Below are 72,089 nucleotides of genomic sequence, written 5' to 3'. Positions count from 1 at the left end.
CAGATGTACAACTAGTTGGAAAAGTGTAGTCAAGACAGCAGTTACCACAGGTTCACAATTAAGCTGCCAGGATATCCTGAGCAGGGTTCTGCAGTAATCTCTTCTGAATTCAGTTCTATTCAAGATCTTCATAAATTATTGCATAGAGAATACATTTATAAAGTTCATGGATAATAACCAACTGGGAGGAGTTGCAAGCCTGACTGGATTGAATTGGAATTCAGAATTAACTTGACAAATAGAAGAAATGGTCAGAAATAAATAGGACTAAATTCAGTAAGGACAAATGCAAAGTTCTTCATTTAGTATGGAATATCTGTTGTGCAAATGCAAAAATAGGAAATGAATGCTTAGGAATACTGCAAAAAAGGATTTGGGGTTACAGTGGATGCTAAACCAATATGAGCAACAATATAATATTACTAAAAAGAAAAAAATTGTTCTGTGTTGTATTAGCTAGTCATGAAGTCACTCATTACTGATAAACCCTGGAATGGAGTATTATGGTCATTTCTGTGCACCACATTTTGGTAAAGAGGTGGACAAATTGGAGAAAGTCCAGAAGAGAGCAACAAAAATAATGAAAAGATCTAGAAAACACAACTTAACAGGACAGATTGAAAAATCTAGGTTTGTTTAGTCTAAGAAGAGAAGATAATGGGGATAGAGCAAGTCTTCAAGCACATATAAGGTTTTTATAAAGAAAATGATGATAAATGTTCTAACCCTGAAGGAAAGACAAATACAGGTTGAACCTCTCTAACCTGGCACCCCTGGAACCTGACCAGTGCTGAACAAGAGAATTTGCCAAACCATGGGAAGTCAATATTATCTAGCAGCATTATCATCATTTCAAATGCATACTAGGCTCTGAGAAGACATTTATGGATAAAATAGAACTAAATAACAGCACTGAACACTGAGAACCAGGACTGGTGGCAGTAAACAAGCTTCATAGGGCCATGGGAAACTTAGTCGTGTCCATCATAAGTGTCGTCTGGCTAACTAAAATCATGCTAGACTACAGATATTGCCAAAGGGGAGAATACCAGATTAGAGAGGTTCAACCTGTAGTAAATGGGCTTAAACTGTAGTTACAGAGATTTAGATTAGACAGAGAAAACTTCCTGACTGTAAAGGTACCAGAACAAATTACTTAGTGAGGAATCTCCATCACTGGAAGTATTTAAGAACAAGTTAGATGAACACCTGTCACAAACAGTCTAGCTAATACTTAGTCCTCAGTGTAAAGGAATGGACAAGATGACAGAGTTAGGTCCCTTCTATTTAGGGCAGAGGATCCCAAACTTTCCATTATCACACCCTACTTTTGATGCTTGAGAAATCCTCACAGCCCCCACCTCTTTTTACCTTCATCCATCCCCCTTTTAACAAAAAATTCAATTCATAGTTTAAAATAAACACAAAACATTGATAAAAATGTTATTTAAAATAAGCACAAATAGTTTTTCTCGGAAGAGGGGAAAGTGATCAAAACTAGTCAACATGGATTCACCAAGGGCAAATCCTGCCTGACCAATCTGATTAGCTTCTGTGATGAGGTAAGTAGCTCTGTGGACATGGGCAAGTCAGTGGATGTGATATACCTTGACTTCAGCAAAGCTTTTGATACAGTCTCCCACAACATTCTTGCCCATGATTTAAGGAAGTATGGACTGGATGCACGGACTATAAGATGGATAGAAAGCTGGCTTGATGGTCAGGCCCAAGTGGTAGAGGTCAATGGCTCAATATCTGGATGGCGGTTGGTTTCAAGTGGAGTGCCCCAAGGCTTGGTTCTGAGGCTGGTGTTGTTCAACATCTTTATTAATGACCTGAGTGAGGGACGGATTGTACCCTCAGCAAGTTTGTGGATGACACTAAGCTAGAGGGAGAGATAGATACGTTGGAGGGTAGAGAGAGGATCCAGAGTGACCTGGATAAATTGGAGGATTGGGCCAAAAGAAACATGATGCAGTTCAACAAAGAGAAGTGTAGAGTCCTGCACTTGGGACAGAAGAATCCCAAGAATTGTTATAGGTTGGCGACCGACTGACTAAGCAGCAATACAGCAGAAAGGGACCTAGGGATTATAGTGGATGAAAGGCTGGACATGAGCAAACAGTGTGCCCTTGTAGCCAAGAAGGCCAATGGCATATTGGGGTGTGTGGCAGGGCCAGGGCAGAGGGCCCCCTCAGAGAGAGCCCAAACAAGCAGAAGGGCCTGTGGAGCACCAGCAGGGCAATCATAGGTAGCTGGACAGGAGATGGCTCAGGCTAACTGGGACCAGCTGACTCTAAGGTGGGCCAAATAAGAGGCCTTTAAAAGCCCTTCACAGTGGAAAGGGTGGGGAGAGAGTGTGAAAGGTCAGTGGAGAGAGGCGAGGAGAACAGAGTAGTGAGAGAAAAGCAGGTTTGAGAGGAGCAGAGCAGAGGAGAGGATCTGGAACACCAGAAACCACAGAGGGAGATTGAGGAGCTTCAGCAGATCAAGAGAAGGGATTTGTTACAGCTGGAGCCCGGAGATGGTACTGGGGGAATTGTCTGGGGAAGTGGCCCAGGCAGAAGAGCTGCTGCAACAAGGGCTAAGGGCGTCAGCCCCTCCCACTAGCAGTCGCATAGGGTCCCTGGGCTGGAACCTGGCATGAGTGGGTGGGGGCCGGTTTCCCCCCAGACCATCCCTCACCTCAGCGAGAGCAACTGGGCCCTTAAGTGGGTCCAGTGGACTGAATAGAGGCCAGAGGCCCAGGAATAAGACTGACTTTGTCACAGGTGAATTAGGAGGAGCATTTTGAGCAGATCTAGAGAGGTTGTTGTTCCCTTCCAATCTGCACTGGTGAGGCCACATCTGGAGTACTGCATCCAGTTTTGGGGGCCCCCCAGTACAGAAAGGATGTGGATGTGCTGGAGCAGGTTCAGTGGAGGGCAACAAAAATGATTAAGGGGCTGGAGCACATGACCTATGAGGAGATGCTGAGGGATTTGGGCTGATTTAGTTTGCAGAAGAGAAGACTGAGGGGTGATTTAAAAGCAGCATTCAACTTCCTGAAGGGGAGCTCTAAAAGGGATGGAGAGAAACCGTTCACAGTGGCATCAGATAGCAGAACAAGCAGAAATCATAGAATCATAGAATCATAGAACACTAGGACCAGAAGGGGCCTCGAGAGGCCATCGAGTCTAGTCCCCTGCCCCGACGGCAGGACCGACCACTATCTATACCATCCCTGATAGACATCTGTCTAATCTGTTCTTAAATATCTCCAGTGAGGGAGATTCCACAACCTCCCTTGGCAACTTATTCCAGTACTTGACCACCCTGACAGTTAGGAACTTTTTCCTAATGTCCAACCTAAACTTCCCTTGCTGCAGCTTAAGTCCATTGCCTCTTGTTCTTTCCTCAGAGGCCAAGAAGAACAAGTTTTCTCCCTCCTCCTTATGACACCCTTTAAGATATCTGAAAACCGCTATCATGTCCCCCCTCAATCTTCTTTTTTCCAAGCTAAACAAGCCCAATTCTTTCAGCCTTTCTTCATAAGTCATGTTCTCCAGACCTTTCATCATTCTAGTTGCTCTTCTCTGGACCTTCTCTAATTTCTCCACATCTTTCTTGAATTGGGGTGCCCAGAACTGGACACAATATTCCAGCTGAGGCCTAACCAGCGCAGAGTAGAGCGGTAGAATGATTTCTCGTGTCTTGTTCACAACACACCTGCTAATGCATCCCAGAATCATGTTTGCTTTTTTTGCAACCGCATCACACTGTTGACTCATATTTAACTTGTGATCTACTAGAACCCCTAGATCCCTTTCTGCTGTACTCCTTCCTAGACAGTCTTTTCCCATTCTGTATGTGTGAAACAGATTATTCCTTCCTAAGTGCAGCACCTTCACATATCTTTATTAAACTTCATCCTGTTTAGTTCAGACCATTTCTCCAATTTATCTAGATCATTCTGAATTATGACCCTATCCTCCAAGGTAGTTGCAACCCCTCCCAGCTTGGTATCATCTGCAAACTTAATAAGTGTACTTTCTATGCCAATATCCAAATCATTAATGAAGATATTGAACAGAACTGGTCCCAAAACAGACCCCTGCGGAACCCCACTTGTCATGCTTTTCCAGCAGGATTGAGCACCATTAACAACTACTCTCTGGGTACGATTAGCCAGCCAGTTATGCACCCACCTTATTGCAGCCCCATTTAAGTTGGACTTGCCTAGTTTGTCAATAAGAATATTATGTGAGACCGTATCAAATACTTTACTAAAGTCTGGGTATACCACATCCACTGCTTTTCCCTTATCTACGAGTCTCGTTATCGTGTCAAAAAAAGCTAACAGGTTGGTTTGACATGATTTGTTTTTTACAAAACCATGCTGGCTGTTCCCTATCACTTTACTACCTTCCAAGTGCTTGCAGATGACTTCCTTAACTACCTGCTCCATTACCTTTCATGGCACAGAAGTTAAGCTGACTGGCCTGTAATTTCCTGGGTTGTTCTTATTCCCCTTTTTGTAGATGGGCACTATATTTGCCCTCTTCCAGTCTTCTGGAATCTCTCCTGTCTCCCATGACTTTCCAAAAATGAGAGCTAACAGCTCAGCTACCTCTTCTATCAGCTCCTTGAGGATTCTAGGATGCATTTCATCAGGCCCTGGTGACTTGCAGACATCTAATTTTTCCAAATGGTTTTTAACTTGTTCTTTTTTTATTTCAAAAACTAACTCTACCCCTTTTCCACCAGCATTCACTATGTCAGGCATTCCTTCAGTCTTCTCTGTGAAGACCGAAACAAAGAAGTCATTAAGCATCTCTGCCATTTCCAAGTTCCCCGTTACTGTTTCTCCCTCCTCACTGAGCAATGGCCCTACCCTGTCCTTGGTCTTCCTCTTGTTTCTAATATATTTGTAAAAGGCCTTCTTGTTACCCTTTATCCCTGTAGCTAGTTGGAGCTCATTTTGTGCCTTAGCCTTTCTAATTTTACTCCTGCATTCCTGTGTTATTTGCCTATGTTCATTCCTTGTAATTTGTCCTAGTTTCCATTTTTTATAGGATTCCTATAATGGTCTGAAGCTACAGAAGGAGAGGTGTAGGTAAGGGAACAGAAGTTACTCACTTATGTAGTAACGTTGGTTCTTCGAGATGTGTCCCCGTGGTTGCTCCACATTAGGTGTCGGGCTCACCCTGGCGCCGCAGATTGGAGATTTTCAAGCTGTATCTCATTGGATTGCGCATGCGTAGAAGTGTGCTGGTCCTTTGCCCACTTTTGGTCACGTGCACGATCTGGTCCATGCCAGTTCCTTGAAACGACTGCCTTGGGTGCCTCTGAAAAACATAAAGCAGAACTCCGAAACAGGGAGGGATGGGTGGGTAGTGGAGCACCCACAGGGACGCATCTCGAAGAACCATTGTTACTACACAAATGAGTAATTTCTCTTTCTTCTTCGAGTGGTCCCCAGGGGTGCTCCACATTAGGTGACTACCCAGTAGGGACTCAAAACATGTAGGTGGGTACTGGATTATGTGTAGCTTGCCCCTGGAAGACTGCTTTCGGTAGGTGTGCATCCTCCTCCAGTAGCCGATGAATTGCATAGGATGTGATAATATTTGAAATTCTTTGCGATGACAGTTCTTCTCCTTTTGATCTGCGTGTAAGTAACACCAGCAGTCTATCTGTCTTTCAGAAGGGTTTGGTTCTGTCTATATAAAAGGCCAGCACCCTTCTCACATCAAGTGTATGAAGCCGTACTTCCCTATTCAAGGTATGAGGCTTAGGATAGAAGGAAGGTAGAATTATCAGTTCATAGATATGAAACTCTGAGGATATCTTTGGGAGGAATGCAGGATATAGACGTAGTATTACCGCGTCTTTGGATAAGGTTGCATAGGGCAGGGTTGCCATTACTGCAGCCAGATTGCTCACCCGACGAGCAGATGTGATAGCCAGAAGAAATGTTGTTTTTAAGGTAAGTAAGTGAAGTGACGGTGGCTAGGGGTTCGAAGGGTGACCTAGACAATGTGTTCAGTACCAGATCTAAACTCCATGAGGGCGATATGGGCTTTCGAGGAGGGTATAAATTCGTATGGCCTTTCACGAACCGTGCTGTAATAAGATGGGTGAAGACAGTTGTCCCTTGTATTGTGTGCTGGAAGGCCGATATAGCTGCCAGGTGAACCTTTAGTGATGGTACAGAGAGTCCCCTTGTTTTAGATACAGTAGATAATCTAAAATCTTCAGTACAGGGACCTCCAGGGGGCTCAATTGCTTGGATAAGCACCAGGAAGTAAAGCACTTCCACTTGTACACATAAGTCTTCTGGGTGGAGGCCCATCAGCTGCATTCTAGGACCTCTGTAACCCTTTCTGAGCATAAAGTCCCTAAGACACTGAGCCCAGGATTAGCCATGCCTTCAGGTATAATGTTCGAGGTTGAGTGTGCCTCAAGGCTTCCTGATTCTGTGTGAGGAGGTCCGGAACAATCAGGAGGCGGAGTGGTTGGCAGCACAACATGGCTACGTCTACACGTGCAGCCAACATCGAAATAGCTTATTTCGATGTTGCGACATCGAAATAGTCTATTTCGATGAATAACGTCTACACGTCCTCCAGGGCCAGCAACGTCGATGTTCAACTTCGACGTTGCTCAGCCCAACATCGAAATAGGCTCAGCGAGGGAACGTCTACACGTCAAAGTAGCACACATCGAAATAGGGATGCCAGGCACAGCTGCAGACAGGGTCACAGGGCGGACTCAACAGCAAGCCGCTCCCTTAAAGGGCCCCTCCCAGACACAGTTGCACTAAACAACACAAGATACACAGAGCTGACAACTGGTTGGAGACCCTGTGCCTGCAGCATAGATCCCCAGCTGCCACAGAAGCAGCCAGAAGCCCTGGGCTAAGGGCTGCTGCCCACGGTGACCATAGAGCCCCGCAGGGGCTGGAGAGAGAGCATCTCTCAACCCCGCAGCTGATGGCCGCCATGGAGGACCCAGCAATTTCGACGTTGCAGGACGCGGATCGTCTACACGGTCCCTACTTTGACGTTGAACGTCGAAGTAGGGCGCTATTCCTATCTCCTCATGAGGTTAGCGACTTCGACGTCTCGCCGCCTAACGTTGAAGTTAACTTCGAAATAGCGCCCGACGCGTGTAGACGCAACGGGCGCTATTTCGAAGTTGGTGCCGCTACTTCGAAGTAGCGTGCACGTGTAGACGCAGCTCATATGTTGTAGCATGGGAAACTAGCGTTGATGGTCCCAGGTGGGGGCTATAAGTATCAAGCATGCCCGCTCTATCCTTGCCTTTTCCAGGACCTTGTGGATAAGTACTGGACGAGCAAATGCATAAAGCAAGGGGCTCTTCCATGACAGAAGGAAAGCATCCCCCAATGAGCCCAGACCAATGCCCGCTCTGGAACAAAATTGAGGGCATTTCTTGTTGCAGGTCACGAACAGGTCTATTTGAGGAAACCCACATGTGTTGAAATTACGGTGAAGCAGATTGGGATGGATCTCCCATTTGTGGTCAAGTGCAAAGTGCCTGCTCAGCAGGTCGGCCTTCATGTTGCTGATGCCTGGTAAGTATGAGGCTTTCAGGATTATGTCGTTTGCAATGCACCAGTTCCACAGGCGATCAGCCACCGCACGTAATACGGAAGATCTGGCTCTGCCCTGTCAATTGATATAATGCATCGTGGAAATGTTGTAGGTATTGACACCAACTACTTTGTGTCTTAGGTATTGTAGGAAGTGCTTGCATGCATTGCACACTACCCTTAGTTCCAGCATATTTATGTACATTGCTGTCTCTCTGTGCGACCATCACCCTTACACTGATCTGCTTCCCATGTGTGCCCCGCAGCCTACGTGGGAAGCATCTGTCGTGAGAAAAACCATAGTTTGTGGCTGGTGAAAGGGGACCCCTGACAATAGGTTCTTGGGATCTGTCCACCATGTCAGTGACTTTCGCACTTCTGCTGTGGGTGATACCTTCTTGTGAACGGTATGTTTTTTTGGTATATATACAGTCGCCAGCCAGTGCGGGAGACAACGGAAGTGCAGTCAGGCATTCTGCACCACAGATGTGGTGGCAGCCATGTGTCCCAGAAGTTGCAGGCAAGTTAACACTTGTACTGTGGGGCTGCATACCATCACCTGTATCAGAGACTGGATAGCATGAAAACGCACAGTAGGTAGATACACTCTCGCTGTGATGGAATCGAGACGTGCTCTTATGAACTCTATGTTCTGTGTGGGTTCCGTCATTGATTTTTGGAAGTTGATAATGAGGCCCAAGGAGTGGAACGTCTTTGCAGTACATCTATCATGCGTAACACATCTGCTCATGAGTTGCCTTTTAAGAGGCTATCATCCAGGTACGGGAAGATGAAGACATCTTGACAATGCAGGTAAGCCGACACTACTGAGAAAGTCTTTCTAAAGACTCTGGGTGCTGAAGACAGACTGAAGGGCAGAACTTTGTATTAGAAATATTCTGTGCCCATGGTGAAACAAAGAAAGCACCTGTGTGCAGGATGAATGGTTATGATGAAGTATGCATCTTGTAAGTCAAGGGCTGAGAACCAGTCCCCATTGTCCAGTGCTGTAACTATAGTAGTAAGGGTGACCATCTTGAAATGCTGCTTGTGGAGGTAATGATTGAGAGCCCGTAAGTCTAGTATTGGTCTCCAGGCTATTGTCTTCTTTTCTGTGAGGAAGTAACATGAATAGAAACCTTTCCCCGGAACTCGTCCAGGACTCTCTCCACCACGCCTACGGAGATGAGGTGATCAACCTCTTGTTTTAACAAGGTCTTGTGAGGGGGTCCCTGAGGAGGGACTGGGTAGAGAGCTTTGTTGGTGGTAGTGTGTGAAATGGGATGGTGTATCCCACAGAAATAATTTCCAGTACCGATTTGTCTGTGGTGATACTTTCCCACTGCTGGTAGAATGGTCTGAGGCAGTGGTGAAACAGGGGACAGGGTGACTATTGGCACTGAGTGATGGGTGTGATGTCGCAGTCCTCGATGTAGTAGTGAAACCTGCTGCCTGGCTGTCTGTGGTGTAGAATTACAGCCTTGCTGGGTATGTTGTCTAGGTGGTCTTTGATGTGGTTAGTGCCCCGGATCGTAAGCCCGTTGGTATTGTGGATGCTGAGGTTGGTAGGCATAGCATCACTGGTATGGGTGATACCTCTCCTCCTGTAGGGTGGGGTATACATGCCCAGCATTCTTAACGTGGTTCTCGAGTCCTTGCTGGAGTGGAGAACTGCATCTGTGGTTTCAGGGAAAAGTTTTAATTTATCAAAAGGGAAGTCCTCAACTTCTGTTTGTAATTCTTTAGGGATGCCGGATGTCTGCAGCCAGAATACTCGTCGCATTACCACTGCAGTGGCAGTGGAGTGTGCTGCTGTGTCTGCCACATCCAGTGCAGTTTGGACTCATGTACATGAGGCTGCGTACCCTTCCTGAACTATCGCTTTTAGGATTGGCTTCTTATCATCTGGGAGACAGTCCATGAGTGATACCAGTTTTGTATAATTATCATAATTATGGTTGGAGAGGTGTGAGGCGTAGTTAGCCATACATAGCAGTAGGGTGGAGGATAAGTATACCTTCTGCCCAAATATATCTAGTCTCTTTGCATCTTTGTCTGACACCGTAGATTTGCATTGTGGTGCCTTTGACCTCTGCTGAGAGGACTCTACGACAAGGGAATTTGGTTGGGGGTGGTTGAATAGGAATTCCATTCCCATTGATGGCACAAAATACTTTTTGTCCACCCTCTTATTGGTTGGCAGAATAGAAGCTGGAGTTTGCCATATATTAGTAGCTGCCTCTGTGATGGCCTCATCCAATGTGATGGATATCTCTGATGTAGGAGGTCTCAGATTTTTGAGGCGTTTGTACTGCCTCTCTTGTACTTTCGCCATCTGTATATCCTGGGACTGGGCAACCCTTTTGAACAGATCCTGAAACTGTCTAAGCTCATCTGGAGGGGATTTATCACCTGGGACAACTGCCTCATCCAGAGAGGAAGAAGAGGCATCTGTCTGATAGGCCTCTGTCTGTTCCTCAGACACTTCTTGTGTTTGCTCCCCTAGGTATTCCAAGGGGAGATCTACAAATGGGTCCGGGCCCTCTCTTGGAGTGGAGAGATGATGCCTCCTTGGAGAAGGAGATGAGGACTGTCTATATGAGGGGCGTGGATGTGGGGATCTATCTCTGGACCTTGAATAACGACGGTCCCGGCGATAGTCCTCCCGATGGTATGGATGTACATAGTAGCAAGGACATGAGCCTGGTGATGAGGATTTGGAGCATGAGTGTTGCCTGTATCCATGATGGGGAAAAGAATGTGATGGTTGAGACCATCTAGATGATATAGACGGAGGTGGGACTACCTGGTAGGGGTATCCTTGTAGCTGGTGCGATTGTCCAGTGTCAGGTGAAGGGTGTCTGAGCCAGGGGGAAGGAGGCCACAGAAATGGAGATGGTGGCCTAAGGAGAGGTGATGGTGGTGTCAAAGGCTGCTCCGGTATGTATGATTCTTATGGAGACCTTGGAGACAAAGGAGATGGTAAAGAGGTCCAGGGAGGGACTTCAGTGCCGTGTTTTAGAACATGCTTTCCTCAGTTCCTGAATTAGCTGGGCCGGTGCCAATACAGATGGTGTCATGCCTGGTGCCGAAGGTTTCGGTGCAGGGTCTATCAGTGCTGCTGGTTCTGTCATTGGTGTGCTCGGTGCTGGGGCCTGCAACTTCGCATGATCAGAGGTCTTCGGCACCATAAGTCTGTGTTCTGGAACCTCCTGTTCTGATGCTTTTGGTGCCAGGGTAATTTGTCTCAGTGCCATGGTCTCTGGCACCTGTAGCTTAGACGCCTGCGGGATCTTAGGCTCCGTGTATTTGTAAGTCTGAGTCCCAGGCACTGCCTTTTGTTCTCTGGGCTTTGCGTCCCCTTCAGATATAGAGGGATCTCAGCCCTGTGTCTCGCTTGTCCTGCTTGTGGATAGTACTGGCAAGGATCGAGCAGGAGACACTCTCTTTCTTTTATGACCCGAGGAGGTCAGAGAAGCCTCTTTTCATTTTTGAGGTGCTGACGGGCCCTCCAGAGGAGTCAGCTCGGTTGTTTCAGGCTGAAGAGCTTTATCAAACAAAATCATCTTCAGCCTCATTTCTCTGTCCTTCCTAGCTCTAGTAGTGAGTTTAGAGCAATGAGGACACTTTTGAGGCACGTGGGCCTGGCCCAGGCAGTGAATGCATTTGCTGTGGCCATCAGAGGCCGGCATAGCCTCACGGCATGACTCACATTTCTTGAAGCCTGCTGGAGACATCTTTTCCTCATTTTTTTTTGAATAACTTAAGGCTGCTTAACTTTAATGAGGGTACTTAACCGGTACTAAGAACAACATTCTGTAGATAAGTGTTAACAACTGGGTTATGCGAAAGATCAGAAAGTTCTATTGGTAGAGCCTTCCCCCTGCTCTCTTCTTTCTCTCTCTCTCTCTTTTTTTAAACTACAATTATATACAGTAAAACATTTCCAAGAACAGTTCTTAAAAACTAGCAACTATTGAAGCAAATAAAGGGTTTTATCTTTTCAGACATTGGAACCAAAGTGAAGTCCGTCTGCAGCCACTGGTGGTTGAGAGGAACTGGCACGGACTGGATAGCGCACGTGACCAAAACCATGCAAAGGACCAGCGAGCTTCTACTCATGTGGATCTGACAAGATACAGCTTGAAAATCTCCAGTCTGCGGTGCTGGGGCAAGCCCGACACCTAATGTGGAGCACCCACAGGGACCACTCGAAGAAGAAAAACTACTTCACCAGGAGGGTGGTGAAGCACTGGAATGCACTGCTTAGGGAGGTGGTGGAATCTTCATCCCTAGAGGTTTGTAAGTCCTGACTTGACATAGTCATGGCTAGGATGGCTCAAATGGGGTCGATCCTGCCTGGGGCAGGGGGCTGGACTCGATGACCTCTTGAAGTCCCTTCCAGCTCTGTAATTGTATGATTCTTGGCCCAAAAATTTAATAAAAATGTAATTTAATATCAGAAACAGCAGAAACAAAATTAATTTAATATGAAGGATGATGAGCCAGCCCAAACCACAGGCCTGCTGGCCCGAGCCCCGCCACACACAGGCCTGAGCCCTGTGAGCTATGGGCCAGCCGCTGGAGCCCCAGGCAGGAGCCCAAGCCATGGGCCTGCCAAATGAGCCCCTCCAACTGCAGGTCCAAGCCGTGGGAGCCCTGAGCGCTGGAGGCCTGAACCATCAGAGCCCCAGCCAGCCACCCTAGCTGTGGGCCCACCACTGGAATCTTGTCAGCCCACGACCCAAGCCCCATGAGCCTTCAGCCTGACCCCATGATCTGCAGGCCAACTGCCAGAGCCCCACCAGACATGGGCCCATTGGCCCAAGCTCTGCCAGCTGCGGACTCACCACCCAAGCCCTGTGAGCCTCTGGCCTGAACCGGACAAGCCGCAGAACAGCCACCAGAGCACTGGCCAGCTGCCTGAGCTGTGGGCTCACTGGTCTGAGCCCTGCCAGCTGCGGGCCCACTGCCCAAGCACTGCCAGCCACAGACGCCCCACCCGAGCCACAGGCCCGCCACCCAAGCCCTGTGAGCCTCCTGCCCAAGCCACTGGAGCCCCATGAGCCACGGGCCACCGAATGCTGGGGCCAGCTACCTCAGCCATGCGAGCCACCCGAACCAGAGCCCCCCTGCTGCACGAGCCACCTGCCAGCCTGATCCATGGTCCAGCTGCCAGAGCCCTACCCCTCAGCTCTCCCCAAGCCAGGCATTGCCAGCCCCCCACTTACCCCAACCCCCTCCCCTCAGCCAGACACCCCCACCCCTCATCCTCCTCTCCTCTCCTCCATCCCTTCCCCTTCCCCCGACCCACACTCACTCACTTACTCACTCACGTTTGCAGGAGAGCACTCCACGTGGCTCTTTGCAGCCGCCTCCTTTTTATAGTGCTGCAGGGTCACCCACGTAAAATGGCAGGGGCTGCTCACAGTGATCCATGTGCTAAAGGCAGAAGGACACCAACTGAGTCTGTGGTTGAGAGTGGGCTCTTTCTTGGGGTGAGGGGAAGTGAAGCGGGGAGGCTCAGTTGCCTCGCGTCCCCCTAGAATTTCTTCATGCTCCCCCGGGGATGCACCCTCCAGTTTCGGAACCCATGATTTAGGGCAACCATATCTCCCTGTCCCAAATACGGGATAGGGAGATATGAGGGGGGAGGGGTGGCTCCTCCTGGCTGTGCCAAGCCCTAAGGAACTGGCACCACACCTCAGCCTTGGGCAAGCGGTAGCAGTGGGTGCTCCCAGCCCTGGATCCTTGGGCAAGCGGCAGCCGTGGGTGCTCACAGCCTCGGGGAAGTGGTGGCCATGGGTGCTCTCAGCCCTGGAGCCCCGGGGAAGTGGTGGTTGTGGGAGCTCCCAGCCCCAGAGCCCTGGGGAAGTGGTGGCCGTGGGCATTCCCAGCCCCAGAGCCCAGGGGAAGCAGTGGCCATGGGCACTTCCAGCCCCAGAGCCCCGGGGAAGCAGCTGCTGCAGCCTAAATATGGGACAATTAGTCCTTTTTAAAAAATAAGTCCAGATGCCTTTTTGGCATCCCAAATACGGGACCATCCTGCCCAATAAGGGACAGATGGTCACCCTACTTCCATTCCTATCCTTCTAAGTCAGTGAACAGGCTCAGACAATCACCTACACAGTTAGAAAATATGCATCTTGTTCCACATGAGCAATCTCAGTAAATCAATCTTTAATCTGAAGTATAGTGGACCAGTAGCCCCATAACATTTGTAGACACTGTAATAGAGCAAGTGCATTTAATCTGTGAGTCACAAGAGTCTGTCCGAAGAAGAAAACTTGTATTTGATTATGAATTGGAAATATGGTAGCTGAGCGGCAGAAGTGTTCATATTAGTTCTGTTCCTACGAGGAGCAAGGGGGAACTATTTCCCCTGACAACCTTGAGCAGCTTGGACTACAAATCAGAAATAATCTGTTGGCTGCCTGCTATATCAGTGGAGGGAGGATAATAGTATTGTTTCCCCGACAGACTGTGGGAGCAGCAGTGCTAGAATAAATTTGTACAATGAAGGTGCTGACAGCCATTGCATCAAACTGCAAAACCTGTATATGATGGAAACCACTTCCAGCCAGGTGTGGCTGTACCCCTAGTTGCAGCACTTATGTGTGGGAGTCCTAGTTTGACAGACTCTGCCTCAGCCTAGGAGAACAGCTAGCCTGGGAAGGCTCATTATCCTGTGTCTGTATATATAAAGCAAAAAACATTTGCTAGAAGCTTCTATGTGTAGTTTATGGAAGTAAAAAATTGAGCAAATCCCTGTTGGTTTGCAGACACATTTTAAATCCAAACCCAGGTAAACATTTCACAGATTAATCCTAAATGGTCAGACTGTGAGTGGCATTGGACTATTCATCTTAGTATAGAAAAATACTAGTCAGTGAAAACGAGAAATCCTGTGGCACCTTACAGACTAACAGATTTATCGGAGCATAAGCTTTCACAGGCAAAGACTCACTTCATCAGATGCATCCAATAAATCTTTTAGTCTATAAGGTGCCACAGGACTTGTTGTTTTTGCAGATACAGGCTAACACAGCTACCCCCTGATGTTTGTCAGAGAGGTTTGCTACTTATTTTTGGTCAGTTATGAGAACATTTGGAGGTCATTGCTCTTGACATTTGGAAGCTGCCCTAAAGAAGTTGCCAGACTGACTGGACAGATTTGTCTGCCACTGCTGCTATTATGTTATACATGACCCTTCCCTCCTTCCTTAGTTTATTAGCAAAAATACAACACCACAACAAGTCTGTGACTCCTTCCTACTACCTTCCTCTGCTTCAGCAGATTTGAGACATATTGTGCCAGGCCAACAAAATACTGTGTTCTTTCCACAGCACTCTGATGCTTTCAGAGGCAGCTCCTCTTGTGTTTCTTGCACATACTGGCACAATTCACAAAGGTTTATTGTTACTATTTTCATAGCAATTAGATTAAAATGTATTGAACATCAATATGACTCATTGTGAGACTCTGAACTGGTGCCTTTTTTAATTCTATAAAATGTGATGCTAAAGGGGAGAGAGTTCATTGTTTATTTAGGGCCAGTATATATTGGCAGTTAATAAGAAACATTTTGTTTTGTTAGTCTCCAAACTAAAGACTAAGCCTCCAAATTAGAGGATTCCCTGCCCATCCTTATTTTATTATAGGCACTGATTTTGAATCAGGTGTTCTGTTTATTTCAGGGCAATTTCCAACTGGAAGCAGGGGTTCTGAAAGAAAGCTAAAAATTAAAATTCTCACCATTGCCATTCAAAAGCAAGAGAAGAATATTCTGAATATATACTGTTTGTAGCTTTGAGAGAAAAGAGGGGATCATAGCGGATGCCACTCACTTTCATTAGAAATGGACAGTTTTACGAAGATTCCCTGAGAGCAATTAACATTGGTGTCATCCCAAGTAATTTAAAATTCTATAGTTTTATGTACCTAAAGGCCAACTTTGTCACATAAAGGGCATTTTTGTTCACAAACGCCAATGTCAACATCCCAAACTAGGATTTGGACATCTTCCTATGCCTCCTCCCCACTTATTTGAAAACTGTGAAACCTACCATGTGACAAGAGGGACTGATCCCACAGTCATTATTAAAGCTCAACTTTCAAGATAGGATATTTTGCAGAAGAAAAGACTGGAGGATTGAACCCAGAAAGAAAGAATTAACTTGAATAAGCTTTGTTTATTCTGTCATGCAGGGAGCCTTGAATTGGTTAACCAGTTAAACAGCAGTTTTAACAGTTTTCCAGATGCTTACCTTGTACATAGTTTATGGCACAGTTTATCTTGGACATGGTTCTTCTAGCTGAAAGCAAAGTTTTTATTTTTGCACAACGCCATGTCCCTCATTATTGTGGAGGGGTTGTGGGGTTGAAGGGAGAGGTTGTGGTGGGGACAGAGTGGGGCTGCAGGTCTAAGGCTCCCCCCACCACTGGTGGTGCCTTGAGGGCATTATTGGGGTCCCTGGGAGAATATCTCCCTCAGGGCCTCCCAGATCTGCAGCCCATACTGATGGGCCTAGTGGATGGGTTCCATGCACAGCTGTTCATAGACATGGCTGCCTGTCATGCTGGGAGCAAGGCCTACCCCATCTCCTTCACAGGTTGTGGAGGGCTCAGCATGCCCCTACAACCTAGGGGACATTGTTCTCCCTCACATCCAGGTGTACCAGTAGACACTGAAAACTTGTCTTGAGGTGCCCAAAAGCACACTCCACTGGGTTGTGCACCCAGTTGAGGTGGGCATTAAACAGCTCCTGGGTGGGGTCCAGGTGTCTGGTGTAGGGCCTCATGAGCTAGGACAGGAGGGGGTAGATGGCACGCCCCATAATGCAGAAAATGACAGGCTGCAGGCAGGGGTCCTGTCATCAGAGGGCAGGAGTGAGCCAGGAGCAATGCTCCTGGAAGATCTCCTCCTTCATGCAGAAGTTCTGGAGCCACTGCTTGTTGTCCCACTGCCCCATGACCAGCCAGTCCCACCAGTCGAAACTAGTGTTGTGTCTCCTAACCTGCCTGATCATATGATGGTGTGGGCACCAGCAGTGCCTTGCAGCAGCAAGGTCATCCTCATCATGGGTGGTGTCTGGCTTGCCCCTCCAGAGGAGGAGGAGGGAAAGGAGGAGAAGAGGAGGTGCTGGGATGAGTTCCAGCAGAAGCTGCAGCAGCTGTGTGTGCAGCCAGCGCAGGTCCTGGGGCTGCTCTGGCAGCATTGCTCACTGGAAAGGCCAAACTCTCTCACAGAAAGCATGGGGGCCCTGCACGAGCTTTACTGTCCCTCCAGAAGATAGGCAAGCCTCAGTATGGGCAGGGAACACGGGTCAGATATGTGTAGTCTTTAAGTGTGCACTGGGCCAAGGCTCCAGAAAGGGCTTGGCATCCATTTGAGCCTGTCTTACAGATTGCTGGGATCCATTCTGTCGAGAGAATGGCCGGATTGTGTGGCCTCTCTCTGTCGACAGAGCTAGCTGCTTTTATGTGTAGGCGCAATCTGTTGACAGGTGGTGTAGGTGAAGTACACCTTGCTCTTCTGAAATCAAGGGTCTCTATGTTACTGCTCACCCTTCTTCCTTTTGTCCGGATCCTGAAATCTACGATCTCATGGTCGCTGCAGCCCAGGTTCCCTCTCACTTCTATTTCTTCTACTAGTTCTTCCCTGTTTGTGAGCAGCAGGTCAAGTTGCGCATGGTCCTTGGTCGGTTCCTTCAGCACTTGTACCAAGAAGTTATCCACAACATTCTCCAAAAACTTCCTGGATTGTCTTCAAGGATAATGGCCAAAGGTTCAGCAATGACCTCTGACAATTCCCTCAGTACCCTGGGGTGCATTAAATCCAGACCCATGGACTTGTGCACTTCTAGTTTTTCTAGATAGCTCAGAACTTGTTCCTTCCCCACAGATGGCTGCCCTCCACCTTCCCATACTGCATCATCTAGGACCGTCATGGGGAAGTTGACTTTGTCCGTGGAGACTGAGGCAAAAAAAGCATTGAGTACTTCAGCTTTTCCTGCATCTGTCACTAGGTTACCTCCCTCATCCAGTAATGGCCCCACACCTTCTCTGATAACCCGTTTATTGTTCACATGCCTGTAGAAACCCTTCTTGTTACTCTTCACATCCCTTGCCAGCTGCAGTTCCAATTGTGCTTTTGCTTTCCTGATTACTGCCCAGCATTCTCCAGCCATATGTTTATACTCCTCCTTAGTCAACTGTCCACATTTCCATTTCTTGTATGCATCCTTTTTGAATTTAAGCTGACTAAGGATCTCCCTGTTAAGCCAAGCTGGTTGCCTACCATGTTTGCATTTCTTACTACGCAGCGGGATTGTTTGTTCCTGTGCCTTCAGTAAGACTTCTTTAAAATAGTGCCAGTTCTCTTCAACTCTTTTTCCCTTCATCTTCGTTTCCAAGGGATCCTGCTCATCCAGTCTCTTAGGGAGTCAAAGTCTGCTCTTCTGAAATCAAGGGTCTGTATGTTACTGCTCACCCTTCTTCCTTTTATCCGGAACCTGAAATCTATGATCTCATGGTTGCTGCAGCCCAGGTTCCCTCCCACTTCTATTTCTTCTACTAGTTCTTCCCTGTTTGTGAGCAGCAGGTCAAGTTGCGCACGGCCCCTGGTCGGTGCCTTCAGCACTTGTACCAAGAAGTTATCCCCAGCATTCTCCAAAAACTTCCTGGATTGTCTGTGTGCTGATGTATTGGTCTCCCAACAAATGTCCGGATGATTAAAGTCTCCCATGAGAACCAGGGCCTGTGATTTGGAAGCTTCACTAAGCTGCCTGAAGAAAGCCTCATCTATCTCCTCTCCCTGATCTGGCGGCCTATAACAGACACCAACTACAACATCACCTCTGTTACTTCCACCTCCAAGCTCAACCCAAAGACACTCAACTTGATTTTCTCCTTCCTCATACTGGAGCTCTGAGCAATCAAACCGATCCCTCACATAGAGCGCAACTCCTCCTCCTTTTCTCCCCTGTCTGTCCTTCCTAAACAATTTATAACCTTCCATGACCGTGCTCCAGTTATACGAATCGTCCCACCAAGTCTCCGTTATTCCAACCACCTCATACTTGTGTGACTGTGCCCAGGCCTCAAATTCTTCATGTTTGTTCCCCAGGCTTCTGGCGTTAGTGTACAAGCATCTTAGAGAAGAGGCCGATTGGCCCACTTTCTCCTTTTCACCCAGGAAACCCACTTGACTGTTCCCTCCTCCTTCCCCACTTACCTCTGGGCTTGTGTCACCTTCCCCCGACAAACTTAGTTTAAAGCCCTCCTCACTACGTTTGCAAGCCTGCCCGCAAAGATGCTCTTTCCTCTTTTAGTGAGGTGGATCCCGTCTCTTCTCAGCAATCCCTGTTCACGAAACAGAATCCCATGGTCAAAGAAACCAAATCCTTCCCTGCTACACCACCTATGCAGACTCTTGGAGATCGGGGGAGATACCAGATGACTGGAAGAAGGCAAATGTAGTGCCCATCTTTAAAAAACAAAAGAAGGACAACCCAGGGAACTGTAGACCCATCAGCCTTACCTCAATCCCTGGGAAATCAATGGAGGGAATCCTGAAGGAATCCATTTTGAAGCACTTGGAAGAGGGGGAGGTGATCAAAAGTAGCCAACATGGATTCACCAGGGGCAAGTCCTGCCTGACCAATCTGATTAGCTTCTATGACGAGGTAACAAGCTCTGTGGACATGGGGAAGTCAGTGGATGTGATATACCTTGACTTCAGCAAGGCTTTTGATTCGGTCTCCCACAACATTCTTGTCCATAAGTTAAGGAAATATGGATTGGATCTTTGGACTAAAAGATGGATAGAAAGCTGGCTTGATGGTCAGGCCCAACGGGTAGTGGTCAATGGCTCAATATCTGGATGGTGGTCTGTTTCAAGCGGAGTGCTGCAAGGCTTGGTTCTGGGGCTGATGTTATTCAACACCTTTATTAATGATCTGGATGAGGGACTGGGTTGCACCCTCAGCAAGTTTGCGGATGACACAAAATTAGGGGGAGAGGTAGATACGTTGGAGAGTAGAGAGAGAATCCAGAGGGACCTGGATAAATTGGAGGACTGGGCCAAAAGGAATCTGATGCGGTTCAATAAGGAGAAGTGTAGAGTCCTGCACCTGGGGAGGAAGAATCCCAAACACGGTTACAGGCTGGGGACCGACTGGCTCAGCAGCAGTATGATGGAAAGGGACCTAGGGGTTATGGTGGATGAAAGGCTGGATATGAGTAAACAGTGTACCCTTGTGGCCTAGAAAGCTAATGGCATACTGGGGTGCATTAGGAGGAGCATTTCAAGCCGATCTAGAGAAGTAGTTATTCTTCTTTATTCGGCACTGGTGAGGACATCTGGAATATTGTGTCCAGTTTTGGACCCCCCATTATAAAAAGGATGTGGATTTGCTGGAGCAGGTTCAGTGAAGGGCAACAAAAATGATTAAGGGTCTGGAGCACAAGACCTGTGAGGATAGGCTGAGGGATTTGGGCTTGTTTAGTCTACAGAAGAGAAGACTTAGAGGTGATTCAACTTCCTGAAGGGGAGCTCTAAAACGGAGGGTGAGAAACTGTTCTCAGTGGTGTTAGACGGCAGAACAAGGAGTAATGGTCAGAAGTTGAAGAGGGAAAGGTGTAGGTTAGATATTAGGAAAAACTACTTCACCAGGCAGGTGGTGAAGCGATGGAATGTGTTGCCTCAAGAGGTGGCGGATTCTCCATCCCTTGAGGTTTTTAAGTCCTGGCTGGACAAGGTCCTGGCTGGGATGACTTAGTAGGGGTTGATCCTGCTTGAAGCAGTGGGCTGGACTAGATGACCTCCTGAGGTCCCTTCCAGCCCTATGATTCTGTGATTCTGTGACAGGAGTTTTGCTGGAAGATCTCTTCCAACAGTGACTCTTATCAACAGATTACTGTAGTATAAATACAGCTTTATTGTAAATTGTCAGAGCTGCATTGTACTCAATGTCTTCAGTGGATTATATTACATTATTTACAGCAGTTGAGGATCTGCCTCCCTAGTTATCCATCTCTGACTCAAAAATTGCCTTTGTTTCTCAAAAAAATATTCTATTGATTTAAGAGAGAACAGGTTTGTCTGACTTACGGCATTTAGTAAAGCTCCACTTTGAGACTGAGATGCATGTATTTGGAGTTACTCTGTTTACTAGGGTAAGGGAAATCAAGACACAGTGAGAAAGTTCAGTCTGTGGTTTTTGTTTCTGATGTTGAAAGGTACACTATGCACTAGGAACACCTATTTCAATTTGTCCAGCTAATGTGGCCAAAATAGGAAGGCTCCACATCACAGCTTCCTCTACATCTAGGTGCCATGCTTGGATTATTTATAAATGAAAGTTTTATTAAAGAGTTATATGATACATATAGTACATAAACAGCAATAATTACAATTTAGGTGTGCAAATTTAACAATATGGTTTGGATATTAGCGATCAAGTATTTGGGTAATCACTCATGGAAAGTTTTACAGGGAGTTGGTAGTGGGAAGCATATGAATTGTGAGTGAATATTTTCCCTTAGCAAATCAGAATATTAGAGTAGGATGTCCATTGAAAAAACCAGGGAGGTATTTGAGTTTCTTTTGTATTAACTCCCATCTCATCATTTAATACTTCTAGACTGACAAGGCTGTAACAACACTGTATACAAGAGATCGTGCAACAATTTGCTATCAATTCTATATTCATAGGAAACCAAAGTCTGTGTTTTATTGAAAAGGAACTTTAAGAATCACCTGCAAAGAGAGAGTGCAGAACTCTCTTTTATATTCAAATTTGACACATTAACATGTGGTTTGAACCAGACCACCAATTACCTGGGTCATTATATGGACTCTTTTACATACTTTGTTTTATCTGACTCTTGACTTCCACCCCTCCTACCGCCCCACTGTTCTTCTGATTTGCCTACCTTGATTACAATTTTTCTGATTTGTCAACCTGGATTACTATTTTTGGTTCTCTGTGCCTTAAATATTGAGTCTGTTCTGGTATGGCTATAGTCTGAAGAAGTGGGTCTATCCCACGAAAGCTCACCACCTAATAAATTATTTTGTTAGTCTTTAAAGTGCTACTGGACTGCTTTTTTGTTATGTGAAATGTGTTATTCTATCTCAGATCTGCTATCTAAAATCTGTCTCTACCTTTATATGATCATATTTTTCATATATGCAGGTATAAGTACTCCTTTCAAAGGCAGAGAATCTTTTCTGGGTCACAGAAAAATCAGTCAAGAATCACAAACAAGTGAGAAACAAAAAAATAAAAAAAACCACTTCCGTCACTCCCCTCAAGTTTGAGCACCATGGAAGGGGGGCACCAAGTCTCAGGGTTACCCTCAGGGATGGATTAACTCTTTTGGGGGGTCCAGAGGCACTAGATTTTGTGGGGCTCCTCTAGGGTCTGGGCTCAGGGCAAAAATGAGGGGTTCAGTGTGTGGAAGGGGACTGATCCTGAGTGGACTGGGGGCAGGGCTGTAGGGTCCGTGTGGGAGATAGGGTGCAGAAGCAGTCTGGGGGGTGAGGGTGCAGGGTCTGGAAGGGAGGGGGAGTGTAAGAGAAGGGGTGGTGGCGATGAGAGGTCTAAGGGGGGGAGTGTCGGAGGGGCAGGGGATTGGGGTACCTATCTGGTCCAGTTCCTGGGGAGATGCAGGTGTCTTTGTACAGCTTTGCACACTGCAGAGAAACCCTCACTGCAGGCACCACCCTCCTGCCTCTCGAACTTGCTGCCAATTCCAGGCCAATTGGAGCAATGGAGAGTGTCTGAAGGGAGCATTCCCCGGCAACAGGCAGAGCCACCTCCTCTTCCCTGCCAGGCAGAGTACACAGGCCAGCTCTCGCCCACAGCTTGACTTGATTAGGCCCACAAGATTCAGGCTTCCTCCCCTCTGCAGCATGGCTAGAGCACCAGTGATGGCTCATGCTGCTGCAGTGGTGGCGAGTGAGCCCTGAGCTGAATCAAGATAAGCTGTGATCGAGCCCCCAGACCATAGTTGTCCCACCTCTGCTTTATGCACTAATATTTTAATTACAGTAGGTATTTTATGATTGGTTCATTGTTTTGGAATGCCATTACAGAAGAAACAGGAATAATGCTGAATCTTTATGTTCAATAGGACACATGAAACTCTGCTTCATCGTATTCCTAGATTATTAATGATAATAAAACAAAACCCCACTTGTTGTATGTTCTTGGAAGGTGAAGAAAATCAAAGTTCTGCCTGGGGATGTGTCATTTTGGCAAGACTCAGATATCACAGTCATCTCTGACTAGATTCTAATCTCAAATGTATTGATGTACATCCAAAATAATTCAGTAAACAAATGGATTTGCATCTCCATAACTGAGGTAAGCATTTGGTGTCCTCCCAGCACAGTTAGAAAGAAAAAGCCATCCACTATTTCACACACATTTCCCAGAGTCATCATGTGCAGGGAGGGGGATGTGCCTGGCTCTTGGGGAGGGCATTTATTTGGAGGGGGCTAGGGGAGCCTGGCTGTGGGGGGAGAAGGATGGCATTTATTTTTGGGGGCATGGTGAACATGAAAGGAGGACAATCACAAGAGTGGTGATCCTTGAATTATTATTGGACACCACTGGTTTACAGAGCCTGCTGTGCCCAACTTTCTTCCATGGTTTGGTCAGCTATAGTATTTATTATTGATATTAGAAGACTTAACACATTGAGGATTACATGACAGTGAAATAGTGGGTGCACTATACAGCCAAATAAGAGAAAATAAAGGGAATCCTCCTCTCTCTAAAACTGGTTATGTGAGAACCTAAAAAAAAGACAGAAGAATCCTCGTCCGTTCTCATGTGTAAAATAACTCCACTAGATTTTCAAGAGTAGAACGTGATCCTAACTGTATGACCTTAGATCATTACAAACCAGAGATTACATTGGTAACTCAGTATTTAGTAACATTAAGGGAAAGATTTTCAAAGACATCTCCATTAGCAGATCTCTGTTGTCATTTATTGATAAAAGTTCCATTTACTTCAATTGGGAGTAATCTTAGGGCCAATGCTGAAGGGTTTTGAAAATCACATCCTATTTTTAACCAATTGAGGTTCAAAAACCTTTACTGAAAAATCATAACTAGTAGGCAAGCATGTTACAGGATTCCACATTTGTCAGATTAATTGATTGAAGGACTAAGTGAATGAATTGTAAATTAAAAGGATTTCCCAGCTTTATACTCATTTTGAAATGAACTGTCAAGTTAAACTTCTGGGAGAAAATTCAGAAATACTATTTTCTGACTTCATTATGACATAAACCAGGGAAAATTTAGCAATGTTGGCAAGTGTAAGACATATTATTGCATAGGATAAACATTCTTAGCAATGATCATTTGCACAGCTTTCTCAGGGACAACATTTTTTACAAGATTACATTCCTATGCTATGTAGGTAGTAGGTAGAGCAGAGGATTTCATGCATTTCAATACACTATGAACATGTCATTAAACAAAGAATGAATATAAAAATGTCCATACTGAGTCAGACAAAAGCTCCATCTAGCTCAGTATCCTGCTTTTTGAGGAGTAAATGGACTTTGATGACCCGCGGCTACATACAAGCCAGCACTTTGAAGTCTCACACTTCGAAGTTGCTGCAAGGGAGATTATGACTGATGAAGTGCTGCATATGCACCGCAGCACTTCAATATTAACCTCCCAGCACCCTAATTACCATGCTCCCTTCGAAATTCGGGGCTAGTCTAGACACAGCCATTGTGTAACAAAACTGCAGTATGCATTATCAGGCATTTGAAGTTGGCAATTGTTGACTGTAAGTGGAAACCAAAAAAACTTCCAGATAGTTTGATCCGTTTCCATATGCTATAGATAGGCAATGCTGCAGTGAAATCAGATATATTGAACCAAAACATGTCTTCTCTCATTTCTGAAGTCAATGAGGCTCATTACCAGTGTTCCCTGTAATGCGAGCACTTGGGTGGCCTCCCAATAGAGATTCAAGAGCTTCTCAGCTGATAAACAGAGCTCCCACCACCATTCACAGTGGTGCACAACTCTGGGTGCACATAAAATTTATTACACCCCGGACAGAAAAATAATAGAGGGAACACTGCTCATTATCCTGTGCTTACGTAGTATGTGATGCATTCATTCATGTTACACTTGAAAACACACATCCATTATAACATTTTTGTAAAGTAAGCTATTGCTGCAATATTGTTATAAAAATAACTGTAGTGACTACACAAAAAGTCTAGGAAGTCTATCTTTCAACTGATTGTAGTTAATGGAGCTCACAAGGAATGAATTTGATCCAGCATGACGGCACTTCAAAATTATAGCAAGGCTTTTATTTCCAGGAAATTTATCTCTTTAATAGTTTTGAGTACTTTTTTCCATTCACTTCAGCCCAAGACAGTAAATTAACAAACTGCGGGTGCACTGAAAGTTAAACTTGAACACCCTATTAAATTCCGATTAGATGCTACCTTTCTCAATAAACATAAAAAGGATTTACATCACGAGCTATTACATATGTAAATAAATGTCTATAGTAGTGAGAATATTTTGATCATATCATGATTATGAGAGGTTGATAGATGGAATGAAAAAAAAACTTTCCAAATATTTTTTCTTTAAGAGAACTAGTCAGCTAAACAAACTAAAATACTTACAAAATTGTCCTGACACTGGAGCAAATTATTATCCTAAATATATCGTGCATGCTTTTGGTATGCAGACAATGCAAGATTCTTAATTAGACTTAAGTGACTTGATATTCGTGTTAGCATAAGCCTAAACGTGACATTTTTCATGCACCGGAATTTTAGAAGGGAAGTTCTTTTGATTCAAGTCTGAGTCTCTGTGTTCATATTCACATTCTGCCAGTTTTCCCCTGAAAACCTAAGGAAACATTTAAACCAAAACAAAAACTGAGAGAGGCATAGCTGAGGCTGAATTACAAGAAGCAATTAGATTATTTTATAGTAGTTATGCCTAGTATTAAGTGAAGGGTTTATTAATATGTGTAACATAAAAGTGCCACCAAAATACATGATGGTGGAAGGAAAATATTCTGACACATCTGATGATGTGGGTTCCAGCCCACAAAATCCTATATCCAAGTGAATGTGTTAATCTTTAAAGTGTCACAGAAATCTTTGTTTATTCTGGTGCACTTGGCCATAAGCAACAAACACACATAATTTTGTGGTCGAACAGGACAATGTGGTTGTTCAAATTTCATGATCTCAAATTAAAATGAATTATTGTTGCAACTGTCTAAAGACATTGCTCCACATTTAGTTTGTTCTGTTGTGGATTGTTGACACAAGGTTTCATATTTTAATGATTTTGTTTTCAGCATGTCTGGCTCACATGTGGTCTGTTAAATTGTATCCCCATTAAAGTGTGACATGTCCCTGCTACTACCAGACTGCCACTGGGTCAGAATTAATAATCTCCTAAAATGTATTTCAAATTCAAGGAAAACAAATCCAATACCTAACTGATCATAGTTCATATCCATCTAGTTCAAATCTAGATTTGATCATAAAAAACAGTATTAATCAAGTCCTTCATTCATGCTGTCTGCTACTAAGTGCTCACTCTGACTGTGTCCATTTATATATTTTGTTTTTTATTGCCATTCAGGTTTATAAAGGTTGATGGGCTGGGAGCTTCTACATGTGAATGGATTTGTTTTGATAAGTCAATTGTGGAAACGTATTCTACTACTGCAGCATTATGGAACAATGACAAAGGTATTTCCACCTCTAGTAATATCTGCTAAAAAATTGCACATGGCAGTTAAAAGCTTTGTTAAGCATGAGTGTACACTGCCCTTTGTTGTGGATTTGATTGGATTACAGAACAACCACTGTAATATTGTGCACTCCTCTATTTTATACCTCAGTTTCTGAGTGAGGAAGAAATCCAGTAGACTGTAAATTTACATACTAACGTAATAACATAACAAATCTTTTTTTTTTCCAGTCACTACCTGGAGACAAGTAACAGAGAGAAAGCTGTGCTAGTCTATATATTGGACAGACTTCAAACTCTCTTAGACAAACAGTTAATGGGCACAAAACAGACATAAAAACACTCCTCATCCACAAACCGGTCAGACAGCATTTTAATGGAGTGGGCCATTCTGTTAATGACTTAAGAGTTTGCATCTTACTGAAGAGGAATTTTCCCAACACTCTTGAAAGAGAGGCTGCTGAACTCACTTTTATATTCAAATTTGACACATTAACACGTGGTTTGAACCGGGATGGGAATTTTCTGGGTCATTACAGGGGCTCATTTGCATATTTGGCTTAATCTAATTCTTGACTAACCTAGACATCAAATCCAGGATTGGCAAAGCCACGGCAGCATTTCAAGTTCTGTGGCCAGTATGGAGATCACACAACATCTCTGTTGAAACAAAGCTGAGAATCTGCAATTCAAATGTAAAGTCCGTCCTGCTGAATGCCTGTGAATCATGGAGCACCACAAAGTTCTCAACACACAAACTGCAGACATTTTTGAATAGATGCCTGAGGTACATATTACAAATAAGATGGCAAGACAAAGTCACGAATTAACATCTATGGACACGAACAGGCCAAGAGCCAGTGGGGATACAAATAAAAAGGAGAAAATGGGGATGGCTGGGACATACTTTGAGGAAATCCCCATCCAGCATTGTTCAACATGCCCTAAAATGGAATCCTTGGGGGAAACGCAGCCGAGGAAGACCCCAAATAACATGGAGGAGATCTACAGTCACAGAAGCACTAGAACTGGGATATTCATGGGGCCAGATTGAAGCCATTGCCCAAGATAGAACCAGCTGGAGGAGCCTTGTGGATGACCTACGCCCCACTTCGGGTTCACGGGTTTAACATTAACAATTCTTGATTCTGCCCCCTCCCCTGCACCTCTACTCTCTGATTTGCTCACCTTGATCATTTTTTTTTCTGATTTGTCCACCTCAGTTACTATTTTTGGTTCTCTGTGCCTTAAATATTGATTCTGTTCTGGTATGGCTTTGGTCTGAAGAAGTGGGTCTGTCCCACGAAAGTTCACCTAATAAATTATTTTGTTAGGTCTTTAAAGTGCTGGTTATCTGGAGACAAAGTACTGAAGGCATGCTCTAGCCTGGTGTATCTGACATCCTTATATTCAGTGATAGCTCAGAAATCTGATTATTTTTTCAATTTCATTTCTAAAAGTATTAGAAATCTATATTTTGTCCATCCCTAAAGAAAGTTTTTTGATTTAAGATGCAGGATTAACTTTCACCACTGTTGAGTCTAGCATAAGACATTTCAGCTTTTGCAAAGCCTCAAAAGAGAAAAATAAATCCTCTTTTTGAAAAGTAAGAGCCATCAGTCACAATAAAGTACATAAACTACAATGTGACTGGGAAGTTATCTTGAACTGTGTGATACAGCCAAAACGAGGAGCATTATCAGCTCTTGATTAAATTCTGCAGCATGTTTCAAATGAGAGGCAACAAATGATAATATTTGATCCTTGTCTCCAGTGGTCTGGGCTGCTTAGTAACCCTGCTTACAATGTGGATCTTAATGAAATAACTCTCTAATAGCTTGAAAAGCTGGGAGTTGTGATATTTTGGGATTTATGCAGTACTATTAGGAAATGTTTTTCAAAACAAATAAGATTTTATTCTGACTGTGAAAATGGTGCATGATGTGCCTCTATATCTCTGAACATATCTTCATTACATTCCTCATATTCAGTACTTAGCAGAAACACCATTTGACTGAATGCTCTTCCCCTAAAGAATGACCAAATACTTTTGCAGTGGCACATATATTTAAATGTTAATGTTTTTCAACCTTATTTTTATTTGCCTCCTCATTAATATATTATCCTTTCCACATACAACACAAAACACTCATTGCATCCTACTTCCCCCTGCCCAGTTGTGTCAAAGCCTGATTGCCATAACAAAAGGTCTAAGTGGTTCAGAATATAAAATGAAGGTCTTTGTAATCAAGTCAACAGTAGGATTCCTGTACTTCTCCTGGGAATACTACCAGTGCTTACTCTATTTTATTGTCAAGAGATGCACATTCTCTGATGGTCTGTTAGCATACCACATCTCATTATTATACAGTAAAGGAAATATTGTAGCAACTTCTCAATATAGGACAATTGACCAAATTCTACTCTCACTAACAATGGGTTTACACCACTATACTGCCAACAACTTCATCAAGATTCATGTAAATTTATACCATTAGCTGTCCCACAAAAAGCTTTCCACCTTTAGCTACAACCTGGCAAAACAAACAGGGTAGAGAGCTGACTTTTCCTCAGTGTGTGCTGAAGACAGTCAAGCTAAAAACCTGAAACCGTTAATGGCATCATTGTTCGTGTTAGAATAAAAATGTCAATAAATTCACAAATCTGCAAAACAAAAGTAATTTTCTACTGGTTGTTACTGGGACTGGATTTTGATAAAAGTAAGCAGCCATACAATGCAGAGTAGAGCATAATGAATTGATTCATAATTATGCTCATTCACTGGCTGGAATGTCAAAATCAGTTTTGCTTCTTTTTCCACTTAAGCATAAAAATATATCTATAACACAATAAATAATTTCAATTTTGATATACCAAGTGGCATTCTGTACCTAACTTATGCTTTTCTTAGAAAAGTCAAATTTATCTTGTGCAATTCTGACTTCAGATAAATATAGCCTTACATAGTATTTATAAGACTCAAAAAGTGTCTTAGTTTTATAATATTCTATAAAAGTTAAATTCGTTAATTTCTTTTTATCCCATCAAAATATTTTTCATTCTGTTCTTTAGAAATATTTTTCAAAATATCCAGCAGAGTGTCTATACACAAAAAGTGTTCTGTCAAAATTAAATAGAAAGAATGTGGTGCTCCTTTGAAAATCTCTCTTCCACTCCCATTTCAGGAAAAGCACCCCCTTTTGAAAGCTTCTTTTGAAAGAAAACGTGTGTGGATGCGCCTCAGGCCCTTTTTTCGAAAGAGCAGTCCTCATGTTACCTGATTTTTCAATCCCAGGCCCATTCTTTCAAAAGAGAGGGAGCTGTGTGAATGCTCTCTTTCAAAAGAGCAGATGATACTTTTGATCTGCTTTTCTGTGTGTGGATGCACTCTTTCGAAATAACTTCTTTAGAAAGAGATCTTCCAGAGGAACTTCTTTTGAAAGATCACTGTAAGGTAGACATAGCCACTGTGCGTTGTTTTGTTTTTACTGTGACACATATGATTTCTTCTTGCTCAGAGTTATCTGCACCCTTTTGGCTAATGGAGTTTTCCACATGAGATATGGGAATTTTAATCCTAAACACTTTATAATTTAATTTGTTTTGTTGTAGTAGTTGCAGATGGAAAACTATAAATTACTGTGGCTCATGAAGCCAATAATGTAGGTATGATACTCAAGGAATTCCTTTTGGTTCAATTATATTTCTTTTTGAAACATTTTGTTTGAGTGAAATGAGATGGCTATCTTCTGTTTCCTTATTTTTTTGCAGGAAAGCAAAGAGTTGTTGACTTCCTCTCCCCTCCCTTCCTTCCTTCTTTCTGAAGGTACTGTACTCATCTGAAAAAAAGAGAACGAAGTGATTGTTCCTGTTCTCTTTCTTAAGTCATTTGAAACATTGTCCTTGCTTGTTTTCTAAGTTTACTGCAATCTCTACACAGGGACCAAGAGAGATTGCCAACAGGAAAGCAGGTGGAGAACTTAGCTCATTCCAGCTTCAACAATTGGTAAGTTAACCATGAAAGCATTTTTACTTAAATCTCTGCTAGGTTAATATTTACACCTTTAAATACAGGAAAGCTACTTATGAACCAGTTAAAAGATAATGACTACATGCCTTGGTGTGCAGTATTGCATTTTCTTAATATTTATTGTCAGTTTTTAGATATTGCTGTCCGTAGTACGAAGTATAACCAATATATTGAGGAATGGTTTCTCTCTCAGACTGACAATATTCGCAGTATTCAATATTGCAGATTCTTTCATATGAAGCTGTGTAGTTGATTTAATCTTTCCGCAGCCACTGTAGCTTGTAATAGACCTCACTGACTTTATACTGAAAGTTTCATCAAGGTTTACTGTGACCTCACAGAGGCAGAGATAGAGTGAGTAGGTATAGTTTATTCATTTTTGACTATTACTGCAAACATAATCATTCAAGTGCTATACTGAGTGACTGAGGTATCATCAAGCTCTTCCAGAAAAGTAAAAGAATTAACAGGGTGTTTTTTAAATGGAGCTATATTGTATGTGTGAATGCACGTTTGTGTATCTCAGTGCCTTTGGTATATGCAGCATGAAAGCAGGGACATTTGACCAGTTAGGTGAGATCCAATTTCAGTTTTTGAAAGACTAAGTTACAAGACATGTCACAAGTACTAAGGTTAACCACCAGTGTCAGTAAGATGATAACATGCTATCTACTCATTTATATTCCTTATCAACCAGTGGCTGGTGAGCTACAAATTCCAATTATCCAATATATTAAGCTAGTACATCTGACTGCATAGTCACAAAGAGTGAGATGTAAGCATGTATTTTATCCTTGTAATACTAGACCACAAGTAGCAACTTTTCTACAGGAAGGCACAGTGGAGGTGAGGACTAGAACAGGTCACATTTGTGCAGAAGCGAAGCCTGATAGTTTCTTGAGCTCATATTAACTTGTATGTGAGACATTCTGAGCTTCAGAATGCTTTGTGGGACATTCAAGTCCCTGGCTGCTGAGCTCCAAATGCAGAGCAGGGAACCCAAAACCTGGTACAGAGAACTCTGGCCGTTGCTGGATCATCTGACATCCATAGATTATGGGGGTTGAGCTGAAGTGGGCATATATCTTTTCCCAATGACTGAACAAACCCATTTTTCCTCCATGTGGTTCCTTTTTTAATGCCCACCTGCCATACTGCCATCCTTCCCCTCCATGGTAGAGAATAACCTATCCTGAATTAGCAAGCTTTCTGAAAAAATCATGTTTCGCCAGCATTTTATATCTGCTAACAAGTAGAAGGAGCTAATTAACTTAACGTTTAACAATGTTTGAAATTAAATGTATCAATTTGTCTAGTTTGGTGCTATTTATGAGGCTTGCATGATACTTCACCTACAAAATGTCATTCTGCATGTTTAAGGTTATCAGTATAAAGAGAGCAGGGCTCAAATGCATGCATGAAAATGAGATGCGTCCTTTTATTTGGATGCCCATTTTGGGACAAAAAGGCACTTTCAGTGACCAACTACTGATTCAAATAAACAAGAGTAGGCTTTGGACACCTATTTGAGTGGCTATATCTGAAAACTGGGACCCCATTTATATGTCGAATATGATAAACAGAGAAGCTACTTTGCTAATTTAGCTTGTAAAGTATGTCATTTGCTCAGTCTACAGCTTCTGAGACCACAGAATTTCTTTATTCCATGGCTGTTGCCACTAAAGATGGGCTCAAGCTGCAAAATTCTGATCTGGATTGAAAACACCCCAAAGCTCTGGGAAGGCTGAATCCAGCATTTAGTTTCAATCTGCATTTAAGACAGGAGCCAACTGCCAAATTTAGATGAAGCTTTCAGTTTTGATGATCTCAACAAATTCATATATGCTTGAAATTTGGGTCCCTGTTCACTACATATTCTTTTCCTGAGAGTTCTGAAAAGAGGGAATTCTGTGATCCTGAAGCAAAAAAAAAAAAAAAAAAAAAAAGCCTATACTTGTTGATGTAGTAGCTAATAAAATATACAGCCCTGAGTTCTGCATGTCATTTTTGAAACTTTCAGTTCCATTTCTCTTTGATAGAATAATTGTTTTGTTGGTCATTGGCAATGTCTTTTACATTGTGCATTTTGTTATAAAATCACTACAACATGATTTTATATAATACAATTTTAACTAACCAACTTCTCTTTGAGAGGTTAGGAAATGGAGCTTTGTCCTTAGTTCACATTGTTGTGAAAAAGTTATAGGCAGAGAATCCTAAGTTATGAATGCCAGCCTCCTTAAATTTATAGTATTTGTTAGTTTAGAGTGTCAGCTTAAAGTTTCTGAAATGTATTTGTACTGATCAGTTATTAATCCGTATGTTATTATTATGGAAGGTAAAAAAGCAGGTATTTACAGAGCCTTGCACAGCGACAAGTATCAGAGAGGTAGCCATGTTAGTCTGTATCTTTGAGAACAACAAGGAAACCTGTGGCACCTTATAGACTAACAGATATTTTGGAGCGTAAGATTTCGTGGGCAAAGACCCGCTTCATCAGATGCAGGAGTGAAGCAGGTCTTTGCCTACGAAAGCTCATGCTCCAAAATATCTGTTAGTCTATAAGGTGCCACAGGACTTGTTGTTCTCAAAGGTATTTACAGAGACACACTTTTTCATCTTACTTAAAATCTTGTTAGTGCCTTTGTTAATAAAATCATAATTACAGTGCAGTTTTGAATAGAGCTGTTTGGAACCCCAATTCCCATTCCACGGGATATTCTGAATATATTTTATGTCCCAAAATTAGAATGAAAATTTTAAATTTCTCATGAAATCAACATTCCAAAATTTCATTTGGAAAAATTGAAGTATTTCATTTCAATAAAGTCAAACCTTTCTTTCTAAATGAGGTCATAACCTTTTGTTTCAAGTTTAATTGACTTAACTTTATGTTACATAATTAAATAATATAAAAGTCAAAATATTTGAACTTTTATATTAAATTACCTTAAGTTATTACAGAACATAACAAAAATTGAAACACAGTTGAAACAAAATATTTCAATCTTATCTACATGAATCATTTTCTGAAACTTTCAGTGAAAAGTTCAACAAATATTTAGCAGGAATTTTTCTGATCAATACATAATAGTTCAAAATTAATGCTAACTAGTTAATGTATAAGGGTAAGGGCTCTGTCCTTATTCTAATAGTAGCTCCATGGAAGTCACAGGAGAAAGGCCTGATCCAAAGCTCATTGAAGTCAGTGGAATTACTCTTATAGAAAGGAGCTCTTTGGCTGCTATAGATTTGTGAGTGGAGCCATGATCATATACATTAACTGAGGTTTGGGTCTTGGGTTCTAAATTATTAAAGTATATTATTTCCTCTTGTGTTTTGGCATCTCTTTTATAGCTATTGTGCAGGTCATGTTTTTTGGCAATGGGAGACTTTTTACCTTGAAGTCTCATGCATTTTACCATAATCTTTGAAGAGTCGTGGTCTAATTGTTCTTAAAGTAGCTCGGGCATAATGTGGATGCAGATAAACTGTTAAGCTGTACCTACAGTACTGCATATTTTTGAGGCACTGCAAAATGTATGTCCTGAAGATTGAAGTGTTGGCATGTCTCTTTATTGTCTACAATTAGAATGGAAGAAACTTCTTGGCAGCCTTAAACCAGTAGCAAAAGATAAACCCAAAATAGAGTGGAAGTCACCACATTCCTAGAAGTAGACCTGGACGGACCCAAAGTAGGATAGAGAATTGACTGTCCCACACAGATTGTATCAAATTGTATTGTATTGAATTTTCAATCATTGTCAGTGGAGCCAAAAAATTGCTGGGCCTCTGGGCATGCTGGCACTTCGAAGTTTGACACTACGACGTTGCCGTGGGGGAGAATTTGCCTAACGAAGTGCTGCATATGCATCACAGCACTTTATTAGTAATCTCCCATCACCCTGATTACCATACCCCCTTCGAAGAAGGGGGCAAGTGTAGACATAATCTGAGTGACTTTGAAAAGTACCTCTGGCATCTGGACCATATATAGAAATTAAAAGGTCAAATTTTGGCACTCTGCCTCTGAAAGGTTGCTGACGGCTGAAGTAAAGGAATCTGCATGAATAGACTATTTTGTACATGCAGATCCCTTTGTAGGTTTGGTCCATTAGATACAATAGCAATAACATTATCCAAAAGACAATGAATATAGAGAGAGATAAATGTAGTCATTATTGAAATACCTTTAAAAATGTTGCATCCTGAAAGGGTTTTTAAATTAAATGAACCATGTATTTTTAAAATATAGTAGCTTCTCCCCTCCTACTGCTCATCACAAGAGAACAAACTGAGCATGGAAAAAGGTGAGAGCAGAGAAGAAAAATGTCTCAAAGAATTTTAGAAGAAAAAAATAAATGGAAGCCATTAAAAAGAAGGAAACAGGCAGAAAAATTAGCTGAAGGAAAAGCAGATATTGGAAAAGTTTGATGTCACCTTAATTTTCATGTTGAGAAGCTGGTAGGCATAAAATTCAACCTGCAGCTCTTTGGTGCTGTAAAAACTACAATACCATTTTTAGTGGATGTTATTCAGCATGTGGATTTAGGCTGTTCATCCAATCAAGAACTCTGAGTAGGTGAGCACCTAATGCTCATGCAATATGTATGGAAAATTACAGACCTGTTGCACTACATCTAGGATGTCTGATTTGCCTTCATATCCATTTGGCAGGGATTAGTCCTTCTTGCCTTGTGTATAAAATACTAATGATTCTAGGAAATAATCCTATTTTTGAAAGAAGTACTTACTGCTTTCATTTGATGCCTAGAGAACTTACAGCAACAACACAAATGGAACTAGGTAGATGCTACCGTGGTTTGCGCAGTCACAACAAAGCAATTCCTTCTCTAAACTGAGAGCTGTCAGGTACTGTGAAAGGGTTGCCTTCTTTGACATTACAATTACATTAAACAAGTTTTATCCTAGAAGAAATGAGCATACTTCTAAAGGTTTTTAAAATGCAATGATATTCCCTATCTGGTGATTTAAATGTCTTCCTCTTCCCCCATTTTCTCCTGGTTTCTTGTTGCATAGTTTAGAAGCTTATTTTATCTGGGAATAACACAACTATTATTCTGTTTCTCCAATTACCTTGGAAAACAAAAGATGCAAATATCTTTCACTTTTGCCTTTCAGATGACCCTAAAGGAAAGCTGGTAATAGTTTAAAACCAAATGGGAAAAATCCACTTTATAAAAGATTTAGGAAAACTGTGGTTTTCATTAATTGGATAGCAAATTTATTTTTTTTTCTGGCAATATTTGTAAAGAACTAAAATTAAATCTGTCCTAATTTGCTGGCCCATTCTTATTGGGAATGTAGAGTATCACTTCATATAAAACGGTATTTGGAAACTGTAAAAGGAATAAAAAATGTACGTGTTCCCGTGACCGAAAGGCTCACTATGCTGAATTTACAAAAGTTTTAAAAATAATTTAGTTAATATTCTGGTTGATACTTTTCCATGAAAAACTATTCTCCCCTCCACTGATCTCTATTGGATTAGAAAGAAGTGATATTGATTTGAAATCAGAAGCAAAATGGCAATGGGATCATAGAATGTTTTCTACTATTATTTTGTGAAGCCATTTTAATGAAGTACTCTAACATTAGCAATGAGGTATCCATTGTCTGATCTTTCATTTTAGACCACTAATTTCTCCATATTCATTGAATGATGTAGGACAAAAACGATACAATTTATCTGCGCTAGATTGCAATTTTACGTCTTTCCTAAGTAATGGGATTTTTGCACTCTGCCAAGAATAGAAAAGAGAATGACTTGTGAGCCAGCAAGTGTCCCATTTCCTTTTCTGCATTGTCCTTATTCTGGGAGGGGAGTTAAGTTACCTCACTCCTTTTCACTGAGCAGTTTACACAGCCCTACCCTGAATGACTACTCTGGCTGGAAACTAAAGTGAGGGAAACCATGACTACTCCTGTGCCTCATCTTCTTCTTACTTGCTTGCAGGATGAGAAGAATATTTACGAAGCAGTCTCTGCTTTTGCTCCCCATGATCAGAGGTGTAATCTGATGAAGTTTGTGGGCCCTATTCTTTAATAAAATATGTTTGTAATAATAACTGAAAGCACAGTAGACAATGCTGCCTGGTGTCCTGGAAGCCCTGTCTATTGACAGAAGCTTCCCTGGAACATCCAGACTGGCTTTCTGTTGACAGATCTCTGTCAACAGAGGCATTCTGCCTCTTGGGGGAGCAGCAGAATGCTGAAGACAGAAGTGCCACGTTCTGTGTATGTGCTGTCGACAGAATGCCTTGGGAATGTGGATGCTCTACAGGTTTTGTGAACAAAATGTCAGTTTTGTCAACAACACTCACTAATGTAGACAGAGCCTGGGAAAGCAGACTGGGTCCTTCTGAATGAGTACATTTCCTTAACTAAATCTGCAGCATTTATGTATTTCACAATGTTTTCTCTGCACATAACATTGTAATAGAAACATTTCAATAGTTTAAATCTAGTACATTAAAATGCACACATTTACTACTGCACCTATTCTTGTGGTATCTTGTCCACCAGATAAAGTTGTTAAGAAACATTAAGATTGAAAATGAGGTCTTCCTTGTGGCTGATCTCCCAGAACTGGGGTCTGCAACCTGTGGCTCTGGAGCCACATGTGTTTAAGATCACCATAATTGCAAAGTAACAAAAACCCCTCCTGATTATTTTTGATGAGCAGCGAATGTCTAAAAGCCAAAGAATGAACAACTCATAGCTAGATAGCAAATGATATGTGGTCTCAAAAGGTTGAGTAACTCCCACTAGCATCCTCCAGTGAGAGAAGGTTTGGGAGTGAAAGTCAGGAAGACAGTGGTACAAATACACATGTAAAGTGTGAGGAAATAAAATGTGTAAAAAGTTTGTAAATGTCTTGCAGTAAACATGTGTCACATTACAAATCATTGTGTTTGTGCTGTTCCTAAAATAGGGGTTACAAAAAGTATGATTTGACTTCATTTATTAAGTACCGTCTTGTATTCACATGCGTTGTGGCTCTTGAAATGAGTTTTTTTACTGAATTAAAAAATTATGGCTCTTCTTGCTATTTTTATTGCCAACCTCTGTCTCCGAAGGTATGCATACCTCTTTCTACAAGTGCAAATGTTGCATAAATTGATTTGTTGGTGTACTCTGTAGCTTTAATGTAACTAATAAGCACTATTGAAAAATTTACATATATGGACCTAATTTTGGAGAGCAACATTTCCCTTGTTAGAACAATCTGTGTGTAGGTCCCTTCCCACACTGGGATTCACAATGCAGATTTCTGCAACTCTGCATTGTCTACTGAAGCCAGCACCAGATTAGTGTGGAAATTGAAGAAAACCACAGGGACCTCACTTACAGAGGATGAATTCTAAGTGGTCCCATGTTTAACAGGAATGGGAGGTGCTCATCTCACTTTAAGTATTCCTGTAAGTGAAGGAAAAAGTCCTATGATCACGTACTTTTTATCATCAAAAGATCAGGGCTCAGAGTCCCTGAAAATTATCACCCAGTGTCTCTGATTAATGATGACCTTGAAACATTGAATTTTTCCAGTTACAAGAAGCAATACAGAACTGAAAGCAGAGTTTTACCTGCAATCATGTAAATCCCACCATCAAACCACATGTGTGTCACTGGGGAACAGGTCTCAACAGTTTTGCCTCCCAGTTTACAGGATGCCATTTTCCCATCCCAGGAGATAAGAAACATCTTTCAATTTACATTTAACTCACAAAACAAGAAATTTAATTCAATTGGAGTTGTGTGCTGTGGGAAGAAAATCAGGATCCAGGATTCCATCTGATGACCTTCATGACAGGTCTACTTGTCATTTACTATGATCAGCAAGGATATACATGAGCAGGCATAACATATTTTGTACAGTTGGGCACATGCCCTTACTAGAATTCTCATCTATTATACTCATCATTTATCCTGGGGTTTTATACAGATGCCTATTATTGTAGCAGTTGTGCACCTTCCACATAAAATCACTAGCAACAGTGAACTCCCCAGTGGACTTCATGGAATCTCTAGTACTTCTGTATTCTCAGGAAAAATAAGAAACAAACAAAAGCTCTGCATGAGGAAAGCCTGGCATGAGGAAAGGGTTTTGTTTTTTAACCTCATCAAGTTACTATTATTTTTGTTGTTTATTTTTGGGGGGTTTTGGTTTAAAGTTTATTTTAGTAATAGGTTGCTTTGTTTGTTTGTTTGTTTGTTTTGTAAGATGGAGGTTTCTGAGTGTCAGGATGGGTCAGTGTTTTGAGCATTGTTCTTGTGATGGAAAACACTTTTTAAATGAGGCCTTTGGGATGACTTGTGATTAAAAATGACTAATAGACGGCTTAAGTAATTTTTGGAGCTGCCTGAATATTTTGGTGACGTTTCAAAGTTTGATTAAAACTGGATGTCATTTTTGTGAACATTTTTTCAAGTACCACATCCCCTTTTCGCACACTTCTAATCATTATTGCAGTATAATGTTAATGATGATAAGCTAATTTTTTCAGTTTTGTAACAAATGCCATTTAAAATTCTATTTGATTAAAACTTGTCACCCATCATGCATTTCTGCCCTAATGACTGAAGAAAATTGATGAGGCTGAATTCTAGTTCTGAAATAAAAATTGTAAAACCTCCTAAATGAGCCAAGCAATATCTGTGTGGCAAATTTCAAGTGCTTATTTTTAAAAGCTTAATTTTTGCAATTGCTAAAATGAGTAAAATCATAATTAAACACTGTTTGCAGGATGTCAATGGGCAATTTAGCAATTGCAATATATATTAAAAATATATATCTCCTGGTCCAGATCTTAAAGGAAAGACTGAATCAAACTTTAGCTACCTATTCATAATTGAAAGTGTACAAAACTAAATACAGTCAAGCTTCATAAGGATGAAAGACGCATAATTTGTAAACTCTTTTTAGGGAACTGGAGACTGAGGTAGATATAAGCAGTGGATATGTTGTATCTTCTGCTGTCAGTATCAAGATTTGGGTGAGTCCTCCTGTTTCAGTTCACCCAAGACCCACAGAATCTTAGTGGTACATTGGTTCCCATCATTTCGGCACCTCTGAAGTTCCCTGAGTGGTGTGAACCCGAACATACAAAGCAAAACTTTAAAAAGGGTGAAATCCTGCCCATGTTGAAGCAAGTGACAAAATTCCTACTGACTTCACTGGCACCAGGTTTTCCATCTAAAATGGAAACAAGCCAACTAGCTGGCTGGCTTGCAGACTGATGCCAGGTGTCTCCATCTATCAGTTCCTAAACCTTGGGGAGATAGAAAGTTATCATTCCACAACCTGTCCTTCTATGAGATAGTAGCAGGAGTGGAAATGTGGTGGGAAGGAAAGCTTGTCAGCCAACCTAAGTTCCTTTGAAAGGTCCATGAAAAGCAGTGAAAGATTCACATTTGCTACAAAGAATTAAAACAGAAGAGTTTGACAACGTTAGTTTTTCATTCTGGACTCTCTGCAAGGCTCCATTATTTATCTAAAATTCAAAATGCTAAAACAGGCCAAGAAGATTTCATAAATTCCTGACACATTTCTATATGAAGTCTTCCTTTGAGGAAACCACAGAGACTGCGCTCAGCCTGATTGAATTTAATCGTGGAAATATTCTTTCTTCAAAAGTTTAAGTAATTTATTTGTCCACAATTTAACTATTTTTTCTTGGAGAAAAGTTCCTAAAAATTAACCTAATTTGATAATATTCCAAAGGAAAACTGGTTGGTATGTACGATGGCTCTAATGCCACAAATGTGATGTTTTCAACGGCAATAACAGATATGGAAGTAGGCAGGAAATAAGGATGGAATGAAATCAGCAGTTTTTTGGAATCATAAGCAGTTATTTTTAAGACTATTTTGTACCTTTTATAAAGGTGACAACAAACTTCTTGTTCCAGATTTTGACATGAGTACTGTTAAGATTTTGTTATGTAAGAGTTTGAAGGAATGTAAGTTTTTGATATCTTATCATAACTTGATCTCAAAATCTAGTTAACTCCTTCAATTACAGCTATAGTAGTCCATTAATTCTAAGAGGTAAACATGAATGTAACTAATAGCAAAATCTGGTCCATTATACATTAGAAATTGTACAGGCCTTTCATGTGCACACACAAAGTTGTTGGGCATAGTATAAAGTTTCATTGGGAAAAAAACTGCAATGTACTAAACCAAATTTCAACAATAAGTTAATGAAAGATGCAACATAGGAGAAAGGCAATAATATTCATACAAAAGGGAAAACATAGTAAATAATATACATTGAGTCCAATTTTCTCCAAGTATTTCCATTTATTTCAAATGAGCACTATATAAGATGAATTTGTCTAACTGTTTTTAAAGTACTTCATCTTGATACTTGGATCCATATTTATACTAACACCCATGTACACTCCTACAGACATGCCAGCTTGTAGCCTAGTCCGCCTCTTCTGATGACCATTTCCAGAGACATTCCTCTCCCCATAAATACAGGGGCTTGCTCAAAAATATAATTAAACACCCAGAAAATGCAGACATACCGGACACTATATTCAGCCTACTTGAGGTATAACTGTGGCCTTCCCTGGACAGCTTTGGCTTGTGTATAACTTAAGCTTTTGTACAAAGAAAATGTTTCTGGCCCTCACGTGTATGAAGAATACCTACCAAATGTGACCTACACGTAACCAATGCAGAATTAGATTCCTGAATCTGTACACAGTGTGAAACAATAGTCCTGAGACTGAACTGCCTGAACCCCATTAATATAATGGGAATGTCATCTCTAAAGCCCAGTGATAACACTTCCCTATAAACATTAACTATTTAACTGCTGAACATTTTAACAGACAAAATGGGAAAAGAGAAGGGAACCCCTCAGCGAAGGATAGGCAGAGGGAAGAATAGAAGAGGCTCACAAAGAGGAGGAAAAAGAAGAGAAAGGAAGATGAGGGAAAAGAGAGAAACAAAGGGCAAAACCAGCAGTGGCCCTAAAACGAATGCAAACACCACTTCACATCACTTACACATTAAAGTGGCAGGAGATAGTCAGTTAATTATCTCCCCAGTAAGAGACAGTGGCATATTAGGAGCAGCACTAGGGATAAGACAATTACAAAAGCCAAATGTAGGCCTTGTATAGAAGTCTACAGCACCATGTTCAATGAACCAAACTATACCCAAGGAGTGCTCTGTATCCAGTTGCTTTGAGAAATAATGTAAAAGTACAATACACATGATAATGAATCGCTGTGCCAAATTAAGGGCAAGCTATTCATCTCTGGAGGAGAGGGTCAGCAGCATAGACCAGAAGAAAAGTAGCAGGGGAGTAAAAGCAGTGATGAAACATAAGGACCTGCACACCTAGCCATAAATTTAAGCAATTTTCTGTGACTACACTCACTAGCAGCATCTAAAACCAAAATTATACCATAACTGTGTGTTTAGCCCATAGACTGCCTTGAATTCTGACAGCGAAGAGAACAGTTACTTGGGATTTGTACCAGTGGGAATGAGATCAGAATCTGGCTCTACATCTTTAATAATTACTAAAATTATGTATATGAAAATAATGATACATTAATTTTAGAAGTTTATTTAAAATTCCCATCTATAGAAAATGACAAAAATAAATGTATCCTGCAAAGTGTTTTTCACAAATATCTATCTGCAAGGTAAGAAAGACAAATAATGGATCCAAATAATGACTAAGAAACTTTACTATTTATATAGCCAGAGTGTGCAAATAGATTATTTCCCAGCCAGGGAGATGGGGAGTGGGGTAGGGGAGGAGAAGAAGTTTTGATATAAACCAACTATTTTTAAAGGCACAGGGAAACAACAGATGTGGCTCAAGTAACAAAAACCTGTCAAACTGAAAAGCAGACAGGTGGACTAGGTAGCCTGTTTCATTCTTAGCATCATTTTCACAGGTGAGACAAATGCAGCTGTGCTGCTGTGGGAAGCTCAGACTGTGGAAATAGCTTAGAGAGCCTGAAAAATAACCTGAGAGCTTAAGCATCAAGCCTGAAGCAAGTCAGGCATGTGCTAAAAACACATCTACTGAAACTAACATGGAATACAGTACTATCCTATGTAACCCAAGAAACCATTATTTAATCATATAACGATCAATGAAAACCACATTTCTATGATAGCTATTTTAACGTCATCCTAAACTGTTCAAATCCTTCAAAAAAGGCAGTTTTCCAACTGAGCTGCTTATGTATGTAACTGAAAATTCTCCAGTTTTTTTTCTTTTTGTCTTCTGTATGAAAAAGAGGTTAATATTGGTAAGTGGCATGTTAAGGATGCTGCCAGTTAAATCTAAGCCACAGTGACTCAAGTGAATTTAAAAAGAAAAAAAGTTACCAATGAAGAACCAGCCTTCCGATAAATTGCATGGAAAAATCATTAAAGAACTGACCCAAAGCCTACTGAAGTCACAGGGAGTCCTTCCTTTGATTTCAAAGGGCTTTGGATCAGGCTCTAAAAGAGCAGCCAAATCTCCAGTTCCACTTTACAACATAAATGCTGGTGAGAAATGTTTGTTGCTGGAAAGAAGAAGTTTTATCCTGCAGCACTAAATCAGCACATGAAGGTAATTTCCCAGGGAGAAGTGAAAAGACAGCAAACCTCTCAACAGTCTCATGTTCATGCAGGGAGAAAAACCTGATCCTCTCCACTTCCTGATTTCAAATCATTCCAGATCATGTTCATGAGTAACTGTTTACATGTTTCAAATTCCAATGCCATTAACAACAGCAAACAGAAAAGGGGAAGAGAAATAAGGTAGCTAGGCTACCCTCTGTCTTGTGTCTTTAAGATATCCATAATTTAGCAAAGCACTTCAGTTAACTTCATGAAAGCAGCCCTCTTCAACAAAGCACCTCAGGACTTGTTTAAGTCTTATATATCTCATACATATCTCATTGTAGACCAGGGTCAGCAATCTTTCCAAGGCGGAGTGCTTAAGTTTGACCTTTTGACCTCTGTGTATGCTGCGAGTGCCGGTGATACTTTTTAAAGTCACTAATAGTCCTAGTTACAACAGCTTCATTAATAAATGAATTACGATGCAGAGATTTACTGTTTATGTGGTGGTTGGTAGGTTTAGCTGGTCTTTTGTTAATCCACAGGTGGCGTGACTTTGAGCAAGCTCTCAGCTGCATGGGGCACAAGGGGCGGGGCTGAGTGTGCTGATGAAAATCAGCTTGCATGCCATTCTTGGCACCCAGGCCAGCAGTTTCCTATCTTAAAGGATACTAATAGTAACATTTTTCAGACCTCACTCAATCTGGAATCATCTCTATTTATGTTATCTCTGCTCAGTAGCAGCAGCAGCAGCAGCAGCAGCAGCAGAAGAGGATAGTTATATCTAAGATAGAGATATTTAGGGGATTCATATTTATGCTGGTGCTTTTCTATCTCTTCAAATAATTGGAGATGGCTTCCATAAATAGAGTTTTGCCACTGACTTTAATAGGATCTGGATCTCACCAATGGGACTCAAAAATATGTTTGATGGTACAATGAGTAGCAGAATAGAGCTACGTCTACACGTGAAGCCTACATCAAAGTAGCTTATTTTAATGTAGCGACATTGAAATAGGCTATTTCGATGAATAACGTCTACACGTCCTCCAGGGCTGGCAACGTCGACGTTCAACATCGACGTTGCGCAGCACCACATCGAAATAGGTGCTGCGAGGGAACGTCTACACGCCAAAGTAGCACACATCGAAATAAGGGTGCCAGGCACAGCTGCACACAGGGTCACAGGGCGGACTCAACAGCAAGCCGCTCCCTTAAAGGGCCCCTCCCAGACACAGTTGCACTAAACAACACAAGATCCACAGAGCCGACAACTGGTTGCAGACCCTGTGCATACAGCATGGATCCCCAGCTGCAGCAGCAGCAGCCAGAAGCCCTGGGCTAAGGGCTGCTGTACACAGTGACCATAGAGCCCCGCAGGGGCTGGAGAGAGAGCATCTCTCAACCCCTCAGCTGATGGCCACCATGGCGGACCCCCCTATTTCGATGTTGCGGGACGCGGATCGTCTACACATGCCCTACTTCGACGTTCAACTTCGAAGTAGGGCAGTATTCGCATCCCCTCATGGGGTTAGCGGCTTCGACGTCTCACCGCCTAACGTCGATGTTAACATCAAAATAGCGCCTAACACGTGTAGCCGTGACTGGCGCTATTTCGAAGTTAGTGCTGCTACTTCGAAGTAGCGTGCATGTGTAGACACGGCTTAGATGTACAAGTTTAGGGTTTTTTTCTGGGGAAATATGCCTGGAAATGAGAAAAGAAGAGGTGATTCATTTTCTGTGTTAAAATCTCTCTTCCTCTTTCAAGGAAGTTAATTCAATAACAACATTACTTATAAATAGCAGTACAAAAGCTTTGTTCTGGAAATACTGCAACAGCTTTCCAAACTCACTGTAGGACTGTGTGACATAGTTATTTTTCATATCTAATACAGCATGTTCCAATATGCGCATGTATAGAAATTAAAAACAGAAATTAGTGAAACATCAGCATTATTAGTGATGGGCGGACCATTTGGGAAAATAAGAATCCCTTGAAACTCTCCACCTATTTCTAGACCCCAACTGGAAATTAACCTTTTTCAAGCTGTGAAGTGTCTTGATTTGTGTTTTGAAACTTTCAGATGCCATGACAGCATGAGATGTTCTGAATTGGTGAGATTTCCAGATTAACTTTTCAGAGTCAAGAAACTTTGATAGCTTAGATAACCACTCAGGCTTTTAGATGTTTATCCAGCCTCAAACTAAACTAATTTTCAAAGTTTATTGATCACTATTATGAGTAGAGCACAATTATTTAGGTGAAGAGTGAGGAAAGGAGATCTGCCTTGATTCCATATTAAAAGATGAATACCTCCAACATACTTAAATTGATGGTGCCAAATTAGAGAGGTTTAACTTGTAAATGAGCCAGAAATGAAAAAGATAATCCATAGCAAAACATAGACTGCAAATTTATAGTCATGGGTGTCTCCCCTCTTATGTTTGTACAGCGCTTAAGAGTGACAGATCCTAAACAGGACTCTTAGAAGCTACAGGCATATTTGATTTATTTTAATTCACCACCCATCCACACACACAGAGTCAACTCAGGTCTCTCATTCATTTCAGTTTGACTACATACAACCTTTGTGTTAATGCTGGTTTTTGCGTAATTGAACTCCCCCTTTCCCAGGTATACTCATACTGATGATTTGTACTGTGACCACTGTAGCATACTATGACATAAGCTTTTTGTGAAAGTGAATAATGCTGTTCTTCAACAATAAAATGATTCCTCTCCAGCAATGTTCCCTCTAATTTTTTCCATATATGGGTGTAATAAGTTTTGTTATGTGCTCCCAAGGCTTGCACAGATGTGCACCAAACAGAAACACATGCTGCTGGCTGTGGCAGCTATGGGTGCTCTTCTACACAGCTGGGTGGCATTTAAATTTCTCCTGCTAGGTCACCCAAGCACACAACTTACAGGGAACACAGCAGTAATGCTTCTTTTAGCTCAAGGAAAAGACAAACACAGTGATTGCCTGATTTGCTACTGCTTTGCTCTTCTTTTAGATTGTAGCTACTTTGCACATATTTAAAAGACTATACAAACAGCAGAATGATGGACAGTTGGGCCCACATAGTTTAGAGAAGATTTTCATTTTGAGACAGGGGGATTTCAAATTGAAATTACATGCATTTGGAATAACTTAAAATGAGTACAAATTTGCCAGACTTTCCCCACCACCAATGTGGGGGAGGAGTCATCTAAGTCCCTCTTAGGTCTCAAAGGATTTCCTATTTTTATAAACCAAATGATTGTGTGTTCAGGAAAGAGGGACTGGATTTAGGTGGGAATTCAGTTCTATTTTACTAACTATAATTCTAGCAGTCCCAGGACTTGGTTCCTCCACTTAAACCCTTCATGTGGTGAGGCATTCCCATTAGTTCTACTATCATCAATGAAGATTCTTATTCTAAAAGTTTATCTCTTCGACCTACGGGGTGTCTGAAAGTTTCATCACCTAGCCTTTTGTGTTTACTAATGCCCCAGAGGTCCCTCCAGAACTCTTCAGATTTTACTCCTGTTATCTCCTCAAACATTTAAATGACCTGCTTGTGACCAAGTCTTAAAGATGTCTTTGGCTCTCCACACCCTATCTAGGGCCACATAAATGTTCTTTTAATTATTGTTAGACTCAAGGTTATCCAAACTGTAGCTTCTTTAACATTTCTATTCCTCCAAGAATGGTGTTATTAATACCTATCAAAAAATTCACTTGCCCAGCCTCAGCATGTCACAGATGACAAAGTGATACTGTATCTGTTTTTCACTCTCACATCATCTTGGACATATAGCAATATACCAAAAACATATGTGCTATTGTAGGGTCAATATGAAATCCCAGTGATTTAATTTTAATATTCCAATTAGATCATTGGGATTTCATCTTGACCAAATTCTAAAGTCCTTGAAATTTTACTTTGTTATATAGGCTAAACTCCCACTGGAGTCAATAGCATAAAATTTGCATGAGGATTTTGGAGTTTTGCCTAATGACTTTATTGCATGAAAAGGCAGTGAAAAGTTATCAAAGAATAGCTGGCAACCTCAGGCTGTCAACTGCGTTGGAAAGCTGAATGAGTGGTTGATGTTTCACTTAGGCCGTATCTACACTAGCCCCAAACTTCGAAATGGCCACGCAAATGGCCATTTCGAAGTTTACTAATGAAGCACTGAAATGCATATTCAGCGCTTCATTAGCATGCAGGCGGCCGCGGCACTTCGAAATTGACGTGCCTCGCCGCCGCGCGGCTCGTCCCGAAGGGGCTCCTTTTCGAAAGGACCCCACCTACTTTGAAGTCCCCTTATTCCCATCAATAAGGGGACTTCGAAGTAGGTGGGGTCCTTTCGAAAAGGAGCCCCGTCAGGACGAGCCGCGTGGCGGCAAGGTGCGTCAATTTCGAAGTGCTGCGGCCGCCTGCATGCTAATGAAGCGCTGAATATGCATTTCAGCGCTTCATTAGTAAACTTCGAAATGGCCATTTGCGTGGCCATTTCGAAGTTTGGGGCTAGTGTAGACGTAGCCTTAGAATAATGTGCTTTCTTTGTTTAAACTCTACCATACGTATGCTGCACAGTTCCAGGTAAAATAATAATACTGCCTACATTAATTCCATTCAAGATTTAGCTTTGTTTTCTTTTTTAAAAGCAGAAATACCCCTTGCTCCCTAAATCTAGATTACAGCAATTTGTTGACAGAAGTTTTTGTTGGAAGATATCTTCTGACAAAACTTCTGTCGACAGATCATGGCCAAACTGTCCAGCCTCTCTGTCAACAAAACAGCCAACTGGAAGCACAGAAGACAGGGTGGCCTACTGTCCCAGAAGCCCCGTCTGTCAACACAGGGCCCCCTGGAACACCTTGGGAATCTGGATGCTCCCCAGCTTTTGTTGGCAAAACCCTCTAGGGTAGTCATAGCCACAGTGTTTATCATCACCTTTCAGAAATCAGGAAATCCAGTGTGGAAGCTGATGGTACACTATGTTCTGAACTCACTTTGCCATTATTTTCTCCACAGCAGCATGAGTTAATGATATAAAGAAGTTTGAACTTCAAATGCTTTGGCTTCGAATTTTTATGTCAGAACCATACTACAATATATGAAAAATTCTTTGTATTGTTGTATTCTTTCCTTACAGAGCCATACTCTATGCCTGTTCATGCATATGATTTGGCCCATAAAAGTTTGTTCACATTACACACCAGGATTAGAATATATGATGGAAAATGTCTTCAGGTACAGTACCATCAGATCATAAAGCTAACAGCTTGATTTAAAGCACTAACTTCTAGCACGGAAAGGTCAAACTTCTTTATTTCCACTGAGACAGACCTAGTATAGCAGAAGTTAATTGGTATCTTATTTGGTCATTAGACCATTTTACAAATGCTTAACATAAAATATAAACTACAAAATGAAATACAGACCTTAGGAGAACATGAGAAAATAATATTTTTAATTATTTTTGAAGGTAGACCACGCAGAAGGAACTAAATATGATGAAAAATTAGGATATATGTTTCAACATGGAGAACATACACACACCACATTGCCTGCAGCCAATTGACCCTGATGTAAAATTTCACAGAGCTGGACCACTCAGTGAAGAATTCAGGGCACAGCTTGCACAGTTCCAGTATAGCTCTTCCCTGGGAGATATAGAAACCTTTCATGGATCCTTAGAAGGGGGCTCCCGGAAACGCAAGAGCATGCCCACAAAAATGCCTCACGCTATCCGCACAGGAGATCCCACATCACCATCACAAGGATCTGAAGAAAACAACAACAACAACATCTGCTCCCCCAGTCTTCCTTTGATGTACGAACAGCCCACGCAGCCCAAGTACAACTCCCAAATGATTGACCTATGTAACATTGGCTTTCAGTTCTACAGAAATCTGGATCACTTTGGAGCCAAGCCCATTAAACAAGAACCAATGAAGCCCAATATGCTGTGGCCCAACACTCCTGCATTTCTGCAGACTCCCTACTCTTATTACTCAAAAGTCCACCCTGGACTGATGTTTCCTTTTATTATGCCCCCAAACTTTCATTTCAGGAATTCCTTCCAACTGAAAAGGCCTTTGGAACCAGCATTCAGGAGGACTGAACTGAGGGACTGTGGAGACAATAAACAGAAGGTGGAAAGAGTAGATGTTAACCTCCAGATTGATGACAGCTATTATGTCGACGTAGGGGGAGAACAAAAACGATGGCAGTGCCCAATGTGTGAAAAGTCCTACACTTCCAAGTACAATCTGGTCACCCACATCTTGGGACACAGTGGCATCAAGCCTCACGCTTGCACTCGCTGTGGAAAGCTTTTCAAGCAGCTGAGTCACTTGCACACTCATATGTTGACACACCAGGGCACTCGACCACATAAGTGCCAAGTGTGTCACAAGGCTTTCACCCAAACCAGTCACCTGAAGAGGCATATGATGCAACACAGTGACATCAAGCCCTACAACTGTAGGATCTGTGGCAGAGGTTTTGCCTACCCAAGTGAGCTGAAAGCCCACGAGTCCAAGCATGAGAATGGCAGAGAAAACATTTGTGTGGAGTGTGGTCTTGATTTTCCAACCCTAGCCCAGCTGAAGAGACACTTAACAACTCATCGAGGGCCTATACAATACAACTGCACAGAATGTGATAAAACTTTCCAGTACCCAAGCCAGCTGCAAAATCACATGATGAAGCACAAAGATATCCGTCCATACATCTGTACTGAATGTGGCATGGAATTTGTTCAGCCCCACCATCTCAAGCAACACTCTTTAACCCACAAGGTAGGTCACTAATGGTTAAATTTGCCCTGGCTTTGAAGGCCAGCACAATGCTTATGTGCCATTAAAGTTCTACCTACATGCTCAGAAAGAATGGACATAGTATACAGATTTCAGTTGTATGCAAAGAGAACAAGAAATAGTATGGTCAATAATGGAAATTGGCTTTTGTCTTAAAAAAGGCAATGGAAGGAAAAGAAAGCCTCACCCTAATCAGGAGTTCAATCAAGTTGTTTGTATTACTTCCCAAATTTAAATTCATATCCTCTGCTCCAGTTTGGTTTTCATCTTTATGAAAACCATATCTTTGTATAACTATCTTTGTCAGTGAAACAGATTTTTTTAACCTGCACCTAGACAAGAAAGTACACTACCGCTTGGTAGATTTCTTTAGAAGTGGCTTCTTCACTACATTATATATAAGCAAACCAACCTCCACCATGTTATGTAGAAGTAATCCAGTGAACAAACAACAGGAGCTGGGTAAAAAGAACCTGATCTAAAGCCCATTAACATCAGTGAGACTCTTTACAGTGGCATCAACAGGTTTCAGATTATGTGTACAATTTTGAATGAATCACTGAAAATTGTTTTAAAACAGAAAAGATTTTCAGTGTGATGTGTAACATCTGCAATCAGAATTTCTCATTATCACAAGCATATTGTAAGGATTAGTTTTAATCTAATAATCAAATTGCATTTTAACTAAAGTTGATAAACTAATGAACACACCCCAGCTACATCTACACTAGCATTCTTCTTTTGAAAGAGACATGAAAATGAAGGAAATCAAAAAAAGAAAAATTAGGAAAAAGGGTTTTCTCAAATATGGGAATTACTTTCAAAAGAGCTGCATCTATAATGCCTTCTTCTTTCAAAAGAAGCTCTTTGCAAAGAAGAATATGCAAATGAGGTGACAGATATGTAAATGTACCTCATTTGCATTTTTTATTTCCTTCATTTGCATGCCTCTTTTGAAAGAAGAATGCTAGAGTAGACGTAGACTCACATATCTTTTGAAGACTTGCTTTCAGATATGCAATCTGCCCTGCAGTAGTCTACTTTGGGTTAATGCTTAAATTTAAACATTAAGAACACAGATTGCAAAATTTAAGTATTATTAGCTAATTTTTTAAAACACAAAACAGTTTGTTTTCACTTCTCTTTTTCTTCCCATTTCCCCTTCTGTCATCTCCATAGGGACAATCCTTCTTGAGATTTACTGTACAATTTTAAACTTACCTAATAAAAACACAATACCCCCTTGCCCAAGAAAGAGACTCTGCTTTTCACCCACAGTTAGTGGTCAGTTGTGACCACAGTTTAAGGGTAGTTAGCTGTCTGACTGTATCTCAAAGCTATCGTTTAGATCAACAGCTAATGTCTTATGCCCAGAGATGGTCAATCTCGATGAAATGTCCAGTGCCAGTGACATTACTGCTTCATTACATGATTCTTTGCTTTTGACAAAAATTGAGCAGCTACTTTTTGCATATTTTTTTCTTCAAGATCGAGGCAGGCTCTTTCCTTGTTCCATAGGGCTTGATTCAACACCCACTGAGGTCAAAAAGTTTTACCATTGACTTCAACAGGGACTGTCCCAGCTTCATAGTTATCAGATGTAGGAAAGTTATTTTATGTTTCACATAAATTTATGAATGTTGGATATGCTATTGGTAGATAAACTATACAGTAAAGTAGCAGAATTTTACCATTGTTTTGTCATTTGGATGTCCTAGCGATTTTAACACAAGGTAAAATTTTCAAAAGGACAAAGCACCCATGTGTCAGGCTCCTAAGACCTATTTTCTAAAAGGAGTTAGATACTTCTGGAAAAATTTACCATAGTGCTGTATAATCATTTCTCACTTCTAATAAAAATCATATGGTACTATAGGACATTCTCACAAAATACAAAATCAGCAGACCTAGGTTCTTAGTTTAATGGCTCTACCACACACTTCCTGTGGGACCTTGGGAAAATGATTTCACTTCCCTAGGCCTTGGTTTTTCCCCCATTTGTAAAATGGGGAACATGTTTCCCTATATTAATGCTCATAAAGTGCTCTGTGATACTAGGATGATTATCTAAACAGAGGATATGTCTACACTTACAGGGAATACTGAGAGCTGCTAAGCAAATTTAGATAGGCCAGTGGTGTACCTGAAATCACATTTGCAGCCATTGATAGTGGTCCCTGTCTTCACTGAAGAATGTTGATGGGCGTGCGCCTCCCACTGACATTCCTTAATCCTTGCGGCTTTCAAGGAGTTCTGGGGGTCGACAATGGCCCCAGGATGCACATGCTCTAAATGGTGCCCTGGAGGATCGAACCTAAGTGTTCGATCTTCTGTGGCCAGTGTAGACCTAGCCAGAGTTTGAAACCTGAGGCAGAATAACCTGATATGACTGCTCTTTAAAACTTATTGGGAGACAGGCCACTTATTGTTCCTTCCTCCTGTTTATACTGTTCTGTCGTATGGGCATTTTATAGTTTCTTTTTCCGCTTTTAGAATCTTACATAAATTGACTAGAAGGAAAAAATAGTATCCAAATATCCACCATTTCAGTAGGATGCTGACAATAAGATCTGAATTAATTCACCTCATTTACTAGCACTACAGACTAAAGTGGAGGACGTTTGTTGCTGCCCTATACACCAGCGAGCGCAACAGGCTTCAACTTAACTTTACTAGCACAGCTTAAATACATATTCATATAACAGCTTTGTAAATAAATGAGTGAAACAGTCACATCTATTCAGTTTTCTGACTCTGTTTCCATAAGGGTGTGAAGGAGCACAAATGTGGGATCTGTGGCCGGGAGTTTACTCTGCTAGCCAACATGAAGAGACATGTGTTGATCCACACCAATATCAGAGCCTACCAGTGTCACCTGTGCTTCAAGAGCTTTGTGCAGAAACAGACTCTGAAGGCGCATATGATTGTTCACTCTGATGTCAAGCCCTTTAAATGCAAGGTAAGCATTTCTCACAAGTTGCAGAGGTACAGCATCAGTAAACGTTCCCAAGATTTCATTTAACATGGTAGGATGCAATTAGAAAAGAAATACCTAAAAGAATATTACATGTTTATTTAAATTCATTTTTCAGAATAATTGTTTGGTTTCATTTTTTTTTATATCAAGCAGTGTCAGTGCAAATACAACATCCAAAACAGAGGCAGGAAAACTTCCATATTATTTTTCATTCCCTCCCCTCTGCCGTGGCCACACCCTTAAATATTATCAGTATCCTTAATTTTGAAGTTGTATTTTTTCTTAGTGAGTACTGAATATTGTTGTTAGTCTGATAATGATAATAAAAATACCTGACATTTATCTAGCATATTTCATTCTAAAGGAAGACAACAATCTGATGCACCTACTAAACACTTAGGCTGTGTCTACACTACAAAAATAACTTTGAAGTTGCTTACTTTCAAGTACAACTTCAATTAACAGCAACAAAGGGTCCTGTGGCACCTTATAGACTAACAGAAAAGTTTTGAGCATGAGCTTTCGTGAGCACAGACTCACTTTTGTTATTCTAGAAGGTGCCACAGGACCCTTTGTTGCTGTTACAGATCCAGACTAACACGGCTACCCCTCCGATACTTAACTTCAATTAAGCAACTTTGAAGCTGAGTGTCCACACACACCCTACTTTGAAGTTAAACTTCAAAGTAGGGCACTACTCCATTCACAGGAATGGAGTAAGGACTTCAAAGTTGGGTGCCCTACTTTGAAGTACAGGAAAAATGTGTGTAGACTCTCTGCTGGCTACTTCGATGTAGTGCCTAACTTCAAAGTTAGTTCCCAGTGTAGATGGACATAGATCAATACATTGATCGAGTGAGTCACAAAAACGTACTACAGTTCAGCATAATCCTACATCAAGGGTGAGCAAACCCTTTACGCCAGGCCCTACTTTTCATCCCTGCAATTAGCAGGGCTCCCCTCCCCCAACAACCTGTCTAAGGTAATCCAAACCAATGGAAATTTCAGTTATGTTCATATGAAAAAACCCTTTTGACATGTGTAAGAAAATAAGTACTGTATGTAGACTGTAAAAACTTTATTAATCAGTATATAAATGTGAATACACATATATAAAAACAGAAACATGTTCCAACATTTTTAATGAGATGGATGAGCCTGCGACTTAGCAGCCAACTGTGCCCCACCTCCTTTATGAAATCCGCCCCTCACTTTGCTCACCTCTGTCCTACACCATAGTTGGTACAGGACATGAGATACACTATAGCAAAACTACAAGAAAATTTGGACTGGAGCAAATGCAATTGCCCCAAGCTGAAATATGGCCAGGACATTAGTATCCTAATAAAGCAGCCTACAGAAAAAGACTTGTTTGCCTCTTTGTGGTGATAACAAAATAAAATAGGATCATCTTAGGCTGGACTGCTACTTCCCACAAGACAGCACACAGGAAACTAAAGGGCAGCAAAACACACTTTGATCTGAACTTCCTCTAAATGTAGAGGCATTTGGACTTGGGGTTCTAGTTTAAACCCATCTCTAATTTATAAGGAAGAAGTTATTCAAATTTGTTATCCTGTTTACAGCTGGTACAATCACCCTTTTCAATTCTTTTAATAAAATCATAGAATCATAGAATACTAGGACTGGAAGGGACCTCGAGAGACCATCAAGTCCAGCCCCCTGCCCCAATGGCAGGACCAAGTACTGTCTAAACCATCCCTGATAGACATCTGTCTAACCTGTTCTTAAATATCTCCAGCAATGGAGATTCCACAACCTCCCTTGGCAATTTATTCCACTGTTTGACCACCCTGACAGTTAGGAACTTTTTCCTGATGTCCAACCTAAACCTCCCTTGTTGCAGTTTAAGCCCATTGCCTCTTGTTCTATCCTCAGAGGCCAAGAAGAACAAGTTTTCTCCTTCCTCCTTATGACACCCTTTTAGATACCTGAAAACCGCTATCATGTCTCCCCTCAATCTTCTCTTTTCAAAACTAAACAAGCCCAATTCTTTCAGGCTTTCTTCATAGGTCACATTCTCTAGACCTTTAATCATTCTTGTCACTCTCTTCTGGACCCTCTCTAATTTCTCCACATCTTTGTTCAACTCAGGTGCCCAGAACTGGACACAATACTCCAGCTGAGGCCTAACCAGCGCAGAGTAGAGCAGTAGAATGACTTCTCATGTCTTGTTCACAACACACCTGTTAATGCATCCCAGAATCATGTTTGGTTTTTTTGCAACAGCGTCACACTGTTGACTCATATTTAGCTTGTGGTCCACTATAACCCCTAGATCCTGTCCTGCTGTAGTTATTCCTAGACAGTCTCTCCCCATTCTGTATGTGTTCCTTCCCAAGTGGAGCACTTTGCATTTGTCCTTATTAAACTTCATCCTGTTTACCTCAGACCATTTCTCCAATTTATCCAGATCATTTTGAATTATGATCCTATCCTCCAAAGCAGTTGCAACCCCTTCCAGCTTGGTATCATTTGCAAACTTAGTAAGCGTACTTTCTATGCCAGTATCTAAATCGTTGATGAAGATATTGAACAGAACCGGTCCTAACACAGACCCTGCAGAACCCCACTTGTTATACTTTTCCAGCAGGATTGAGAACCATTAAGAACTACTCTCTGGGTATGGTTATCCAGCCAGTTATGCACCCACATTACAGTAGCCTCATCTAAATTGTATTTGCCTAGTTTTTTTATAAGAATATCATGCGAGACCGAATCAAATGCTTTACCGAAGTCTAGGTATCTACTGCTTCTCCCCTATCCACAAGGCTCATTATCCTATCAAAGAAAGCTATCAGATTAGTTTGACATGATTTGTTCTTTACAAATCCATGCTGGCTGCTCCCTATCACCTTACCACCTTCCAAGTGCTTGCAGATGATTTCTTTAATTACCTGCTCCATTATCTTTCCTGGCACTAATGCATTACTTCTTTTAACTGACCACATGGCTCTATAATACAGCTTTATATTAAAATGGCCAAACTAGAATGTTTCATTCTCACTTGAATAGTAAGGGAGAGGTAGCCATGTCAGTCTGTATTCTAACAAAACAATCCAGCAGTCTGAAGAAGTGGGTCTGCCCCTGGAAAGCTCATCACTAATACATTTTGTTAGTCTTTAAAGTGCTACATGACTGCTGGTTTGTTTCATTATCACTTGGTTAACATTTAAGCACCTGGAAACTGAGTGCAACATAAATGCCTCAATAACATTAGAGTCTCAGGCTATGTCTACACTAGAGAGTTTTGGAGACAAAATTGGCTTTTTGTTGACAAAATCTGCAGACCATCCACATTCCCAAGGTGTTCTGTTGACAGTAAATTGACAGAATGTGGCACTTTTGTTGACAGCATTCTGCTGCTCCACTGAGAGGAAGAACACCTTTGTCAACAGAGAGCCAGCCTGCACATTCCGTCAATGGACAGGGCTTCCAGCACATCAGGCAGCCCTGTCTTCTGTTCTTTCTGATTGGCTGTTTTGTCAAGAGAGCAGAGGGACAGTCCAGCTGCTCTCTGTCAACAGTGTGGATTGCTCTTTTGATCTGGTTGGCAGTCTGTCTGTGATCTGTTGACAGAAGTTTTGTTGGAAGATCTCTTCCACCAGTAACTTCTGTTGACAGATTGCTCTAGTGTAGCCATAGTCTCAGAGGGACTGTTAGCCTGTAGCTTCACAAATAACAAGCAGTCCTGTGGCACCTTAATAACTAAATAATTTATTTGGCAATGAGCTTTTGTGGGTAAGACCCATAAAAAGTTATGACCTAATAAATTTGTTTTTCTTTAAAGTGTAGGACTGCTTGTTAGATAGCATTATATTTTTCAGTTTCTGCATAAATACTTAGGCTGCACCTACATTGCCCCTTCCTTTCAGAAGGGGCATGTAAATGCAGTGAATCAAATATGCTAATGCCGATGTGAATATTCAGTGCCTCATTTGCATAATGCTGGCCACTCACCATGTTGAAAGTGCTGGTTACTAAATGCAAAATAGCTGTGTAGATGGGGTTCCTTCAAAAGGAAGACCTGGTTTCAAAAGCACCCCTCTTCCTGAAAAATATTAGGAAGAATTGTGCTTTTGAAAGTGAGACTTCCTTTAGAAGGAACCCTGTCTACATGGTTATTTTGCATTTCAAAAGCAGCACTTTTGATGCAGCGAATGGGCGCCATTATGCAAACGAGGCACTGAATATTCATATCAGTGCCTTATTAGCATTTTCAATCTGCTGCACTTACGTGCCTCTTCTGAAAGGGAGAAGCAATGCAGAGGCAGATTTAGAGATAGAGATTTCATCTAAATCAAAGTTCTTCTGGAACTAGAATGGTTCCTTAGGGAAATCAAAAGTAGAGCTAACCTAAAAAAATTTCAATTCAATAATTTTGGTTGGAAAATGCAGTTTTATCAAAATCAAAATGTCTAAAAGGAAAATCATATCAATTAAATTCTGAATGGAAACAAGTAAAAATCATTTCAACTTTCTTGCTTTGTTTAAATAATGTTGAAATGTTTTGTTTTGACTATCATTCTAAATCTGCTTATTCATACTTTTACATAATATTACTTCATTTTATTGCAATGATATTTAATATCATACTATGTTGTATTTAATATATTATCAAAGCAAAATATTTTCCTTATTGAAACAAAATGTTTTGATGTTACCAAATACAGTAGAGCTGCAACATTTGCGAGGGTTCAGTGTTAAGAACCCTCGTGAATGCTGAATTTTGTGATTATTATTAGTCCAGAGCCCCAGTGAAGCATCAGCTGCCACGGCTCCTGTGTGGGGATGCAGGGAGGCAGTGGCTGTGGGTGCTCCCCACAGAGACCCTGGGGAAGCAGCAGCCACTGACCTGGAGCCCAAGAGCAGTGGCAGCTGCTGTCTCTCCCTACCCCAGAGCCCTGGGAAGGCAACAGCCGTAGGTGCTCCCTGTCTGGAGCCCCGGGGAAGCAGAAATTGAGGCTTCTCCCCTCCTGGAGTTGCAAGGAAGAGGCAGCAGCTGGCGAAAAACTGAATTTGTGAATGTTAAAGTCACAAATGTTGCAACCTTGCTGTACATTTTTTGTCTATTGAAAATTTCAAAAAAATCAGCCTTTTTCTGATTAAGAACAAACTGTAGCAACAAGCAACATGTTTTTCTGCTATTAGCAAAAGCTTCTGTGGAACACCTATTTTCCCTTGCTATCTCCACCAAGTGTCCCCTCTCAGAACAAAAACAACCAAGCACTGGGGCCCAGATTCTTCCCACTACTACACTGGTGGAAATCAGGAGTAATGTCTCTGGTCAAATAGAGTTGTGGTGCTAAAAGTGAGGGGAATATTAGGACCCTTAGCTTTAGGGATATCCCTTGCTTCTCTGGCAGAATCCCCAAAGGAAACTTGGATTAGTCAAGCCTTTTTGGATGGTATTCAGAGGGTTAAGGCAATGACCAGATAGCAGCCTTTTGGCATCACACTCCTCCTCAGCAGAAGGAAGGATATAGCTGTATGAACTGCCTGCTGAACAATGGCTCATATGTCCCTAGGGAACTGCCTGCAAATAGATTTCATCTTGCTTTCTCTTGTGCTTTTCAAAGCTTCCTGTTTTCTCACGGTCCTTTTGGACAGTTTACAGTCTTTCTCCCTCTCCCTCTCTCTGTGAGGAAAGGAACACCCTTCTTACAAAGAAAAAAATAGAAGAAGAATGTAAGGGAAGGACAGCACAGCAGTAGCCTTTCTGCCTCACTGCAGGCTGCAATTTTGGTGGCTTTTTTCTCATAGCTAAAGAAAACACAAGGCTTTCCTATATGTCTAATTACAGCCACACACAGACTATCTGATGTTCTGGAGTTGAAAATACTTGTGCCGTGTGTTTCCTCATCCAGCTGCATCTTGTAATCTCATTTGGCTCCTTCTCTGAAGAGCAGAGATCCTTTCAGCTTTTAAAAAGCAAAGTCTGGGCTTTCTTATTAACGAAAAAATACTACAGTGTGCTATAGCAGTTGCTCCCAAGGATGCACTATTGTTATAGCAAGATGTTAGGATAGCTTCTACTGAAGTTAATAGTATCAGAGAGGTAGCCGTGTTAGTCTGTAGCTTTGAGAACAACAAGAAGTCTTGAGGCTCCTTATAGACTGACAGATATTTTGGAGCATAAGCTTTTGTGGGCAAGGTGAAGCAGGTCTTTGCCCACAAAAGCTTATGCTCCAAAATATCTGTTAGTCTATAATGTGCCACAAGACTTCTTGAAGTTAATAGGTTTGCCATTGACCCTGAAATCAACAGAATTTGGAACTTTACTATAGAACACTGATATTTGCTTCAATACTACCAACCATACTTGGCATCTTCCATCTTGGACTAAGGTTGTGTCTAGACTAGCCCCCAATTTCGAAGGATGCACATTAATTAGGGTGTCAGGAGATTACTAATGAAACTCTGTGGTGTATATTTTGAGGAGTAAAGGGACTTTGAAGTAGTGCAGGCACTTGGAAATACCCATGGCTGACCCTCAGCTACACATAAGCCAGCACTTCAAAGCTTGACACTTCGAAGTTGCTACATGGGAGATTTAGCCTAATGAAGTGTTGCATATGCATTGCAGTACCTCATTAATAATCTCCCGACACCCTAATTACCATGCCCCCTTCGAAGGTGGGGGCTAATCTAGACACAGACTAAGAGTTTAATTCATGCTTCTTTAATCCTTTGCTTCTGTTCCAAGACTGTCCATGAGAGTGCTAGTATGTACCAAGGCTTCCCATTATATCCAAGGGCATTGTTTCAAATCAATAGTCAATTACAATGAAAACACGCTATAAAACCTTTCTAAAGACTCATCAAATTCTTGAGAGAGTCTAATAGCAAGACTTTGGAGCATGGTGCTTTGTGTTGTGGGTTACTGTTCAGCATGAGCAAATAGCTAGGCTCAGCTTATTCAGAGTTTTTTAATGAAGTGCCTTTAAGCCAGTGGGCCAACTCACTGGCTAGTACATCAAAGGACTCCCTTTGTCTCAGGGACACAGTTTTATTTCTCACCATTAAACCAATTGAACAATAACCTCTGCACGTGTAAGCCATGTCCTTTCCACTCACTTGGGATATCTCACAGGAGACTATTTGTTACCTGTAGATACGCACTGTCCTAAGCCTCTGCCTGGGAAGTACAACAGCCAGCTAGAGTTTTCTTCCAAAAGACTGACTTCTAGCCTTCCTAACCAGCTCCCAGGAGGGTTCTACTCCCAGGCTGTCTCAGTGTGACCTAAGGAGGGCTTCTCTGCTTCCTTCTTCTCTCTGGTCTGCTTCCTGAACTGCCCTTTTTTCCCCCAGACCTGACTCTCATGTTGCACTCTTCTGCCATGTGATCCTGGAACATGTTCCCCTTTAGATGGAAAGGTAGACTGAGCCTGGCAGAGAGTAGAACTGATCCAGAAACCCCACAGAGGACCAGTTCATCCTCTAATGGTGCCCCTCCTGGACAGTCACTCTCCCAGAAAGAAATAATTTCATGTCCTGTTGTATTTTGCTGTAGCACCTCCCTCCATGGATTTTCCCTTGGCATCACTTCCTCCTCCCATCAAGGATTCAGTTTCCACCTACATTCTTCAGCTCTGACTGAAAGTGGTTTTAGGGTCGGGGTAAATTTAGCTGTATTCCATCCATTAGACTGTGAATGACTCAGAGAAATGGAAACTCTGTCTTCTTTATCCACGGACTCAAACCCATGTTCTACCACATCATATGCCCTTTTGTTTCCTCCAGAGAAAAAGAAGCAGAAATAGGTACTTCTGACTTAAAAACAAACAAAAAACCCTCTTACAGTATTTGTTCTTTTTTTTTCAAACGTATAAAGACTCTTAGCTAAATTAACTTCTTTAATTATTCACATTGGTATTTTACTTCCATTTCTTTGGTTAGGTGTTTTAGGTGAACAGATAATAAAATCTACTATGCTGAGCAACAGACTAGCCATAACTTGAACAATAGATGGCCTCATGCTAAAAATATTTGTTCTGTTCTTTTCTATGAAGAGTTGTTAAATTCAGAGAATCATTGATGTATGGTAAGCTGTTCCAGCCACTATCAAGAGCGGCAATTGTCCTTCATGGATTTTACTGTGCTAACTGGGCTGAGGACAGACTTCCCCAGGCTTTTGTCAAGGTGTGGGTGGGTTGGAAAACTGGTTCTGGGCCCCAGAAGAGGTGGGGGGACATGGAGCAGAAGGGGTGGGGCTGGGACTAACCTCCCGCACCCAAACCTTCAGTGTTTATGGAACAGCACCAGCTGGGGCTCTGGCCCCTGCCGCTGCTGCAATGATAGCAACAGCTGGGAATCCTGAGCTCTTTGAAATTGCCAGGTCCTCCGGTACCTGCCCTGTCTGCCCTTCCATCAGCAGCCCTATATGCTAATGAACATTTCTTTGCCTTTCCATTCCCCTAACGCTTTTTGAAGTGTTGATTTCAATGGTGAAACCTGCTTTGTTATTATTTCAGTATACTGTCTGCTGTGACTAGAGCTGATCAAGTAGTGGGCAACTATTCAACAGATGAAACAATATTTCACAAGCAGGAAATAAGTCAGTTGTCTATGAACAGTTTATAATTCCTAAATGTTTGTGCCTGAAATGATGTCATAATTTCTACAAATAATTCTTGACTGATATATGGTAACAACCTGTTCATTGCATATAATCAATAATGAAAATTTGAAATATAAACAATCAGGTTTGTTACCTTTCTTTGGATGCATGGGGCATACAGTTCTGTTTCCTAGGTGGAAGAGTAACACTTAGAATCATCTCTCCTGTGTGAATACCCACAGTCACAAACTCATTTTCAGAGAGTATTTTCAAGTATTTATTTAAAACTGTTTTTGTTGCATGAACACTTTTGCGAATAAACTTGCTGGCATATTTGCACAAGACAATACAAGGACTGCATTTTAAAAAAGCAAATAATTTAAAATGCAAATAACTATTTTCAGATTTCTTTTCCAGTATCATTCAACTCTATTATAGATATTAAAAGATGACTCAGATATTCAGTTTTTAATATTCCAGTTATCTTTTCTCTGAGGAGAATGGAAAGCAGTTACAGCACAAAAGAAAAAATAAAGGAGGAGGGCATTCTGCCCAACATCAGCCCACAGTTTTAAAATTCCCCCACCACAGCAGATCTTCTGGTAGACAGTTTGATAAAATTTGAATCCTCCATCAAGTGATTTCCCAAAACTATGTGAAATATCTAAATCAGAATTCAAATGAAACCAAGCTTTCTAGTTTACATCTAGTGAAATTCTCTTCTAGTATTGTCTTCTTACAGAAAATATGATATTTAGCTAGGGAGTCCCTGTGTTCAAGTAATATGAAGATACTGATTAAAAATTCAACTTGGGAAAAGTCTGGCTAAAATTTCTTCCAAACAGAAGTTCAAATGGACAGCATGCAGCAGGTTCTACAGCTGCAGGAAAAATTCGTAAGTGGGGAGACATCAATCTGAAAAGAATAAATACAGTTACTTGTTACACCCTTATCAGGAATTGGAAGTCCAGAAGTCTATAAAAGGGTTAACAAATGCCTGTGTGTTTGAGAGTACATTTTGTTTATAGGGGAAGAGGTAATGAAAGGAGAGATCTAGAAACAAAAACTCAACATATTGTTTCATCAAAGGGAAACTTGCTGGATCAGTGGCTAGTGTTGGCATTAATATGCTCCAGGAAAACCTGAGTCATTGTTGCAGTCGCAAGATTGTCTAAACTCCAGGTTTCTCACTAAATGCATAAAACACATAAACTAATACACAGAAAAGGAGAGCATCAGAGAAGATTGAAGGGGATGGGTTTGGAGGAAAAGGAATTGCTTTTACTATTCTTCTGCTAAAAACTGCTGTCGTTTGAAGGGCCTAGATAGGAGAGCTATACAATGTTTCATTCCTAACTTTTAACCTATCTGATCTTTCATCAAAAGTTTTCCATGTTCCTTCTTGGTATGGTATTGTCCCTGATGAAGGGGTAGATTTAAACCACACAAAGTATATTGCCTGACCAAACAGAATTTTGCAACTGTGATTTATTTAAAGTTATAAAATATAGAACTGGCCCAGGGCTGCTGATGGGCAGGAGGGAGAGTGTAAAGGGGGCAGCTGCCCTTGGGCCCAGGAATGAAAAGAGCCCAAGACTTCCAACCACTGGTAAATGGCTGGCTGGGGGAGGTTAGCCATATGCCTTCTGCTAGGGTTACCATGTTTGAACTCTCAAAAAAGAGGACACTCCTGAGAGGGAGTGTACCTGTATCAGTATTTACCAATTCATGGTGCATTAATGTGTTACGTACTTCTGCCCAGGGGCCAGAGTCAGCCTCCCACCTATAGAACTGAGTCTTCTATGCCCATTCTATGGGCTTTATCTGATTCTGAAGGGACCTTGATTTAGATTTTTACATCAGTAAAAAAAAAACAACAGAAGTATTTGCTTAGCTGTATGTGTGTGTGTGTGTATATATATATATATATGTCTGGACAGAATAAGCCCAAGCAGTACAGTGACAATTTGTTTTTGCGCTTTGAATACAGTTTGGAATGATAAAATGAAGTTCCTGGCAAAAGCTGTCTAGGCTGCAGTACTTTCTTATCTCAAAGGAAGATTGTATTTACCTTTAGAGTACTTGCCTTGTAGGTGTATCTACAAAATAAATTATTTTAATTTCCATTGTTTTTGACAGCTGTGTGGAAAGGAATTTAATAGAATGCACAATCTAATGGGACACATGCACTTGCATTCCGACAGCAAACCATTCAAGTGTCTCTACTGTCCCAGCAAATTCACCTTGAAGGGAAACCTCACCCGACACATGAAAGTCAAACACGGGGTTATGGAAAGAGGATTTCATTCTCAAGGTAATAACAAGCAAGAAGTTTGTTTTTGCAGTGGTTTGAATGCACACACCCCCACCATAAAGGACACAGTACCATAGATCTCAGAAGGTACAGTTGTTTTCTCTGCTTTAGATTCTAGAAGTTACTGAACCTCCCCCATTGCTGGGAGATTATGTTAAAGTGCAAGAGATTTATTAAACTACATCAATGTTTTCTAAACATTACCCCCAGTTTGACCTGTCACTGTTCCCCAATCTCCATCACTGCATAGTAAATGAATTTCCTTGTATCTCCATCTTATCCAATCTAGATAGCTCAGGAGAGTTTCTCTCTCACCAATCAATTTGGGTCATAGATAGGAATCAGTTGGTTGAGAGTCAGTCCTGATAAGACCATGGTGATCATAGGCTGAAGAAGCAGTTGCAGGACATAGGTGAGATTATATTGACCCTCCTGATTGAGGGTGTAGTTCCATTATTTTTGAGCTAAAACTGCAACTTCATTCTGCAGGATTCCTATCTGTTTTTATACCATACATCCAATTGGACACTTGAAACTGCTACAAGATATGGCAGATCTCTTGTTGCACTAACTCCTGGGGGGGCATTTGCACCAGTACCCCATGACCCTCACTACTGCTTATTGGCTTCCAAAGTGTCGGGTTTGATCTGTAAAGCTCCAAATGATATAGAATTTCCCACCTGAGAGATAGCTGCCTCAGTAAGGCATGGTGAGAGGCAGAGATCAGGTAAGGAGCTCAAACTAGAGCTCCCTCAGTTTACAAGGAGAGTTTTCTCCATTAGAGTCCATACCTCTGAAATCTCCTCCCCATCTTGGTCTCAACAATCTACATTTTTTGACCTGTGAAGAATATGCTGCAAAGCCTGTTTCTTTAAAGAGGCATTTGAGCAGTGTTGAGGTGGTTGGGGCTTTGAGGTTTCACTTGGGAATCTGGGTGGCAGTCAGATTTCATTAAGTTCTATTTTCTTAAGAGCTGGCTGATTTTGGCTAGCTAGGACTTGCTGGTGTGATTTTAATAATTGCTTGGATGCTGATAGTCTGGAAAACATTATTTTAACAATGTTTTAAAACAAAACAGAGATGGACCCTAAAATATAAGAGTTTAAATGCCCTCCTATTTACAATATAGTCTCCCACACTTCCCTATGTTTGTCTCTTACAGTACAATGGCATTTACCCATATATTGTATTATAAGCAGGTTATGTACATTTCTGTGCATACAGATTCTTCACCCCCCTCATGCTTATTAGACGAGTTTGTAAGGGTTGCCACTAGTCATACATTAACCACAGCAATAAGACTACATGCATTCTGTAGACGTTATTGCCAATTATGGATGAAATAGAAAAGTGGGTGAAATACTAGCTCTACTAAAGTTAATGGGAGTTTTGCTATTGACTTCAATGGGATGGGATTTCACTCAATGATTAAAAAAAAAAAAGAAAAGAAAAGAAAAAGAAAAAAGAGGAAGAGGATGGGCCTATATTACAAAGCTGGACTCCTGATCTGAGCTTCCTCACAACCGGTGGGTTTTGGGATCTGAGGTTATGCTCTGGGCTCACTTCTGTTTTCAAACAAGCAGAAGGGAAACACACAGAGCAGACACTCAAGCAAATATTGGGACAAGTATGAGTACTATGGGGAGAAAAAAACTAAGACAGTGCAAAAATATCATCTGATTATGATCTCTCCAGTAATTCAGCAGAACTACTGAATACTACATAACACATTTTCAGTACCACTAACTGAGGAAAAGCAAACTAAATGGAGATATATTATTTAGAAGTGGTCAGGTTTACCAGTTTAATAGTATTGCCTTGGAAGTAGAGCCTCCATAAAATGTGTTAACAGGTTTTTATAGTCTTTTCCCTCCCCTCGAATGAGCAGAAATTAGAACTTTGGTTGTGATGTAGACAATCAAAATATAGGTAAAAATGAAAAAGGGGGAAGAAGTATGTAAATCTAGTAGCAAAAGTAGTCAACTGGAGGTCAGGACTATTGGTTTTTGCCCCTATGTCACTCACTGACTATGATAAATTCAATAATCTATTGTGCGCTTCAGTTTAATCATCTGTAAAAGGATATAATAATGCCTTTCTATGTTAACTCTTGGGGTGCCAAGAACCCAAGGTTTATTAAGTGCTTGAAGCTAATTGGGTGAAGGATACTCTGTAAGGTAAGACTATTTCAACAGTGAGAGCCATTTTGCACAAATTGTATTATTATTTTATTTTAAAAATCCTCATCCAAACTATGTTTTGATTAGAAATGCAGCATTATATAAATGTGTTATGTATAAACTGCAACTGTTTTTAAACCACCATAAGGTTTTGGAAGAGGAAGAATTACCCTGTCCCAGACAGGTATCTTGAGAAACTTGGAACAGGAAGAGCCTTTTGACCTTTCCCAGAAAAGCCAAGGAAAAGGAATTTCATTTCATTCTGATGGTGAGAGTGCCAAGGGAAGCTCAGGTCAGGAGGAAGAGGAAGACAACTGCTATGAAGCAGAGCAGTTCAGTCCTGTCATGTACCATCATGAAAACAACAAGCTGTATGCATCCCGGGATCTATCTCACAAACCAAACTATGTGGTGAAAGACTTCAAAGGGTCTTACCATGATGACAAGGAGGAAATGTTGAGAGAAGGATTGGAGAACGGGAAAGGAAATCAAGACAAAGAAGAGAACCAAGCTGGGAGTGACTTTGCAAATAAAGAATGCCTCAGCTTTAGACCCTTTGAAAAGGCCAGACTTAGCCATTCTCTCTCTGATTACCTATACTTCAAACACAGGAAGAACAGTTTAAAAGAATTACTGGAAAGGAAAATGGAAAAACAAGCAATGCTTATAAGCATCTAAACTGATGACTTTTAAGTTACACTTGGAAACTGAGAAAGCGGCTGCTCATTTATGGCTATTAACATAAATTGTTATTGCCAAGGACTGGCAGCTTGTTCATCCTGAAAAACTTTTACAAGCCAAATCAATACAGATACATTTAAAGGAAAAAATATAAAATGTTGCAGTTCCTGGTATAATTTGACTGTTTTTGTTCTTCTGTAATACATCAACATTTTCATATGTATTCATTTGAGATCTATATATATATATATATATATATATAAGGGTGGGTACAGAAGTTTTATTTTCTTCATCTAGGACAATACCTACGTATACACAATTTTCTAGTTATCAAAAAGCAGTGTACTGTAGCGTTTGAGGTATTAGCTGACTAACGTCTATTTAAGAACACTTATTTCTCCTGGTTACAAGAACTGAGAAGATGCTTAATATTTTACAGAATATGCAGAAATATTGTTAACTATGAATGCATGAAAATACTGTGTGTCATTGATCTCAAAAGTAACACAACCAAGAAGTTTTGAGTTATTGAAAATGACTGATTCAATACATCTGTTTACAGTGGGAAATGGGAAGTAAAATAAGATGAAACTCTAATACCATGTCAGATGGGCAACAACTTTATAATTCACAGTCTTGTGAAAGGACTAGAAGTGGCTTAGAGGCCTTTTTTCTGTGACATGGGGTATAGTAATGCTTTGTTGCCTCTCTATCAGCATGGGAGCATTTAACAGTTCTTGAAATTAAACAGCATGTATAACCCAGAGGCGCTGAGACCCCTGAGAAGGGAGATTGAAGTCTGCTCTATAGCCTTAGCAGAGAGGCAGCTGGTTTTTAGCTTATGCTGTAAAGGCACATGGCTTTAGTTACACGTTTATTCCCTCCTGCTGACAACCAACATTTTTATTTTGTTGTTTGTTCAGGCCAATACAGTTGAGGAGCAGCAGTATATTATATTTATAGATTTTGTTATAGTTGCATGTACGCAATAAGAATGAGAGAGAATTAATTTAGATGAATGCAATGGTAATTTTTTCCCATTAATCTCTCTCCTTGATTTTGGAGATCAGTGCTAATTTGAAAGCCAGCATTTGACCTGCTTTTGTTTTAAAGGACACATGAACACAAAATACCCTCCCCTGCCCAAAAACACCCCACCAAAACTTTAGGTTTTTTTTGCACTTTAATTTCGCTTGATTTGACACAACAACTTTCTCCCATTAACATAACTGACCAATAGGATCCACCCCTTTCAAGGGATTAATAGAAAATAGAGGTCTACTCATGCTATTCTTAAAGACTTAATCCCAAATTTTCATCCTCTAATTCACATACTATTCTATTGTAGCAGGTCCCAGACAGGGAGCATTTTATTTTTAAGTAGTATTAGTAAGTATTCATGTAGTGTATGGGGAGTACTTTGACAGTGCAACCTCTGTCTTTTTTCTGGCCACTAGTAAAAGCAGTACTTAAAAACATTCCTTTAAACATGGGATTTTTTTTTCTTTTTTTTTTTTTTTGAAATCAATGGCCTGGTTCCTGTAACTTTGAGAGATATGGCAACGATCAAAGACATACTCTCACTTGAAAGGGAAATGACAAAGCTTTAATACTTTGGCCTTTTGAAATTCAAAAAGTATCAATAACTAGTTTACATTTACATATTGAGAGATATATTTTGAAAAATATATGAAAATGATTTTCCTTTTTACCTCTCAAGCTCTCAGTGTAGGATTCTGTTTTACCACTGCAATATCTGATGTCCACAGCACATGAATATGTTACAAGAGATACAAATATTATAGAAAATATATGTTCATGAGTTATTAGGAACAGGCTGATTGCTTCTGCTTCAAAATCTCTGTCCTCTACCGGTGCGTCTACATTTGCATTCCTCTTTCGAAAGAGGCATTCAAATGAGGTAAATCAAAAATGCAAATGAGGTATTCATTTGCATATTGGCACCTCATTTGCATATTCTTCTTTTGAAAGAAGAAAGCCAGTGTAGATGCTGCTCTTTTGAAAGTAAACCCCATCTTCGAAAGAATCCTTCTTCCCTTTATTTAATGGGAAGAAGGATTCTTTCGAAGATGGGTTTACTTTCGAAAGAGCAGCATCTACACTGGCTTTCTTCTTTCAAAAGAAGCTCTTTTGAAATTAGAATATGCAAATGAGGTGCCAAATATACAAATTTATACCTCATTTGCATTTTATGTACCTCATTTGCATACCTCTTTCGAAAGAGGAATGCAAGTGTAGACCCACCCTACCAGTAAAGGAAACGCTCTTTGCTCATGGAAGTACTGTAGCTCCCATAGCCTTTCTGTTGACCAGCTACTAGAGGGCAATACCACTCAAATATGGTAGTACAGTAAGGTCTCAGAGTACACGAGGGTTCCGTTCCACGCACCCTCACATAAACCTGGGTTTCGTGCAAGTTTGGGTCTGGCTTTTTCCCCAGCAGAACACACATTCTGCAGCCGGGGAAGCAGCTGAAAGGTAACTGGGTGGGGGGGGCAGTTGGGGAGGGTTAAGCCTGATGGTGGGTTGGGGTGGTGGGAGGCGGGCAGGGGGCATGGAGCAAAGCCTGGGCTGGGTTAGGGCTGCAGGGGGGTGAGGGGTGGAGTTGAGCGTGGGTGATGAGCTGGGCTCTGTGGGGGCAGAGAGTTGAGCCGGAACCAGAGCCATGCCTGGGTGGTGAGCCAACTCAGGGGTGGGGAGGGGGGTTGCACCAGAGCCGCATGGGGTGGGGGGAGGGCAGGCAGGCAGCTTGTGAGCTGGTGGGGGAGGAGACGCACAGGGCAGGGGAGGGCAGCTTGTGAACTGGCAGGGGGCTTGCCTCGGAGCCCTGAGGGGTGGCGGCGGCAGGTTGAATCAGAGCCACTTGCAGTTAGTTTAAACGGGGCCGGGAGGCATGGGCTCAGGGTCAGACATGTAAGAGCGGAGTCCTGCACTCTGAGACCTTACTGTATAGCATACTACAGTAAACTCTTGTTTATCCGGTATTTGATCAGCTGGAACTCTCAGATAACTGGCATAACACCAGCAAACCCTAAGCGGTGAGGCAGTTTCCCCCTGCTTTTCCCCCTCCTCACCCCACTGACTGTCCTGGGGTGCTGTGCAAGCCACTCCAGGCTAAGCGGCTTTATTGGCAGGGGCAGCAGGAACACTGCCCGTGCCTCCCCCAAGCTACTCTTGATTAACCAGAATATTTGCATATCCAGCAACCTCTCAGTCCCGTGGTTGCTGGTTATGAAATAGTTTACTGTAGATTTGTGTACTGTAGTCTGAATCTATAGCAAAAGAAATTGCTGTCATTTCTGTCCACCCTGTAATGACTATAAATGGGACACAATATAGCAAAGATCCTGAGTGAGAAGCACAAAAATATTACATCTTCAGGAAACTGAAGAATGAGGGATCCATTTCTATAGTGTAATTAACTCTTTCTGACTTGAATAATTTTAACAAAAAAAGCGAAGGTACACCAAATGTGTGTGGAATGCAGGCAACTTTGGGACTCAAATGAATGATGCTGCCCCCAAAAGAGGTACATTTGAAAGAACATAAGAAAGATCATATTGGGTCAGACCAAAGGTCCACATAGCTCATTATCCTGTCTTCCAACAGTGGCCAATGCCAGATGCCCCACAAGGAATGAACAGAACTGGTAACCATCAAAATGATCCCTCCCACATTACTCATGCCAAGCTTCCTAGCCTCTCTTTATCAGGATACCTTCCCTGGCCATTCTAGATAATAGCCATTGATGGACTTATCCTCCATGAATTTGTCTAGTTTTTCTGGTTTTTTGTTTTTTGTTGGACTGTGTTATAGTCAAGGCCTTCATAACATCCTCCAGCACAGAGTTTCACAGGTTGACAGTGCAGATTAATAGTTATTCAGCAATGAGCCCGTGCCATTTTATCGTATGCATATGTTATACATTTTTTCATTGCGAGACAATTTATCCTAGTCATTACATTAAAAAGGAGCCTTAGGTTTAGGTGTCTTATCTTGAAAGTTGCATGGTTGCAGAGGTAGCATGGCTTAGTGCCTAAACTAATGGGCTAGGCTTTATGAGACTGCTGTTCTGTTCCTGACTCTGTTATCAGATTGCTGGATCCCATTGAACAATAATTGCAGATGAAGCTACGTATAACTATGTGACAGACAAAAAGGACACACAAAAGTACCCCAGTCAAAAGATATGAGAAAGCATCTACTCACCCAACATTATGTTATGCACTATAGGCTGGATCTTTTAGGGCTCACTATCCACAATTAGCCAGATTTTCAAGGGAACTCAACTCCCATGTAGGCACCAAAGCAAGTGACCAGATTTTCCAAGAGTGGCCACAACACGGGTGTTTTTAAATATCTAGATTTGATGAGAGAATGCTGAAATCTGGCCCTGAGCATTTCTGAAAATTTGGCTACAAAGATCTGGGTGCTCAGCTAGTGACATAAGCATTAAAATGTTGGCTGTGGAAGAGATTGCAACAAAATTACACACTCTTAGAGTCTTCAGTGACCCCACCAAATGCAAGTAAAAAGTGGGCACTTTGTAAAGTATGTCACTGCAACAACATCACTTTCCCTGATGGAGTGGGCCAAAGGTTCCAAAACCACCTTCACTGCCATCAGTGAGATGCAATCCTGTATCTGAAAGGAAAAGATAGTCTTCCCCAAAATGGCATTACCATTTGGGAACCCGAAGTAAGATCTGGAACCTGATGTAAACCCCTCTTCTCACAGCTGTCCCCGAAAGAAAAGGCCACTACAGTTTTCTTTCCATGAGGCTCTCAGGCAGTCCCAGTATCCTCAGTCCCTTAGTCAACCACCCCATGCTAATTCAGCTTAGATCTATAAAGAATTCAACCAAAGCATCCATGAATCAGAGTGGCAGAGGAATTGCAACAATGCATTCCACTGAGATGATTATCAGGTCATGGCACAAAGTGACACAAGCAAAGAGATGCAGAAAGTATAGTCCATCTGTGGACTATAGAGCTGTGAAACCCGCCATATGTGGGTCCAAAGGAACAAATTAAGGACAATCTCCATTGTGAAATGCCTTGTTCTTCTTTTAATTGATCTTCACATTGTTTATATTGACATTTTTGAAGGATGGCTGGTAAGAGTCTTTAATAGTTTTCAAATTCCTTGTAGAAATAAAAATTACACTGGCAAGGAAGGGCTTTTCCAGATTTAATTTCTCTGTGTTCATCTATGACCTGCTCAGCCCACAGCCATGGGACTGCTCCAGGCTTATATTGTAAAGAGGCCTGTGAGGCAAGGTGACAAGGAAGCTTCACTTTATTCATTTTCTATCATTTGGATCTTTATAATAGTATGATATTTTTAAAGCACTTCAGAGGATGCCTTAATGTGGCCTTTACCAAATTATCCCATGCTGCCTGGATAGCTCACTTTGAGACAGCAGGTCAAACTAAAGCTCAGCTGCCATGAAAGTTACACATCCAATTAGGGCATACTGATTTCCTTGCTTATTAATGGAATGTG

General features: G+C 41.5%; 1 protein-coding gene across 1 annotated transcript; it reads left to right on the top strand.

Annotated features, from left to right (window-relative positions):
* The first annotated feature begins 30,335 nt into the window (after nt 1-30,335).
* On the top strand, nt 30,336-68,576 carry ZNF366 (zinc finger protein 366). The gene is made up of 5 exons (XM_074994231.1): nt 30,336-30,379; nt 48,495-49,812; nt 52,598-52,789; nt 63,528-63,702; nt 66,031-68,576. Exons 2-5 carry the CDS (start codon nt 48,550-48,552, stop codon nt 66,558-66,560), a joined length of 2,160 nt encoding a protein of 719 aa, XP_074850332.1. The 5' UTR covers nt 30,336-30,379; nt 48,495-48,549; the 3' UTR covers nt 66,561-68,576.
* Nucleotides 68,577-72,089: the final 3,513 nt, after the last annotated feature.

The sequence above is a fragment of the Carettochelys insculpta genome, chromosome 5 (assembly GCF_033958435.1).
Source record: "Carettochelys insculpta isolate YL-2023 chromosome 5, ASM3395843v1, whole genome shotgun sequence".
Lineage (NCBI taxonomy): Eukaryota > Metazoa > Chordata > Testudines > Carettochelyidae > Carettochelys > Carettochelys insculpta.
This window is presented reverse-complemented; position numbering and strand designations above follow the sequence as displayed.

Excerpts from the sequence above, each read along its gene's own strand:
- ZNF366 (XM_074994231.1), top strand. The coding sequence starts at position 48,550 with ATGGAGAACATACACACACCACATTGCCTGCAGCCAATTGACCCTGAT. Across the intron at positions 52,790-63,527 it reads TCAAGCCCTTTAAATGCAAG|CTGTGTGGAAAGGAATTTAA; the intron begins GTAAGCATTTCT and ends TGTTTTTGACAG. Across the intron at positions 63,703-66,030 it reads AAGAGGATTTCATTCTCAAG|GTTTTGGAAGAGGAAGAATT; the intron begins GTAATAACAAGC and ends AACCACCATAAG.